General features: G+C 34.9%; 1 protein-coding gene across 2 annotated transcripts; it reads left to right on the top strand.

Annotated features, from left to right (window-relative positions):
- Positions 1 to 1,374: 1,374 nt before the first annotated feature.
- On the top strand, positions 1,375 to 24,347 carry LOC128674978 (uncharacterized). 2 transcript variants are annotated; one of them, XM_053754012.1, is made up of 28 exons: positions 1,375 to 1,613; positions 2,724 to 2,866; positions 4,201 to 4,362; positions 4,768 to 4,963; positions 6,255 to 8,429; positions 9,673 to 9,813; positions 10,464 to 10,604; positions 11,080 to 11,237; positions 11,446 to 11,516; positions 11,703 to 11,794; positions 11,884 to 12,144; positions 12,663 to 12,848; positions 13,244 to 13,371; positions 13,873 to 14,034; positions 15,965 to 16,051; positions 16,556 to 16,754; positions 16,894 to 17,019; positions 17,967 to 18,095; positions 18,428 to 18,637; positions 18,726 to 18,932; positions 19,004 to 19,097; positions 19,462 to 19,554; positions 20,592 to 20,737; positions 21,710 to 21,950; positions 22,224 to 22,391; positions 22,923 to 23,010; positions 23,893 to 23,998; positions 24,138 to 24,347. In XM_053754012.1, the coding sequence occupies exons 1-28, from the start codon at positions 1,440 to 1,442 to the stop codon at positions 24,291 to 24,293; spliced, it is 6,240 nt and encodes a 2,079-aa protein (XP_053609987.1). In that variant the 5' UTR covers positions 1,375 to 1,439; the 3' UTR covers positions 24,294 to 24,347. The 2 variants fall into 2 exon arrangements, with proteins under 2 accessions (XP_053609987.1, XP_053609988.1); XM_053754013.2 differs by lacking the exons at positions 22,224 to 22,391; positions 22,923 to 23,010; positions 23,893 to 23,998; positions 24,138 to 24,347 and having other exon boundaries at positions 20,592 to 20,697; positions 21,710 to 21,849.
- Positions 24,348 to 60,948: the final 36,601 nt, after the last annotated feature.

The following is a 60,948-nucleotide window of genomic DNA, read 5'->3' as shown; positions in this document are numbered from 1 at the left end:
GACTGATAAAAACGCTTGGATCCTCCCGACAACTTTGCCACTCCACACATGATCTCCTAATTTTTATTTTACTGTTTTTTATTATTTTATTCACAATTTTGAATTTTGTTATAATAATTCGTATGGCATTTAAATTTTATTTGTAAAACATGTACGTGATTTGTGATCTTCAAGTGTCTGAATTATACTTCTATTTCGACGAATAAGAATTGTAATTATGAAGTCATGGGAATCGAGTGTGTCATGCTCACTCAAATGGTCAATCTGGTGGTGGCGTCGTGGGCCGGGTCGTGAGGTTCCCTCTATTATGGTTGAGCTACGCGATGGCTGTCCCATGCGTCAACTCGTGAACGGGTGCTGCCAGAGGGAACTGGTCATCTCGTTTCTCATATATTTTCATGTAAGTTAATTGTGTTTCACATCGATATATATATATTATAATCAGCACTCGGATCACAATCATAACCTGTTTTGATATACCTTTTGACTATGTACATTATGTACTTTTATATATTATTAGAAAGAAAAGAAAAAAAAAATTTTTTGTAAGAAACAATAATGGTAAGCCGATCTGGCATGATAGGGACCAACACTGTTCAAATGAGTTTCTTTCGGCATTTCTTCTCAGCAGTGGTCGTTCCGAAATGCCAGTAGTTTCTAGCTTGTGAGAAATAACTATAAATTTAAAGATTGACGAGAAAAAGTGCCTGTGAAGGTCTAATTTCTGAATAAATGATTTGAATTTGAATTTTGAATTTGAATTTGAAAGCCATATTTGCGCAAGACATTTGCGCGAAAGGAATTTGCGCGCAAGACCCATCGTAACGCAATGCAACGCAACGCAACGCTCATGACTAGTAACCTCAGTGAGGGCCGGGAACCAACCAAGCAGCGACGTGCTGATATCTCTTTATTATTAAATATTTAATTATTATTTTAGTAAAAAAAAAGTTAAATTATAGCCGCTAATAATTCTAAAAAAAATAGATGTTGTTTGTCTGTGGCCCAAAAACGAAATACTTTTTCAATAGAAGGAAGAAAATATGTAGTATTATTATTTCACGCGCTGTGTTGTGACGCCCGTACAAAGAGAAAATAAATAATTGAATAAATAAATCTTAAGGATGCTACTCCGTAATATTAGGTATATATCTGCCTTTTTACTTAAAGTATTTATAAATACATTTTTATATGATATTAGGTGTATTATTGTATTTATTTATATTATTATATGATCCACCTAAACACCTATGTTAGATTTAATAGGGCTGACGTTCGAAGGTTATGTACCTACATACTCTTTGGAATTACGGAAGGAATTAAAAGAGAGGTCTCTCTAAAAAAATTTACTTCTGTCATTCAATAAATCTGAACACAAAATGCATTACGGGACAAAACAGATAAGTTATACCTAACCGTATATATTTGCAAACGCAAAAATGTTAACAGCTTCACAATCGAGTGCGAGCAACAGGAGTACCAAAGAAGAATTCGAGGAGGACGACGATGAATATGATGAACCAGAAATGCATTGGAGTGATATCATATTCATACCGTTCAATCCTATTTTCCAGTTGGTTGTGCTCATTTGTGTCATCCATAAGTCCTTTCTGGTAATAACATTACTTGTATTTTTATAAGGCTTCCTCTACAAAAATTGATTATGAACTTAAATATAGAAAATTATCTTAAAAAATGAAAACCGTGTGAAATGGAGCATTTTGAAGGCAACTCAATTTTTTCACATGGATATTGTGCGATGTACAGCACCTGTGTGACATTATGCGAGAAAAGCATATTGCAAAAGGTTTGTGAAATAATTTGTTTGCTAAAAGGATATTTTACGAAAGAAACAAATGTTGACTCGGGGCATTTAGCGATGTAATCTTGTATGTATGAACCCACTTACATATTTTGGCCATATATATACCGCCCCACAAGGTTACATCATTAAGTGCCCTAGTTGAAAACTGTCTCTTTCGTGACATGTCATTTTACAAAACAGTCTCTTTCAAAAACATTTATTTTACAGCCATTGTCTAACAACTGTACGGGGGGCAACCGTAAGAGGCTTGAAAGGCAAAATGCCCTTTGTATATGCTCACGAGATGTTTCATACAAATTCCTTTTTGAATTTTTCATGGAATGTCGGAAGCTCTTCCTGGCACGGTGTTATTGTGGTAGCTGTATTCGATGATGTTACTCATAGCCTTTATCCTGGGCTGATTCATCTCCAACCATCAGCTGTGAAATTAGGACCAGCAAGAATATAATTATATATTTATAGAGCAATGCTCCATTTCCACGTTGCGTCATCACTATGTAGCGCTCCGTTGTTCTCCGTTGTTTTAACTTTTAACATTGACCAACGTCAATGTATCATACGTACGATAAGCTCCGCACAATTCTGCGTTGATAAGTCGACGGACGTCAAAACAACAAAAGACGTTGGAGCAATTGGACTACAAAAATATTGTGTTTACCGTAATTCACACGGGCGAAGCCATGGTCAAAAAGTAAAATATAAAGTATTGTAATTAAATAGTGAATGCATTGGCATCAGTTATATTGTGTGGGCGGGGACGGCGGCGTAGAGACATTCTCATCCATGACTCTTGCAAGATTTTATTCGAAACAGACACCAACATGTGAAATTAAATAAAACATTTTATTTATAAAATATTTATTTCGATTTCTACTGAAGCTTTGACGAATGCTTTCAGGGACCGTTAGAAGCTGTTTTTGATATAACGAACTGTACAGCCGACATGGATGCGAATATTATCACTCAAGGAATAAAATATTTTTACAGTGTCTTTGCTAATGGCATCTATTGTTTGGACACATTTTTACACATTGTGCACAGGTATGTGATGTAATTTGAAAGGCTCTATTTTTATAGATTTTAAAAATTAATCTATCGTTTCCCATTCTATGCCATCATCGTATTATATCGCTTTGGGGGTCGATGCAGCCATAACACACGAAAATAATAAGATGTAAAGGAACTTCTATCTTCTTAAATCTTTTTTTATCATACTACATCCACTGTTCACACATTCATATCCAATTATTTTGACGCGAGGAGCGATCTATGATTTAAATTTTTATTCTGATTGTTTTAGCACAGTTTAAAAATTAGAGGGTTTGGAGGACTTTTTACTACTTTAGAAGCAAATATTTCCCTAAATAATGAAATAATAAAAAACTGTTTTTGAAACCTCCACAACATTTTTAAAGACCTATCCAATGATAACCCACAATACTATATTGTCTAAAAATATGTTCATACCTCAGTAGCAGTTAGTTACATATGCTTCCTCTAATAATTTTATTTTTCAAAATCTTATGCATAATTTTGTTACGGCTCGGCTTCAAATAAAATAAGTGTGACATACAGACGGACATGACGAAACTATTAGCATTCCGTAATTGGCATTTGGCTACGGAACCCTAACAATTTAGTGCGAGCTGTAGAACAGAATTCTTGTCATTTCCTGATTTACAACTAGAAGCATAATGGAACTATATAAATCAGTTATTGCCAATTCTAATCTCCACTCGGTTTGATATTATCACACTATAGGTTCAAAGAAAGTGTAGCACAAAATGCTGTCAATGATATAAATCATCAATATTAGATATTTATTCCGGAAGCTGATAGATAGGTAGGTGTAGAATAGGACAATGTTTAAATTAAAATGAATCGCATAGTTATCCGTCCTTCAATGCTCTGCTTCTTTTCAGCCATTTTTAACTGGAGTGTAGGCCTTCTTCATACCATGCCATTCATTTCGGTCTTGTGATACCAGTAATTCTCTTGATGTCATCACACCAACGTATATCTTGTGAACATTTTTCACCCCAAGGCCTCCATTCGACGAGCACCTTGCACTTTCAGCTTTGCTACACGTTTGATGACATCCGTAACTTTGCTCTGTTACGTTAGCTAGTCGTTCCTCTTAAGATCTCTCAGAGTAACCTCAAGCATCTTTACCTCTATTGCTCTTTGGGTGACTCTAAGTTTATAAAGGATTCCTTTCATGGAAACCCAGGTACCGGCAGGACGCATTGGTCGTGTGACGTGAGCCTTTTTTTCGGGTGTTAAGTTCATTCTGAATACGTAGTCAATTTTTGAGTAGGCTGCCCACGCTAACCTAATACTAGGTTTAATTAATTAATAATTACTGTAATATTCAGACAAGTTACAGATAAAGCAGTCCGAAAAGAGCACCTTCCAAAATCGGCATTTCTTATTTTACTGGACGTGTTGTCATTGATACCTTTCGAAGACATGCTAGCCCCAGACCAATGCGTAATAGCTTTCTGGCCGAATATTTTAAGTTTTATAGAGTTTGTTATGTAAGTTGTTCTTTTTTCTTGAACTTTACTAGCTATATTTATTTTATTCATATGGACGAGCAAAATGATTGAAGTGGTAAATATGATTATTTATAATAAAAAAATTCATGTATTTCTGTGATGATGTGGTTCTTTTAATTTCCATAGCCTGTGGTGTTCTACTGCTCCCCTCCCCTCTATTTCTCCTGTGTTTATACGTGTCATCTAAATCGTCCGACCATCCTGTTCTGGGACGGCCTCTTTTTTTCGTCGCCAGCCAGCAGGGACTCATTCTGTGGCTATTCGATGTGATGTATTTCATGAAAATATTATCACCACATGAATTTAATACTTCGGAAATAAAAACAAATACTTTTTAACACAACAAATTTCATAAATTAGTCATCAAATCTTTTCATTTTGCAGTATTTACAGGGTTGTACAATATTTTGAACTCGTGAGTACACATAATTATTGGAAACTATACATGGGATACACCATTACCTTCTTTATAAGTTTGAACTGCTTGACATGTATGCTGATATTGCTTACAATCCATGGACTTTGTTCAAACTGTGGAAGGACAAGTGACTTTTATGACTGGAGAATATTTGCAAGAAAGGTTAAAAAATCAAGTAGTACTATTTTATTTTAAATTATATGTATTGATGTATGATCCCATAAAATACATACTGGTGACTTAAACGCTTCATTAATGACTAAAGTGGTTTCTAATTAACGCGACAGTGTAGCCTAGATCTCCTTTTAAGTCATTATATTCATAACCTTTTTTTTATAAACGATAAATATTAAAATAATTCCGAAAATAGAAGGTTATATATGCGAATGTGTATATTTTTTATGTATGTATGGTATGTATGTGTGTTCAGTTTAATGATTTCACCATAAATTGTGAACAAATTTTGAAATGTTTTGTTTTGTTTTGTTTAAAAGAATATTGAGTATACTCCTGGAGTGGTTAGGGCCTTACATTAAAGATTCTTCATTAAAAATTGCAAACAAATTGATAACAATATGTGTATAAACCAGGATAATATGCGGTTTAAGCCCACAACAGCAAATTTTTATTGGGTCCTAAAATACAACAGTTCTTTTAGGCACGGAAATAACAACTTTATTTGCAAATCGACTTATATTTATGGAAACAAAATTATAGGATGACAGAATAAATTAAACCTCGGGAACCTATTCGATCGAGCATCACCGAGGAATAAATTTTAAGGTTTCGTACCTCAAAAGGAAAAAACGGACCACTTCTGTCAAGGTCCTTATTCTCAGGAATGCATATATGTATTTAGTTGAAATTTACGTGAAATATCCGGGTCGATAGTCCCTTGAAGCTGTGAAAAAATTAAATTTAAGTCAACGCGTTCAAAATAAAATCCATTTATGTACCCGTTGAACTGTTTCCGTTAACCTAGAATCATGAAATTTGACATGAACTTAGAAATAACAATGCAAATAAAGGGAAAAATCCGAAATTATATAATTTAAAGCTTGTTAAAAAATGACAATTTAATGTCGCAAATTTTACGACTACATAGGAAAATCGAAACCTATATTGGTTAAATGTGAAAATTTGGCTAGAAGATAAGAATTAGCAATTCTAAAAATAAAACAATGTGACGAATGTCGCAAAGTTTGCGGTTTCACTGGAAAACCAAATATAGGTTCCCGTGGACCTAGATTGATGAAAATAGGTAAAGAGCTAAATAATATCGATAATATAGTAAAAAATTACGGTATGTGAAAATTACGGTTTTCACATACCGTAATTTTGTAATTTTGATAAACGTAATTAAGTTTGTTCGAAATCGTTATTCGAAGATAAAGACTTAGATTAACATTAAAGGTAAAAATTATTACACAGTAATTTATGTTTTTATTTCCAGGAAAATGAAACTGCAAGCGAAAAATTCATATGGTACTTTTATGCATACCAATACATGTTATCGTTCATTATAAAATTTGTGTTTGACCTAACTAAACCGCTTACGCTGTTGGAATTTTTGTTAGCTTGCGTTCTTATGATCTGTGGCTATATGTTCGATAGTGTTCTGTTTCTGCCGAAGTTTTTTTGCGAAGGTCTTTTATCACTAAGATGGATATCTACCTTTCATCCGCATGTTAGTAAACTCGTAGAAGAAACCAAGCGCAGAAACGTTTCTCCTACAGCATATTGCAGTGTTGAAAGTTTCTACAACCTAATGTGGAATCAACGCTGTGGCATCATCTCTACTCCTGAAATATTATCAGGCTTGCCAAGGTATCTACGAATTGATATCCGACAAGATTTGACATGGCAAGTATTTTATCATAGTCCTACATTAAGAAAGACATCAAGTCCTTTCAAAAGGTACATCTCTGAAATAATACGTATGGACTACAAGTTGCCCGGTGCAAGATTTTTTGTTGGGCCACATGCAAATACAAATCTATGTTATATAAAATCGGGCATCGTACAATTCATTTCTACAGACGATGGAATGACACCACTGTTGTCAGTTTCAGGAGGCACTCTTTTTGGAGATATCAGTTTTTTTATTTATCCTATGAAAAGAAAAATATATGTAAAATGTTTGACATATTGTGAACTCCTATATATTACACGAGCCGATTTTTTAAAAAGTCTACACCGTTACCCTGAGGATAGAAAAAACGTTCTTAAACTTGCACAAGAAAAAATACGACATGCCAGAACATTATACAGTTGCAAACAAAATATAAAAGGTTTAGATAGATCTGAGGATGAAGGCATAGAATGGCTAAAACGACGATGGTGGGAAGTGTCTGATAGCGTTGATGCGTATAAAAAAAGATCACGAATTTCCGTCCAAAGCGAAATACCTCCAGAAGATTCAATATATCACTGTGCCAAGTACATCGGACAATTGGTCTTGTGCGATGATGCACAGTTAAAAAAGAAATCAATATTTCTCAATGATAAATTTCCGTGGGTTCTATCTTCAAAGTCAACATTTAACCATGTTTGGCATATCTTCGTTAATATTGTAGTGTTCATTGTGTTAATAACCTTTCCTCCCAATTTATCACGCTCACAATTGCCGCCGTGGTTCATAACTGTAAAATATTTCACAGATTTTGTTTACATCGCTGATATTTGTGTATCTTTGTGCACATCTGTATCTTCCAATGAATCTGCTAGAAAAGATTTTGCTTCGGCGATGTTACTCAGGTGCAAAGAATGTAGCTTCGTCATGGATGTACTCGCAGCATTGTGGGTTGAAAATATTGCTCTTTTGATCGGAACACCCCAGTACTACTATATTTTTCAGTTTAATCGTCTTATTAAAATTTATGTGTTATTTCCAAAGGTCGGGCGGAATTGGCGTATAGGGGAAGATCATATTTTTCCGGTACATTTGGGAATAATTATCTATTATTTTTCTTTTCTGTATATTATTGCCAATTTAGTGTTTGTATTGGTTCGTCTCATTGAAAGATTGAGTCCTGAATATTTTTTCGGACACTTTATCTGTGACAACCCGAATTTATCTTACAGAGATTGTTACCTGGAGTCTTTGCAACATATCTTGGTAGCGATAAGGTTTATATTTGAACATGCACTCAACGAAGCTGACCCAAAATGCATGTTGGATATATCCATTCGTATGTTAATAGCTTATCATGGGTATCTTCTTTCTATTTACTGCAAATCTAGATTTCTGGCAGGCATGTATTTAAAGTTTAGAGAAAGGGTGAGCTATCAAAGATTTGTGACTACATTAAGAAATTATTATCATCATCATACGATTCACAAAAGCCTTCTGATAAGACTAGAAAGGTATATAGTATGTCATTGGAAATATTACCATGGCGTAGAGGTCCTTCGTCAAAATACTTTAAAAGACGAGCCTTATGACATTTACTGGAAGGTGCAGGGTGAAGTGGCCGAGAATATTATTGGCGATTCACCGCTCATGGACGGCGCTGACCCTGCACTCATTAGAGAACTGGCTTGCAATGTTAAATACTTAATAATGCCTAAATCTTCAACGTTGTTTTTATTTGGAGTTCTATGTAAAAATGTCACCTGGATTGTTCAAGTAAGTAGAAAACTTTTTTCTTTTTGTTTAATAACAAAAAAAAAGTGTAGTTTGCTGCTCACATCTCACTAGGTACTGTGACGAGTGGTGCCCGTTTTAAAATGGCATAAAATTCCATCTCCATTTGTACTGCAGCTGCGAATTTCGAGTTACGTACAAAAACATGAAACCCTTTGTCTATCACAGCAAATTTGCTCCTAATTTACTGGACCAAATTAGGTGAAATGGTGTAATGCAGATGTTCAGAGTAAATAAATATTTTTTTCAAATAAATATTAATCAACTAGCTGATGTCCGTGACTTCGTTCGCGTGGCCGAATTTTTGGTAAGGTGTCAAAATTATTAGAGATAACATTTTTTTATACCTATTATATTGGGGGTATTTTGGTATGTCGGGCGGCGGTATAAAAAAACTTGAGGAGTTACAAATTTTTTTCTTTTGAGAAAGCCACAAAGTCGCAATGAGCGGTAAAAGCGGAATAAGTACAACACCGGCACCACTTCCAGTGAGAATATCGGCTTCAAATAATTTTTATACTTCAACAGGAATAATCAACTACTTATAATCTACTAATTTTTACGCTCATCAACCTTCTATATATACAGTGGACCATTACGGATCTGGATCAGTCGTTCCATATATTAAATTTTTATACCTCATCAGGAAATGCTCATAAAACTGAATATTTTTTGTTAAGTCGTCATTTCTTTATTTCCTATAGTTTAGCTGGACTATCATGGGTCCACATCACCTGATGTGGAACACCTGTTCCACATCTTCAATTTTTATACCTCAACAGAAAATGCTCATCTGGCTAAACAACTTTTGTGAAGGCGTCGTGTCTATATTTCTAATAGTTTAGCTCGACCATCATGGTTCTCCATTAATTGTTCCAAGTTTCAAAATAATTTATACCCTATATGTTGTTGTTGTGTAATTTATAAATAAAAAAAAATAAAATAAAAAAACCTCTTTATTTCAAAATGGTAATAAATACAAATACATGCTTTCGTAACTAGGAATTACATGTTTCATTTTTCATTTGCTTATAAATAAGAATTAATTTTATTAAAAAAAAATAAAAATATATACATTATATAAAGTTCAAATTATTAACATGCATTAATAAAGATAAGATAAAAAAGAAGTTTAATTAGTATCAAATTTAATTAGCTTCGCTTGCCCAATAATGATAAACCGATAATTGTCAGTTTTAGTATGTACACATGTAATATATTTTAGGGCAGTGTGAAATGTGAGTACCACAACGAAAATGGAGAAGTTATGAGAAGATTTTACGGGCCTGGTGATATGATTAGTGTAGCAGCCACAATATTTGAAAGGCCTTCAATTCGGACTTATATTGCGCTTACAGATTGCGAGGTTAGTTTAATAAAATAAAATTATTATAGCCTTTATGTACTCAACTAATTAGTCTTATATCTACACAATATAATTTTTTGTTTCTAATCTTCTACCTGGCCAGGTGTCTTGCGACATAGGTCTTTTCTCTTCTTCTCTTCGGTAATATAACCAACAATAAAGAGTGGTAAGTTACCTATGGATCTACGCCGTATGATTTAATACACCTACTCGCGCAACATTACAGTTTGCCCCTTCTTCCAGAATAAGGTAGAAGCGGCATTTGTTCTCTACGTACGAATGTCGCACCAACGAAGGCGACACTCTTGAAGTTTTCTGCTAGGTGCATCACAGGGTGAAAATGCGCGAGCTCCTCACGCGCGCCTTGATAATAATTAGGACATAATCCATGGCGCACTCCACGTTGTTTTTATTTGCGATTTGCCATGGCGGATTGGTTCTTGTTTTCAGTAGCTGGTATTTAAAATCGACTCGGCATCGTTGTAGAGAATCAAATTTTGAGAAAACACTTAACTTCATCATTGGACCGCTTCGCAGAACGATCAAATGTTTTCTCAGAATCAACAAATATTTATAAAATTTAATTTTTGTAATTATATTTTTGGAGATTAAATTTGTTTTATTGCATTCTATTACTAGGTTATTTTCAGATAATACACATGGGAATCGTTGAATTTCAAAATATCACAAAAAGATACCCTCATGAATGGGGCTGTCTGCAAAGCACAATCGACGAATTCTCAGGAGCGTTAGATTCTGTGAATAATACGTACTTCACCAGACATGCAGATGTGAGTTATAATTGATCCAATACAAATTACTAAATAATTCATCATCATTAGCGTTGAACACTATATGACACTTAATGCACTTTTCGTCCATTGCGCTTTTTGTATTCATTTTTTATAGCTAATGTCATTTTACATGTACTTTGTAAATTACATGTTGTGTTTTCCGCATTATTTATAAGCAGAAATGTATTTACCTGACGACAATTTATGACTACGAAGATAAGAAGTTCTAGCGCATGCATGTAACCCATCTTCCCTCTAAAAATTTCGAGAAAGATTTGAATAAATAATAATGTTAATGCCCAATCCCTCGGATATTTTTTTCTTTATGTTGATCTATGCTAGCTATATAAGGAGCCAATCAAATAGCACCAACTGTTAAAACTGAGTTACCAACGTGTCATGTTTTACCAATAATTTATTTTTAAAATTATGTAAAATAATTATTTATCTTTTTTTATGATTTTATTTTTAGTACCAGCGCAAATTACGCGAGCGCATATTTAGCGCGCGAAAATCGCTATACGCCATGCAGCCTTCAAAGCCAATTTTACCGCCGAAAGCACAAAAACGCAAAAAAAGAAAGAATATCGTTGATTTTGAGTCCGATTTACATGTTAATCCTAAATCTAAGTTAGTACGAGTATAAATGTATATAAGTTTAAAATAATCATTTAAATAAATAGGCGTGTATGTACGCGTGTATACCTCCTTAAGTCAGATTAATGAATCTATCTGGTTTGATAGTTAATATGGAAAGCGCATTTAGAGCAACAGTCTCAGTTTCTGTTGGTTCTTTGTTATAGTTTGTGTTCAATGTACCTATGTTTTTTATTTTCAGTTTTATGAAGTTTTGGATGCCATTTAGAGCTCTAACTGTAGCCTTAGGTATTATTGCGGCTGCATTAATAGGTAAATATCTTATACTTGACTATAAGAATATTATCTGTTTGTAACTAGTGTTTGCCCGCGTATCTGCCTTCGTGATTTTTCCACGAGAACACATGATCACATGACCTACTCCGTAGATGCATTTGTATTTATTATTAATGCAGATTAAGTTAGGATTTCTTACGTAACATTTTTTCCTTGTTTTAGGTGGAGGTGGAGTTTATTACCAATGGCATTTAAATTTTGTAAAAACTTTATGTACAGCTATATCTTTAATGGATGTTATACTGAAAATGTTTGTAAGTTTAACGTATTGAATATTACCAAATGCAACGTTTGAAGAAAGTAACATTTTAAACGATTTGGCTACCCTATTGTCTGCTTCTAGCTAGCCTATTACGACGACAAAGGTATTTTGGTTACTGCAAGACAGAAAACTATAACGAACTACGTCACTCGCGGGTTCACAATGGATCTTATTGGCCTAATCCCTTGGGACAGTGTATTAAAACTATTACTTTCTAAAAGCATACCTGACGGCTATTTGAAGCTTATCAACACTACAACTCAGTTCGCTCATCTGTACCTTCTAACTGGATATTTCGATTATTTAGCCGACCGGCCGTCGACGCTCGGCGTTCTCATTAAGGTAAGCTTTAAAATGTATATTTTCAGAGCCATGTGCTTACTTGTGAAGTAACAAAACAAACTTCGTTTTGCCGTAATAAGTCCGATCATCAGTTTGTATGGGAGAGCGAAAATTATGTTAACAATTTTTTATCGAGTGTTGCATATTTCGTCATATTTCCTAGTCTTGATGATTAGGAAATATGATGCAATATGATAAAATATGCAGCGCAAAACTTTTTATTGCACATTTCTATCGGTATACAATTCATATATTCACGACATGACTATGTATATTATAACTTAAAACTTAATGTTTCACTTTTACAATGAAAGATCTCGTTTATAGATAGATACCTACACCTACTTTTTGATAAAGAAGCGCTATTTTTTTAACTCCATGTTTAGGACTGTATTTCACAACGAAGTAGCAATGATGAAAAATAATTTCGACATTATTTCGAAAATTATTAAGTAATATCAAAAAATTTATCAGGTCAGTTTATATTTTTCGACTATAATGGTTTTGTTTAATTTCAGATAGCAAAATGGCAACTAGTCATTATATTATTGACGCTCGCCGGCAGTCACTTTCTGATCAACAGTTGCGTGGAGTTCACTTTCGACTCTAATGACAGCGTTATCAGTGTAAAAAAAATTGACACATGTTGGTTGCCCACTTATGTAGAGATGGATCCTAATCCAACTGATTACCAGTTGAAAATGGTGATTATCTTTAGCTTAGAGAGTCATCATCTTAAATAGTTCCAACATGAGGCGACGGAAGGGCTGACTCCGGAGATGATACCGTTGCAAGCAGCTGCCTGTATCTGACTTGGCACAGGGTCATTCCATTGACGCTGCGCGCCTCTGCTGGTTCAAATCTTTTGAATCGGGCAGGAACTTGACAAATTCACTTGTCCCCCTCCGTCCCGCCACATCCCTTCCCATCTGAGATCCAAAGCAGTACCTGTAGGCTATATTCTGCAACATGTACTGTAACTCCATTGTATGGTTAGACTTGCATTGGCGACACCATCTTAATATACTTTTTATTATGTTTACACAAGGACTGTTTACTGGTTATGTATTTACACTTAGTTTATTTCTTTTTCTTTCAGCTATTTGCACATAGTATTAATTTGGCACAATCTGGTCTTAGTAATATAAATTTGGGTAGATTTAGGATTAAACAGAATGGAAATTTAATCGTTGCAATAAACTTATCTATCCTTGGTATGACATATTGGTAAGTAAACACGTCAACTATATATTGCACAAAGATGTAACCACAGATAAATTGATGGTAAGTTTTGTATATAACGTTAACTCAGCAACGACAATCGTGAATCAATGTCGAGTGTTCAGTATAGGTCTTGCCATATCCAATGCCACTTGTTTCAATGCCAAGTTGAAAACCAATATATTGTTTCTAGCGTAACTATTAAAGTTTTAGATATGATACAAAGTATTATAGAGATTATATTTTAATACTTTTGAAAAATAAATTTAAGAAATTTAGAGCCAGCTGAGACTATCGTGTTAAGTAGTTTTCCGGAGCACGAGCTCGAGATACATTTTTGGTCACCCATTCAATGATCGACCAATGCGAAAATAGTTTAACTGCCAATATCTTAGATCGAGTGTACGAACCACTGGTTATATCAAGCTTCTCGTTGCGCGCCATCGAGCTCCTCACTGCGCAATCGAGCTCCTCAAATTAGTTATCACAACCTTTCTTCTTTTTTAGGTTCGTCGTAGCATACTCTTTGACAGTCTTGATCCTCATATCGAGAACAGACACCTTGTTCCACCATAGCGTTAGTCAACTTCGGTACTTTTTGAATGCCGAAAGAGTTGATCAGAAAATCATAAAGCGAACGATGGCTCACTTCAGCTACTGGTGGATAAGGTAAATTGAATTATAAAACTTTTTCCTTTTATTTTCCTGCTATAGATAGATAGATAGATAAACTCTTTTTTGCACCATTCACAAAGGAGTTATAAGTTACAACAAGATATTCAAACATAATGAATGAGTGCGAAGGCGGACTTATCGCTAATACAATATTATTACATACAGCCAACCTTTGGATGGAAAAAGGAACAAGTAGACTAAGAGGGTGCAGTAAACTTAACAGTATTAAATAAATAGACAAAAAAATAATATATTTAAATAAAAAGATATAGGAGAAATACATAAACATAGAGACAAGCGTAAATGTTGTTGTTATAGAACAATGAATAAATATATAGTAGATTAAAGAAGACTAATATAATGAGACTTTACTTGCTTCCTAAAAGATTTGGGCGTTGCGAATTTCAGCCAGCAATGCATTTCACAAACGAGCAGCCTGGATAGTAAAGCAGTGGGAATAGAACTGGGACACGTGAATAGGAATAACTAGGCGAAAGGAGTTAAACGCTATGTCGTACCTCGCGATTATTGACCTCACTGAGAAAATTGAAACGTTCTTTGAGGTAAAGAGGAGTATAAGGGTTGTAAAAAACCGAGTACAGAAGTGAAAGGATATATAGATTACGACGGTATCTAATAGGGAGCCACTTGAGTTGACTGCGAAAAGATGAAACGTGATTATATTTACGTAAACCAAATATGAATCTAATGCTGAAGTTTAAAAGACGCTCAAGTTTATTTAGTTGCTCTTCAGTGAGATCCAGATAGCAGCAATCAGCATAATCAAGTATAGGATGAAGTAAAAATTGAGCAAGCGTGATTTTAGTCTCAAAGGGAAGGAAAGCTGTAACAAATATTTTTTTATTAACTTCAGCAATCCGAGGTGCCCATGACATATTTTTGTCGAAAATTATACCTAAGTTTTTACAAATAAATGTCTATCTATCTAAGTTTTTTACCTTATCTATCTAAGTTTTTTACCTTATCGCTAAAAGGAATAGTGATGATATTAAAAATGATAAGAGGAAGTGATGGCTAGACAATTCTAGAAATAAGACGAGAGCTACCAAGAATAATCGCTTGAGTTTTCACGGGATTAACTACAAGTCCATGTGAACTGCTCCAGTCCGCTATACGTGACAAGTCATCATTGATGCAATGTATGGCCTGCGGAATGATATCCAATGAGGAATGGTAGTAAATTTGTAGATCATCAGCATATAGATGAAAAGAAGATTGAATTTGAAATGTAATAGAGTTAATAAATAAAGCAAATAATAAGGGAGATAGCACGCCACCTTGAGGCACACCACTGGATGTAGGGCACCAAGAAGAAAGATTATTCTCCATGCGAATACATTGTTGACGACCATGCAGGTATGAATAAAACCATCCAATTGCAGATGGAGATATGTTCAAAGAGTATAGCATGCCAAGAAGCACATCAAAATCGACGGTATTGAACGCATTGCTGAAATCTAAAAGTGAAAGTACTGTAACTTCCATTCGATCCATAGCAGAACGGATATCATCTGAGATTTTGACAAGACCTGTTTGAGTACTCTGGCCTGAGCGAAAACCCGATTGAAAGGGACTGTTATTTTTAATAAGGAATGAATTGAGCTGTAGTTGAACCACTCTTTTGAGAATTTTTGAGAGGAAAGGAAGGATGGAAATAGGGCGATAGTCAGAAAAACATGAAGGATTTGTCTTTTTGGGTAAAGGGATAATATAAGCTTTTTTCCATACAAATAATAACATAATAATAATAATTGTTTCTGCTGGGTTTTCCATTTAGTTTCTTGCTTCTATTGCTTGGCTACGGCCCGCTTTAGTAGCTTATATTACCCTCTTTCAAGAGAAGAAAAGTATACACAGAAATAATAATAATAAAAAAATGATTTTCTTATTTTATTTGTTTTAGGACCAAAGGCTTAAATGTACATACCTTAACGTTTGAGCGCTTGGGTGTGATCTTCAGGCAAGATCTGAGTTACTATTTTTACAAAACGTACGTATCACTTATTTTATTTTCGCTTGTTATCTTAAAATTTTTCCTGATTCTCTGCCTACCTAAAGGAGACGTCAGAACTTACTGATGAGAGCCCCATACGAGACAACTGAGGAACATCAGGCCGAAATCATAATTGTGCCATCAATGTCCTCAATAGTGTCACTCTAGCCGCGGTCCTTGGCCTGGTCAAGTAAATTGTTTCAACAGTTTCTGTCATTGGCCAGATTTCTGGGCAATGACAGAAACTGTACGCACGTAACGTACGGCTGTAATGTCACATTAATATGTGGCGCTGCACTCCATCCAACATACTGAGTTTCGGCCTACCAAAGGGTCCTCGCCCGTCGGGTTTACTATTTCAAAGACGCTTGTGTATTCTGTCGTCCTCCAAGAATTCTACATGGCCATCCCATTGAAGGCCTTAATTAGTCTGAAGACATTCATATAACTCCTAGTTGTATCTATCGATCTTGTTATTTCCGCATATGTATACATTTTCAGAACTTATTCTGCTCTAGACAGCTTACTAGAAGGCGGAGAACAATTTCAACGACAGATGTCAAGTCAGAGTCTGCAAATGTACTTTTTATCGAAGTCAGAAATCATGAAAGAAAAGCACCTAATGCCTTTTATATACGTAGTCCATAGAGGCAGAGTAGTGGTGACCCAGGGCGGAGAGAAACTGGCTGTTTTGACTAAGGTGATTCCGTCGACAACGCCCATTTTTATATCACATCACCATTGTTGGACAATGATTATACAATTTCATTTATGAATTAAATCAAAAACTAATTGTACCTGTTTGTACCTGTATATTTAATAAGGTATTTTCTTATTAGGGAGCCATATTCGGCCAGCTTACAGGCACCACGCCGCGTCCCGTCAAAGTGAGCGTCTACGCAGACGGGTACGCTGATGTGTTACAGTTGACGATCAAGCAGTTCAATGAGCAACTCACTGATGACGTAAGATCTCAACTTTTACTCACCATTGCATTGTCCAGCGGTTAAGAAGTCTCCTTTTTATTGCGTCCATGGTCAAAAAGTTCCAGGTTCATAAGTGTGATATATGAATCTGCATACGCAGTGGAGGTAATTTAAACTGTAAATCCATTCAATTAACTTTCATACAAAACTTACTATTTATAGCCACAACTATCGGTACCTTTGCTGATATCCTCATAATTATGTCATAGATTGCTCCCTGATTATTATTAACTTATCAGGCAATAATTTGTAACATGATTAACATATATTATGTAGAAACCCAGCACGCACAGCACGCACACACAGCACTAAACATAAATAACTATAAATCCATTTACAAGTTTTCTGTGTTAAATTTCGTTATTACATGCTCCAGACACAAACAAAAAACATAATTTCTTTTGTTAAAGCTCAAATTCGACATCATATAAAATCACATAGGTACTACAAACTACTTAATGATTTTCAGAATTGAAAAAAGTATAGGCTACGACACGCCTAATCGTTGAGTTACTGGTCACAAATACGTCAAGTGTGGGGTAGTCGTTTAATAGATGATATTGCATAACGACCAGAATATCTAAAGGAATAAGAAGCAATCGAAGCCATAAGCTTTTCCTCTTATATATTTCATTTAATACCTTACATAATCTAAGTAGTAGTGTCAGTAATAACATTGAGCAGTACTATTAATGGTACTAACGATAATATTATTCCTACGGTCAGTAGTGTTATTATCTGAATTAATACAGGCCACATGTAATTTCAACTTTTTGGTACCTTAAATTGTTAGATATTACATCCGTTGAGATGTTCGATTGACAAGCTATCTTCAACTTATCCAAAAGCTACCGTTAGTTGTTTGCGGTTACAAAAATTGAGGTAAAATTTTTCGGTGACCAATTTGTTTTAAAATTTTATTTCAGATTAAAAGAAAAATTAAAGAGAATCCAGAATCGCAATTTGACTATTTGGCAACAAAAACAGTTTTCTACGAAAACCCGATGAATACTATAAAATACATATTAAGAGGTCGCAAAACTATAAGACTGCCAGTAAGTTTGTAATTCAATAAAATGTAATGAATATGTATTGCGCCAAACGCAGTACCTGTCTGCTGATATTATTTGCATGCAAGTATTAATAGTTTTGACATAATTGAATCCGTTATTTCTACAAATCTAGTCAGCAACAGGCAACTATTTAAGTGCTGTTGTAATTAAATGGAAACATTACTATTTACTAATTAATACATTCTCCATCTGCGCTTCAGAAGTCGGCAGTAGACTTACATTATTTTTGACTTCAATATTAATATTTATGAAATATATCATTCTTACATTTAGAATTTAATATTGAATTTGAACAAAGTCTTATTTACTTTCAGTGGATGCGTTCAGCAAAGGAAGCACATAGAGGCAACTGGTATTACCGGTGGCTGTACGTGGCGTGGCTGCTCGCGCCCGCCGGCGCTACCTGTCTCACTGCGATATTCTTCATCCTGCCTGAGGAAGCCACTTCTATCGAAATGTATATCGGCATCATGGTCATCTTTGATCTCATACACTTAATTCATACTATCATTCAATATTACAATGTAAGTACAGTATCAATTAACAGTTTCTCAGATTTTGATGAGAAGGAGTTCTTAATTACTTATGGCTTTTCTGACTTCTTTGTTTTAGTTGGAAATTGAAATAGTCGGCGACAAATGCGTATATAATAAAGTGGGGCTTCGGTTATTTAAAGACTGGAGGTTGTACGTCAATCTATTGTCACTGATGGTGCCTTTACTTTCATTATTGTTCAATTCTTGGGTTTTTCGGTTGGCCAGGTTGCTCCGTTTGTATCAGTTTTACGACTTCTATAAACACTTTTGCAGATCCTTTAAGGTATATTTAAATAATTGTTGCCTTTGCTTTTTAAAATTTTCATAAAATTTACTTGATTTGTCATTTTTTAGAGCCAATGGGCGTCGATTGCACTGAAATTTTTAATTTTGACATTACTAATACATCTAATGACTTGTGGATGGATACATATTGCATGTAGAGAACGTAAGTGATACTCGTCGAGTCATTTTATCCAATTAAACTAGTACTAACTTTCTGTAAGTTTGCCTAATTACAATTTGTGATATCGCTACTGCCATTTTCGAGAATGGCTGTAACGCTAGCAATATACATACATAAAAACCCATGTATATATATTGCTAGCGGAAGGCGGAAGAAAATTTGCTGTAACCTACGAAAGTCATTTACGGATATCAATACATATTAGTAGGATAAACGAATAGTTTATGATTTTACGCCTATACACTTAATATGCATTCTAAAACTATTTTTAAAGCTTTTGATATTTATTTAAAAATAGAAACACATTTTTTTATGTACATGAACCATGACATTTTAATTTTTTTAGGTAATTTTCCGATATCACTTCCAAATATTACTGCTGCTTATAATAGAAGCATCGATTACGACGAATGGGCAATGGCTGATCAGCGAAAAGGAGGTAAGTGTACTTTTTATGCTAAGTTTGCGAGCAGAGTTAGGTTTCCTAGATAATCATATCAACGTGAACAAGGCCTATACTGTTGACAGTGAAAACATACATCGCGCGCGGGGCCCTTCTATCTATGATAGATATAGCTTATTTGAACCATGGAATTAGTAGTACCTAGGTACTCCGATTTGAACCTAGATGGTCTATGTAAAAAACTTCTCTGACGGATGTTGGAATTATTTCTAAAGGTAAATTAATACTTGTGACGTGACGTGATGTGGCTTGTCGAAACAGTATCACTTGTATTAATCATAGTTTGGAGATATCAAATTTTGCTTGCGTCATAGAGCATCAGTAAAATTTAAACTTGACGAGACGTCAGTAATAAACGTAGTAAAATATAATGATATTTTGTGTTTAAACGTTGTAAAATAAAAAAACAAATTGATAAGATAGCTGTTCCTTATGGAGAACCCTATTAACCGAACGTGATTGATATAAGGAAATAGAAATTATAATTCTTCAAAAAGATTTTATCTGCTCTCTGGTAGCATTTATTTAACCAAGTGTTTGTCCCTCGAGAAGTGACACCCACATTGGTGCTCTCACATACTCAAGAGTGAAATTTAACACCATCTTTGTTTCTTTCATTAAGCTTTATATCTTTAAATATTTTTGCAGAAGAAAACCGAACAAAACTGCATGACAGCTGCTACTTATTCACTTGCGAAGTCAGCTCAGACTGAGTTAGCTAGGAATCCGAGTACAACTTGTTTTATTACACGTTCTGGTCTTATTCCGCTTACTTGTTTAGGCAGAGGGCGAGCCCGAGCTATGCCCTCTTTTTCCAGTACTACTTAATGTACAATAATAATAAACGCGTCTTTAAAATAATCCAGGAGAAGCGAGCGCTAACGTTGCACGGATTAGGCGTAATATTTATGTGAAATATTACTATCATATGTGGCTGCTCTAATCACTCTGTCTACTTGTTTTTTCAGTCGACGCACCATAAAGAGTTTTCAAAGCATTGTTTCAATTTTTAGGTTGCGCCCGAGTCACACGCCACTTTAAGGACCCCAACACTGGAGAATTCATATTTACTTTTATCGTTCCAAAGCACTGGGCAGCGGACTACATTGTAGCATTCACGTTCGTAATATTACTGCACACACATTATGCTTTGGATTGTGTAAGTTTTTTGTATCAGTACGATCATAAAAAGCCTAAGTTTCTGCGACGCGATATTCCCGATCGGACCACAAATTCGTGAAAGGCCGCCAACTTTCGTGTGATGCTCCAGGTATTGCAGTTGTTTCTGGGCAGCGGTCATCTTGTTCATACCATGGTGACTCGCTTGTTCTATTGCCATTTGCCATCCTAAGCAAAATCAAAACTACGGCATGGGCTTTTATGAAATTTACACATTAGTCGTTTATAAACTGTGATCTACCTACGGAAATATTGACAATCTACCTAGTCGCATTCCTGTCATTTTTATTATAATACTAGCTGCGCCCGGGCTTCGTTTCCATGGGAATTTCGGGATAGAAAGTATATGTTATTCCACGTTATATTCAACCCATGTATCAATTTCATAAAAATCCGCCCAGTAAATTTTGCATGAAACAGTAATAAACATACAATACATCCTCTCAAACTTTCGCATTTATAATAATAGTACGATGTAAATTGCAGATTCAAGAAAGGGCAGGGTTTTGTCGTGAATTTTTTCGTAAACAGAGTTACCTGGTATCAAACGCAAAATCTCCTAAAGACTACTTAGGTACATTGAAAACATGCAACTTTTATTCTACGAATTTTCGCATATTCGTATTTTTTACATATAAAAAAAAATCTTACTTGCGATTGTATTTTATTCTACACATCTTAACTCTATTAAAAGCCAAGCAACACGAGGCAGTACAGTAGTATTATGTACCTAGCTGAATCGAACATAGAGTTAACGTTTTATAGAAACGACATTAGGACTAAAAAAAGAAAAAAAAATGTATTTATTAGGTGTAAACAAAAGTCGTAGAATAATCATAGATGTTAGTCTGTATATACCTTATGCGCCTTTGAAAGGTTAAGCGTTAGATACCAGTAACCCTGTATAACATTTAATGGCAAGGACCCTGCCCTTAGTGCGCACATTTTTCAGGTCATGCAATTAACCGTATCTCAAATCTACTACAAGATCTTCATATGCTTCATAATAAACATGATTGATATATGGCTTATGAGCGTGGCTGTTAGTGCGGTATACACCAAGTTTCGAGAACTTTACCAGTATGACTTCAGCGTCATAACTATGTCCAAGTATCTAGAATACAGTGGGCTCTCCCCGACTCTGCTTCGATGTGTGGCCGAGTATTGCAAACAGTTGTGGGATCGGCAAAGAGGTAGGCTTCACATCATTTATTATGAATGACATAATATTATTATGAATGACGAAAAACGATTCTTCTCTGAATCAGCCTCGCCAGTGAATTGCAAAATATACCTTTTTTTTTACACTAGGCACTACCATATAGGCAAACGTGCACACGGACTGCCTGATGGTAAGTGGTCACCACAACTTATCAACGCCTGCAACACCAGCCTTTTTTTAATTACAATGCTTCCCTCAAAGCCAGAACATAATAATGCAAACGTTAAATGTTTTTTTTTTTCAGGCAATTGGCTGCCAGAACTGGCACACCAGGCACCTCATTGCCTTCGCGAAGAGATCCTTGGAGCCCTATACTTGCATCACATACTAACGCCACCCATTTTTAGACGACTACCTGATTATTTTACTAGTCAGTTAGTGGCCAGAGTTGGAAGAGTTGTGATATTCCCTGGTGAGTAATGCGATATTTTTTACTCCTAGTAATTTTTTACATTTTAAATATCTTTACATGAGAAGAAAAGTAATCCGATCAAAATAAATACGCATCTCGCTAGATATGAATGTCATTCTGCAATTTCAAAAACAATTATGTCGTGTTATATTAGAAAATGATGACAAAGAATAATTCTTGAAAAAAAAAATACCTTCGGAACCCCAACATTGCGCGTGGCACGAATTTTACGTGTTACTTAATATTTTCTTTAAGATATTGTTTACAAATTACATGTTAGATACATTATCATACAAGTTTTTATAGTTGTAAAATCTTAATCGTGATAAACGACAACAAAATTTTTATTTTATCGTGTTGCCTTGAGATTATTTTCTTGATTTCGAGATATTTTGTTTAAAATGTTTCTTTTCTTACATAACGAAGGCTCGTCGCTGACTTTATTAATATATTGAGAGGAGAAATCTGCGGAGATTGCTCCTTTGTAATAGTTTTAGACTAGATTAGTGATAAAATCCATTTATGTTTTAGGAAACTGCATAGTCCAAGAAGGTGATATTAATTCTGTTATGTACTTTATTCATGAAGGCGAAGTGGAAAAGTGGTTAAATTTTCAAACGTAATTAATTTATCACTATATAGAATTTAGAAATCATTCAGAATGAATTAGTCAAATACAAATGCAAATATTCACGTTTTATGTTGGCAATCTTTTCTAACATAAGTATTTGAAAATGATACTAATCCAGGTTCTGCTCGACTCGAAATTAGCAGCATTCGCCTTATTTTTTTATAAAATTTAATCAAAATCCAAAAAGTTAAGTAACAATCATAACCTCATCGGTTCGGAATCGGTTTTATAATAACTAGATTGATAAGGGCGCGGTTGGAAGCACCGAACGAAGAGGCCGCGCCGCGTAAATTATGAGCCCGGCCACATTGCTCTGTCGTCTCCAATAACGAATCTACATAGAACAACGCAGAAATTGTATAGAGCACTATATTGCATTGCGACTGTGCAACTGCGTTGTCACTCCATTGTGCCCCGTTGTTTTACAAAGTTTTCATACAATTTCTGCTTTGTTCTGCGTTGTTCAGTGACGTCACCGCAATGGATTCAATAATATTAGTGACCTTTATGCAACTCAAAAGATCAAATTTTAGTTTATTATACTTTGTATGAAACTAAACAAGACATATAGTTTAGCTATTTGTTACTAAGTAGATGGCGCTGTGTTTAAGGTACGAACTCGAGTAGTGCTCACATACGAGTAGCATAGCATAGCTTAGAACAGTTCGTGTCGAGTCCGGCCCTAAAACATCAATAATCAACCTTTCCTCTATGTATCCGAACAATTTGTAATATTAGTAAGACAATGAAATAAATCTCTGGTATAAGTCCGCATTTGTACGCTTCTCTTACTTACTTCCTTTACTGAATGTGTTTTCTTTGTGCAATAAATTGTTTACAAACAAATCTAAAATATTTGATATGTTTCAGCACTGAAAGGAAGTTCCTCTCTTTATTGAGCACGAACGGGTATTTTGGGTTCGTCCCTGGATTGTTTCCCAACACGCGATACCAATTCACTTACACCACGCGGACGGTACGTAGACGGTCAGATTTGTAACAACATTTGATAAATAATTCAATCGTATTTGATGGTCAGGGCAGCAATGGTAATAATGAGTTTTAAATGGTGGGCCAGAAGTGGAAGTAAAGATAATGTGACATGTTTTTTACAGGTTGTTGACCTCGTATATCTTAAATTACACGACTGGACCGATCTGCTAGCGTCATACCCAGACATAAAGGTTAATTTATATACGATGGCTCGACAAGTGAAGGCAAAAAGGGCAGATGAATTTAGAAAGGAACCATCGGAGGCATATATATATTAAATTTGGCATTGGTAATTTTATTAGTTTAATACCATTATTGTTATTTTGTTGTTTGTCGTGTATGTTCTTAATTATATTGTTCATTGTATTAAGTTGTATTTTTCTTTCGGTCATAAGCATACAGATTAGAAACGTAATAGTAAATTTCGGAGTCGAACAGATATTAGTATGTGCATCAAACACCACAAAGTCTCTTCATACTCTTTGTCTTATTATTTTAGTGAGACATAGACTTGATCTAATAAAGTCATACAATAAAATCATCTCAGGGTTTTGTTTTACACAATTTGCTACGACCAGTATAGTGATGTGCCGTTCCCAATTCCTTTTCCATCCCAGTTCTGGGGCACATCACTAGACTTGTAGTAATAGAGACTAGAGACGGCTGAGTTTTGTTCTATCTTACAAACATCTACATAGATAGGCTATATTCAATTGTTTGTTTAAACATCACCTAAGGTCACTATACAAATTGATAGATTTAATATCAAACTATAATACTTATCAACTATTATCATCTGTAGACAGATGACCTCGCTGAATGGATATATACACCAAGTCTATCAAATCAAATCAAATCAAATAAATTATCATACCATTAATGATCTGAAATAAAGATAAGTAGAAGAATATGCAAAAAACATTAATATTGGAAGAGTAAAAACAATGGAAGTGACAGAAGTTAAATCTGATACAGTCAGTCACTATATCTGTGACTGACTGTATCGAATTTATCTTCTCGTCGCCAAATGCACACATCCAACGTTGAAATAAGTTGTACTTACAGATTACAAGATTCAGAAACATTAGATTTGTTTGGTGAGATATCTTCAACCCCACTGACAAACTCCGTATAAATGAAAATGTTACTTTTATTTTGTTGTTGCACCCCAAAGGCACCACATCAAAATTCTTTGAATAGAAATATGATAACACTTTGCCATGGTACAACCAACGACTCATAATTATTATAACAAGTTTTACAAAATCCTTATCATTCTAAATAAGTTGGAATCAAGTTATTGAATATAGTTAATTATACAATGACCGGTTATTTCCTTCAACATTTTACATCTTCTACCCAAGATCTCAATTCGTATATCGTCGGAAGGGCCAAGAATAATTCGTCTTACGCTGAATCTGCCCAATCCAAATTCTGCCATACATCGACGAATGGTTCTTTCCCTTGTAATGCTGCGCCATGTTTTGAACAGAACATTTATTCAAAAACATAAAAAGGGGCGTGTCCGAATGTTTTTATAACGAAAAAAGTATTGTTTTTGAACAATGTTCTGTTCAAAATATGGAACATTGGAAAGAAAATGTCGGGTTTTCAGATATGTGACTGTGATTGATACGACCTTGTAAATAAATCTTAAGTATGAGGAGATCAAAGCCTGCCAATTGCCAATTCGATTTATTATTGTACACTTCAATGTATTTTCGTCTCACATCTTTAATCCTCTATTTTTGGTATCAAGTTTATTTTTATATGTATTTGGGCTGTGGATCACTTTTTTTAAAAAGTATTAGTGATATTAAGAATTACTTTTATTAAGGAGTTGATACAAGGCGTAGAGATAGGAAATGCCTTTAGAAATTATTTTAGACTTTAGATATATGAACTAGTCTAAGAACTAACTGATAAAAATGTAAAGCTCGAGTCGAGAAGAAGCTAAGTCGCTGCTAAAAATACGAAGCTAAGTCGCTGCTAGCAACTATAGGACAGTCGCTGTGGGACAATCAATGAGTGAGCTCAGATTATTCGGGTTTTGGCTGCGTATTTGTCAAGCATTAAAAGTTAGTCGTCACATCCAAACCATACACATTTTCATGGCGAATTTACTTGTGAAGAATCGATAGAGAACCACTTCTTCTTTGTCAGGCCTTTATCCCATTTTTAATTGGGACCACCACTCAATGGAAATATTAGATATAGGTTTAATACATACCTAACTTGTGTACTGTCACAGTTCGGTATAGGCGAAATGCAGATTAGCATTTCACTCTCATCATCAAATCGATTCGAAACGAGACACAGTGAACCAATAACATTACGCCATTGTGACGCAACGACAACCACACGGCAATGTCATTGGTTCGCTGCGTTTCACTTCGAATCGATTCGATGGTGAGAGGTGAATTGCTAACCCGCACTAACTCCTATCACAGGAGCAGGAAAACGAGAGCGTCCGTGATGTCACGTTAGCGAATTCAATTTATCTCGCCTGCTCTGTGTTTGCGCTCAAACGAAACACTTACATTTGTATGTCAAATAGACATTTCTGAATTGATCTGTAAATTTAAATAATAAAATTAAGAATTTATGCGTAATCTTACTAATATTATAAAGGCGAAAGTTTGTTACTTCTTCATACTCAAACAGCTGTTATTTTTTATTTAAGTAGTAGGTGAATAACTTTGATAAACAAATACTTTTTATTCCAAAAGTACACAATTCCCGTAGGATTTGGTCAGAAAGTCAATGGTCAATGACGCTTTATAAAGTAGATATCGCTATGATTAAAAATTAAAATGTATATTTTTTTAATAATTACAACGAACGACATGAGGAGATTTAATAAATCCATTAATGTGGTGAAAATTATTAATAATTTTACAACATTATTAATAATAACCTCGCGATTTGATAAATATGTAGGCAAAATAAGTAGGTGCAAAAAGCTGAGACCGGAAAATATTATGTAGAAATATTATTATATATTTGATATTTCCAAATCAAACAAAACATGTAAAGTAGCTACTTCTTCTTTTTTGAGTGTGGTAATTGCTAACATTGGTGTTAGATTTTATTCAAGTCACTTACAGGCATCTGACACGACTTATGGAAAGAAAGAAAAAACGTTTATATAGCACAATAAAAAACATGACATATTTAACACTGGACATATAATAAGTAGATATTAAAATATTATACTAAAATGGTCTTCGCTCAGCATGATGTCATGGTGTGAGCCACGACGCTGGTCTTCAAAATAATAAAACGTTGGAAGCACAAGTGCAAAGCACGATGGCTGTAATTATAACACCAACTGGTAGTGATAGTTACTGGAAAGTGTAGATACTTTTGTTTCAATTTTCTCACTAGAGCAGAGCTTCAGAGCGCAGCCAGTCAAATAAACAGTGTTTAGATTTTGATTACGTAGGTATACGCCAGGGTTCGTGCCAAATACCTAAACCTAGGGATTTGCGTGATTACTAGTGACTACCGGACAGAGGTTAGTACGACGCTGGTTAATACCAAACCAACTGGAGTGGCACAAGATAAAATACTCCTTAGACATAATTGTTTTTATTTTCGATAATAGACAAATTATATTAATCCAGCTAGACTAGTAAGTAGCCACAGCAAATTGCAGTGTCATTGCCCTCATCATCAGCAATTATAACTGGTGGGGCTCTGACCTTCTTTGTATAAAGAGCGTGCGGGCCTAATACTATTACTATTATTAACTACTGCAAATACAACCGGAGACAATAGATTAACGTGCCTTCCGAAGCACAGAGAAGCGCGAAGTTAATACAAAAATACGCACAGACCACTTTTTTAAAGGATCTCTCTCATCTGCACGTCTTCGTTCAACTCCTAAGAACATTTCTATATTACGGAGATTGTTATCGCTGACGTTGTACATTTGAACAAAGGTAATAAGGTAACACAAAGAATTACTTACCGGTGTCCCTCGGGTACCGGACGAACCCGACATTATACATTTATAAGACTTTCGGCGTTTTAGATGAGCGACAGAATGCTTTACGACGCTGTGCGTGTGTAAGTGATGGCGACAACATAGGCCACAAGTGTCTCTCATCCTTGCATGTTTCGGGTTACATTTATGGCTTTGAGGTCACGAAGACTAGAGTTGGTAAACAAAATAATTGATACAAAAAGTGTATAGTATAAAACGAAGTCGCTTGCCGCTGTCTATCTGTCCCTATGTATGCTTAGATCAAAACTACCCAACGTTTTGATGCGGGTTTTAATAGATAAATATAAAAGGTAAAGGTATTGGTCACAAGCAGGCCACAAATTTCATGTTAACGCAACGTGTCGTCTCTCACCTAGAACTCTGGGTTACAAGCATTATTTGAGTAGTTTACGGGGTATATTGTTGGTTAGGAAATGATTGCATGAGAAATTACACGAATTTTGTTGTAGATGATGCCCGTGATCCCAAGGTGTGTATAAAAATGATTGCCAAAAATTCATACTTTAATATAAATGCGAAAGTCGAAGAGAAAAAAAATATTTTGATTTTTCGTCCTTAAATTCCAAGAAGAAGAGAACTAATTGATAAGTATTTAATTATTATTTTAAATTATTTGCCTTTCAATAAGATAAAAAATGTTCACTAGTCTCAAAATCACAATAATTGAAAATTTTGATAGAAAAGGATTTTTTCATTTTTTTATTCCCTACAAACGGGCTGAAACATACCCTTCAGATTGCATTTTGTGTCGAGACTGCAGCATCCATCTCGCTGCATATGTATATAACTCTTCAACACACCACAATTGATAGTTGAAAAAAATATTAAAGAAAAAGTACTATGTTTTACACACACAAAAAACTTTTTAGAAACTTAATTTATGACAATACGAGCAAATCGCCAAAAATAAAGAAAAGTTGAACAATAAAATGCTTAGCAATATGTTAATTTGCTGTATCCTCTGTAAAGATTATGCAATAAAAATATATAATTAATAAATCCTTATACTGTATCACATAACAATACCTGGCTTATTTATAAACTACTCTGTAATAATTTGGTATATGAATACTATACTGGAGACAAGGATTGAAACTCTCATAAGTCTAAAGTATTTAATACTTTCATAGCAACATATTAAAAGTTAGTAAACAAATAAATCTCATTGATCCGTCCGGTCATGCGAAACTGTTGAACGAATCCACTTTCCTGTTGACCAAATAGCAATTTTCTACTTTTTCACTTCAAAATTTACAACACTATTTGAAAAGCATAATCCAACTAGGGTATACCCGGCCGGATGTCACCCAGTTACAAAATAAACTGGAAATTTGTACAAAAGCAACTTTGAAATGCATTGTGGTTACACACGGGGTTCGAAAGTTCGAAAAGTTGGTACCTACAAAAAATATTTAAAAATTCTACTTATTTAGCTATATTATCATTTATATACTTTTTTGTACAATGTATTGTATAATCTATAAATATAAAACTCTTGCGTTACTGAGTGACTGACTGACAGACAACGAACAGCCGATAATACTGGGCGTAGAAAGCTGAGATTTGGTGTGTACCTACAGTGTAGTGGGAGCACTAAGAAGGGATTTTTTGAAATTCCCACGGAAAACTGATTTTTACTCACATACGGAGTTGTGGGCAAAAGCTGGTGTATTATATACCGGCATGGCCTATAGACAACTGGGCAACTGTTAGTATTTTTTCGAGTATTCCATGGCGGCCAAATAAAACCCTTACGTTGTAATTATCGGTTCCGTATATTACGAATTCACATCGAGATACAATTTTAGTCTACTATGTAAATACTAAAGTTTATGAGGATATGTGGACGTATAATTGATATTCTTTCACGTAAAATCTAGTGAGTAGATATTGATAAAAGTTTGTACACAAATTAATATAATAAAATTTAGAATAGCACTTAGGGTACTTTTTATTCTGTATTTCCCACGGAAATATAGCCCCAGGACGCAACTAGTTGTTTCATAATTTCATTATCTTTTAACTTTGCATTGGCGAAACGTTTGTTCAAAGATGGAAATTTAAAAATAAAAAACTAAAAAAAAAAGACAAAAGCATCATTATTTACAATGAACTCTGAAGCGAAAATAAAGCGAAAATACGAAGCTCCGCTGAAGTGCAGCTTTGTGGCGAGCTTCGGGGGCTTACGTATGTTCCGTGTGTAAAATGTATCAGAGAACTGTACTAATAAAAGAATTCGTATACTGGTGAACATTTTTCTGTGTGTTTATTTTTATTATAGGAAAAAAATATTATTCTTTTTTTTTCTTTTCGATCATTGCTTGTGCCTAATGGAATTGTGAAGTGTATATTAATATCTTCTCGTTCAAAAATTTGGTACATAAAGAAAATGCTTTATTAATAATAATTAAAATAATTGATAAATTTTATATGGAAAACCTATGAAAAACGATGGTAATTTATTTGTTGGACGTAGGTACCTACCTACGCGTAATATGTAATCGGGCATATTGTAGTCGGGTTACGCTTCCCACAATCTATCTGGTCGATATATCGATGTCGATTTGAGCTAGAAAGTTGTAAGGCGTCGGGCAGTTAGCCAACTGCTGAAAATCGATCCAACTCCAATTAACTAGCTTTTAATTAAAACTTTGAATATTAAGCATTTACTCAACTAAAGTTTGGAAGTGTTCGATTTCGTAGGAATAGATTCTTCCACTAGTTGAATATCTTCCCAATAAATATTATAAATGTGAAAGTAAGATCGTTTGTTATCTCTTCACGCTTTATCTACTCAACCAATCTTCTTGAAATTTTGGATACGTGTAGTTTGAAGTACGGAGAAGGACAGCTAGTTGTGGAATACAAATAAATATTCTATTTGAGTGTAGTTAATTAGTTATAATGTATTTTTAAAATCACAGATATTAAGGATCCGCACCAGTCAACTTTGGCGTACTTTGCGTTCTACAGTGCAGGTTAAGGTTATCGTCAAAGTTGACTGGTGCTACAACTAAGCACTTTTTTATTTAAACTATATTGTACAATTTAAATGGTTCCTACTTAACAAAATAGCTTTAAAAGCAAAATATTGTTAGGTACATAAAATATTTTGCTTGCCGAGAAAACGCAGTCAAAATCTAGTAACATAATCTCCACTCATACTACACATTACTACTAAATTTCAACCTGGTGGTTGCATAACTTACAGAGATCCCTGGCGGCATCTCTAAAACATAGCGAATACCAATACAAAAGGCGAATAGATAGTACTGCTGTATGCTCTGATCACAAACCCAATACTCTGTCCAATTCACGCGCGCAAATTATGTTTGAATAAATGAAAAGCTACACGGGAACTAGATACAAACACATTGCCTACAATCTCGTTGAAATTTATTTATTTATCTATTTATGTACATATAAATAATACTTATATCATAGATTATATAATAAAGGGCAAAACAGCAAACCAATGAATAATGAGGTTGTACCTGCTTAACTTTGTGTATGTATCGTAAGTATTTTTAAAAGTCTATGTTTCTCATGAAAAAAATTCATAGATTGTGTCAACTATATCTGCTCCAGTTAATAAAATGTCAATGAATAAAAATGTAGAAACTGGAGATTTGTCTTAACATAGGCGATGTCCTAGGCTAGCTGCTAGCTTTCATTATTTCATAAACACATTCACCAATCACCAATAATACTGCTGTTCAGCTTAACGTGCTTCATGTTTCGCGAATGTACCCTCCACCACATGATGGACAAATATACTTACATAGATACCCTAAATACGTCATATTTTTGTTGTATTGAACACAATGTCAAATCTATATATATATATATATAAGGTAATTGTAACATACTCAATTGACAAACATTAGTACAGACTGAACGTTAACCAAGAATTTACGACTCCTGCTAGTAGCACAGACTAAAATATGTGAATGTACAGAAAGCTCATTTGAAATTAAAAGTAATAATTATGAATATAAATTGCAACTTATCGCCTGATAAGAGGGTTATTTTTATTATGGATTGCATATGGCCTAAAATACAATGTGCAATCGACTGCAACTAGACCTATAGACTAATGATAAAGGGTATCTATATCTAGGTCTAGCCAAATATAAACACACCTAACCAACTGAGACTTGCTATACTTAGATGTGTAATCGGCTAAGCCTAGTTCACCGCACTTCGAATTTAACCGTAAGATGTAATGATGTTAAAAAAATACCAATTCAAAATTGGATACAAATAAAACTTGGATTGTGAGCTCCCAACTCAAGAATATCCTAGTACTATAGCATGATATGGGCGAGGACTGTTTAATTATCATAGATTTAGTAGATCTATATCTAATGAGATACCAGTAGTACTAATAAGGATATTGGCTTCGTTATTATTTACACGAAAACCCCTTGAGGTTAGATTCAGGTGATTCTACCTACACCCCTGAGTGACGCCCTGCTCATTGTCAGATTTATGTCGCAGTAAAACCACTGAAGATTTACGCGTCGTCGGTCAATCTCGGAAGTTTCCTGGTTTTATTACGCTCTAAAGTTTCATTATAAAGCAATTTGGGCGAAATTACTATATGATTGGATATATTTATTACATGTTGATGGTATATATTCATAAGATTTATTTAACAGTGATATGTTTGTATTTTCAGCATACATATTTGGGTTAGGTATGTAATTCACGCAAATTTTGTTGTGGTTTCAACGCTAGGCTATCTTTCAGTCAATGAAAAATTTTTTATTTATTTCTCTATAAAAAAAAACAACAGTAAAACTTTTTTCCAGCAACTTGGCTTGACTTTCAACAATAACAATGGAATTAGTAGGTACTGTACCTATTAGTTACATGACAATAACTGAATTTATAACTGACTGAAAATAGATTTATTTTTGACTAATGTCAACTATTAATATATAATTTATTCATGTCAAACTTTTGAAATAAATATTCAATCCACTTATGTTCAACATTTAACAACAGCGTTCTTATCGGTAAGTTCTTTCTATCTCTCTCTATCTTTAGCCATCGATTTGACCTCCTTGTACCACACCACACTTACTCTTTCCTTTATAAGGCCATACAAGGCCTTCTTCCTTATTGGCAATCCAGCCAGACTAAAAAAATAATAATTTTTAGACTGGCTTGAGGAGAATGGAACTCTGCTCCATCGAACTTGAACTCCTCCAGAGTAATTTTGAACAGCACCTCAACAAAGCCGCAAAGATCGTCAAACAGCTTAAAATCTAAATAAACAGTAATTAGGACGATATTCACTGCGTAACTTGTTAATTATGTTAACAAATGGATGGTTTCGCGGCTCCGCGGTATTGTAATTATGGCAATAATTGCGAACTATCTGTAGCATGGCGGAACTGAAGACTAACAAGGAATTACGGTACGTTTAATAACTAATATTTTACGTGCATTCAAAGTCATAGATAGGTACAGTCAGTGTTAAAATATATGAGCGTCTGGAATAGTCAAAATGACTGAAACGACGAATTCCCATTAGAATCAAATATTGTTGTCTGTACACAAGGTGTTCAAAATATTGTATTAATCATTGTTTAATATGCATATGTATATGTAACAGTAGTGTTCAAAATTATCTTAGCAAATTAAAATAATTTGCCTAACACATGGCTCGCATTTAAAACGCTCGTTGGATTTCCTTAGGTCAAAGTTAACGTCAAAGTTTATTGGTGCAACTCACCCTTATTAGGTCAAATTTTGAAGCAATCATTAAAGTAAGTAAAGCGTAAAAGTGGATTTTTTACGTTATTAGCTAAGGGGATTCGTTCACGTTATTAAATAGCCAAATAGCTTAACCAGATTTACTTTATACAACCTAGGAAATGTGGAAATCTTTAATAATAATGGTATCACTATTGTTGCCCGGGTGAATGTTTAGTTTCATCCACTTACAATACAATTTCCAAAATATCGTAAAATGGACGAATTAATTAATAAGAATAATTTACTGGTTATTTCCCGCAGCTCCATCTGCGGCTTATAGAAAACGACGGAGCTGCAACGTGCTGCGTCGGTGCAACGGAGCACGACAGCAGAGGCATGGCTCTAATCAGCAATATCGGGCTAATATTAATGAAGTGACCGACATTTCTGTGTTGCAGTCAAACTAGGGAGTCAAATATTCACTCCACGATCGAGCGCTTCTTACTAATTGGGACAAGCATTGTTATGACAGATACTAGCAGAGTATACTGGAAGTATTGTATAATCTGTGCTATAGGAGTAAAGTTCAATATCGCATGGCCTGGAATATCGCTATAGTTTGTTGTAACTTTTTAATTAACATGACGTATATTGTATTCGTAGTGAATAGACGATTATGGTACAATTAGAGTCTAAAGTTCATATCTGGCGATAATAGCATGCAAGTAAATGGATACAAAGGTATCCATATGCTGCTAGTGTAGGAAAACGGCGACAAGAAACTTGATATTGGTTGGCTTTTTTCACTAGTACAGTCAACAGCACATCAACCTACCCAAATTCTTTGCAAACTCGCCGTTATTGCTGCGCTATAGATGTTCATGCAGGGTAACTTGATGTGCTGTTGACTGTACATGTGATAACCTGCCATTAGGTAGATCGGTATTCCTTGAATAAAGTAAACCTTTTGCTTGGAACGCCACATATTTGAATCTCTCACATTGCTACACGGCCAATGTGAACAGACACTGGAAAAATCTAGGAATAATGAACGGGGTTGTGGTGGAATCAATTAAGAGAGACGTCTAGCTAGGATAATTACTGGCGTGTTGAAAAAAATATCTGTGCTTTGTAATGCCGTACAGTCGCCTGTATTGATAGCTATTATTTTAGATGTAGCTGCAATTCTGTTATGAACTTGGGTAGTGTAACAATTTATGAGAAAAATCCATGGATTTAGTAAGTACTTCATCGTAGTAACTTACCTACTAATTCCATGGAAAAAGCACCAAATGGACATTAAAATTAGATGACATGTTGTTGACATAGACATGTTGATGTATTTTAAAATAATGATAAATTTTCATTTAAATGGAAAGTTAAAATTAAAAGAAAGTGAATGAATTTATTTAGTACGTATGTACTACTTAATTTTGTTTTAATATTTTCATTTTAAGCACGCGTCCCAAGACCTCAAGTAGGCACTAACGCAGTACTAAGCGAAGGTCTGGGTTGTATGTTTATTTATGTTGATATGTCAAAAATATGAAGGTTGCTGAGAGTGGACGAGCATCCACAGTGGCACCACACATCCAGCTAAGCTTTATCATTTTCATAATGAGCAATTAAAACTTTATTCCACTCTTATATGAGACAAAAAATAAAACATTAAAAACCCTCAATATGAATGGAAAGCACATAAACCGTAACAATTATAAATCAACAATGCTTTTCGCATAATAGAGTGCGGCGCGACCCGGAACTGCACTTGTGTTTGCCTCCATTTTATATTATTTTCTAGTATTGTTCAGACATCATAGGCGATGAGTTTACAACGGGTCAAAAATGTTTACAACTTTTTCCATGGCAAGACTTTCCTCTCGTCCATGCAGCAGTTTTCCATGGCTGCATGTGTGAGCTATAATAAGGTCATTATCATTATATCGAGTGTGTTATTGCTAATACTGGTGTCAGATCATATTCAAGTCGCCTAAAGGCATCTGACATGACTTTTACGACTACTGCTACTAGATGGAGGTAATCTAGTGGCAGGTAGTCGCATACACACTAGGGAACTAAACTGTCAAGCAGTATGCAGGTTTTCTCACGATGTTTTCCTTCAACGGAAGCAAGTCTATAAAAACTACTATTTATGGGTTAGATTGGTATAAAAACTCATAAGGCATGAGTAAGATACGAACCTGTGACCTTTTGATCCACAGGCGGGTGTCTTAACCATTACACCACCACCTTTTCAAAGCTATAAGGATAGTCTAGCACTGCTAACAACTTTTTGATTTAAGGAGGAAATGACAAATGAAAGAGAGATAGGTAGTGTAGTCAAATGAAATCTATTTCACTTGGTGTCCTTAAGTACTTTTTGTAAATGTTAAAACATTAATTTAGAAATGGCAGGTCCATTTCTGGCACATTTTTAAAATTATTTCTCAAATGCTTACAAGCTTTTCGAAATTATTACTACTGAGAAGAAATGCCGAAAGGAACTCTATATACAGTGTTGGTTCATATAATTCCAGAAGACCTTTACCATTATTGTTTCTTATATATTTTCTAGTAGTATAATTAAATACATAGACAAAATTAGAGTATCTATCAATTTGTCGAAAAGAGCTTAATAATATAGGTAGATCCTAGATTTTCTTACGTAATTTTCCGGTTTACGTAAGACGTGGCACTGCAGAGATCTCAGCGTAGGTTTAGTGGTTAGAACACCTGCCATATTCATTCAAGATACTGCAATCAGTGCAGTACTGCAGGTGCATTCACTACCGTTGATTAAACTTTAATGGCCTCGCAGTGTATGATGTTAAGGACAAATTCACAGCTAACCTATTTCTTGTGTAATATTAGTGAATTGATGGTGCATTGTTGCTTGAATAGCGGTTAACAATTTGAGGTGAGCGGTGGTGGGGCTTAGTAACCGGGGGGGGGCTGGTCTGACACAACCAGCCACCCCGGTGAACCAAGAGGAACCCAAGGCCCAGAGACTTTGGTGGGTGCTCTGGGCCTGGTGGACGGTCCTCTCGGTAGTACTGCCATTGGCTGGTGGGATATAACGACACCAGCCTTTGGATGTGGAAACCAGAGGGGACCAGAGGTGAGGACGCGGGGATTTGTCCTCCGCGACCACAGCGCGGCCGTGGCGCTGAACACGGTGCGGTAAATGGGAGCGGGCCGCAGGGGAAGGGGAGCGTCGGTATGTCTCTCGACGATCCCCTGTCCACTGCGGCCGAAGTGCGGCTGCCTCTGTATCGGGTGCAATGTGTGGGTGTCTGCTATCACCTCTTGCGCCCGTACAGGGGCAGACTTGGGTGCCCTGTGGCACCCAAGATTTTGTGTGTGTCCTGTGTGTGTTGTGGTCCTGAAGGGACCAGCGGTCGGTAATGCCCGCTCCCCCCGTCAGCTTTCTGACTGGTGCGCGGAGCGGGGGGCTTCGATGGTCCGCGCCACGCTCGCGTGGCGTAAGGGGTGGGTGGTTAGCACTTGTGCTTGCTGCTCGCCCAGGTCGGGGCCGAAAGGCCGGCCGGAGGGGCGTCGCGGTGAAATGCCTAGCGACCCCGTGACGTCCCCCATAACGACAGCGTGGAAACGCCCCAGGGGTTTAGTGGGTAGGCTGGACCGACTAGCGGCCCAGGAGTCCCACACTCAATGCGTAACAAGCATTCCCCTGGGTAAACAAAAAAAAAAGGTCTCCTGATGGGTGACCAAGCAAAGTTGTTTTGTGCATGTCCGTGCTTTAAAATACAGGTTAATTCATAGGCCCGGACTGTCAGAGATGGATACCTCAATACTCTGCAATAAAATAAATATCCCATTTCTTCATAGTCGTATTTCCCCCATGGCTGAGAGTCGTGAGAATCACACACACATAACAACTTTCTTGGCACTATTAATGGAGTGGTTTGCCGTTGCCTTCTCCATTTCACACTCAAGTTGATAATCAACTAGAGAGCCGGTTTCCTCACTATGTTTTCCTTCACCGGAAACAAATGAGTCAGATTAGTATACAAACCCATGTGGTACGAGTAGGATTCAAACCTGGGACCTTTCGGTTTACAGGCCACCGCCACCGCGTCATATCCATTATAAAACATATTCCATTTAAAAACTACAAAAAATTGAACACAAATGAATACCAAAATAATTATGTTCCTTTTGTATTTTAAGACTTGATTAAACTCCCCAAACTTAATCAAAAGTGAAGACTGCTATTCATTTAACTCAACCTTTCAAGAGTGAAGCGTCTTCATTTTCGGACTAATTAGTTAATCAAATGTAATTGTATTACTTGAGACAAAGCTAATTTCCGTTTTATATGTGCAATGGGACCCTATTCGTCCTTAGATTGTAAAACTCTATGGCGTGTACAACTTAGACAATTCATTAAACTTTAGTGACCGTTGGTTTCGTCTTACACCTTAGGTGATTCGAGTGTTAAAGGTGTTTCAAAGTTTTAAGGCGAGTTTCACATTCGTGTTTTCATCTTGTCAGATAGTCCCACTAATATAAAGGCGAAAGTTTGTGAGTATCTTTGTTACTACTTCACGCTCAAACGGCATTTTTTTATGTGATTTGATATTTTATTAATACATAGTGTACTTTTTATAAAAGTCTGCGATTCCCGTTGGACTTGGTTAAAAATCTGATAGTCTGAATTCCAACAAAGTTACTCGACGAGACAAGGATGGCATCGATTTGAATATTCTATCGATGCCTAATAAGATCTCGTTTAAAATATCGATAACGCCGCTACTATATCAGCCGTTCAAAATGTAAATCAATTTAGTCGCAGCACGTATTACGTGAAGCACGATCAAAGGTGAATAAAGGCATGGAGTAGATGAAGTTTCATAAAATCCTGGGGAAAACTCAATCTTCCCGCGCTATGGGTCTTGATTAAAAATTAATTAACTGTGTAATTCCGACGGCCACGTTTTCAAGCATACCCGAGTTACATCCACTGGGTTAATCGTGAGATTTAAAGAACTATATTCTGTTGTCGAACAAGTAGAAAAATTAAAATAAAAATCATTGTCAGGTTTTAAAATTAAAAACGTAATTGTGAAATTAATGAATTTTAAGACTTAAAAAGAGCACTTTTTATATTTATATGTATTTCCCCCATCCCCCCCCACCACAACAAAAAGTTAAGTATATTATTATAATGATATTTTAGGATGTACAATATACGTATTAATATACATATTACTTTTATTTATAACGTACAAATTTAAATCAGGAAGCTTATCAAAAATTATAGACACAAGACATATTTTTATTATGTATATTGATGTTATTTAAGTAATTCACATTTAGAACATAATCTTAGACTACAAAAAAAGAATTAAAGAAAAGTTTTGAATTTATTTTAGGCACATCAAATTTGTGTTGTACCTAATGCGTGAAATATACTTGAGCAAGATGAGTTTTTCTTTATAATTAACAAACAAACAAACAAACAAACAAACAAACAAACAAACAAACAAACAAACAAACAAACAAACAAACAAACAAACAAACAAACAAACAAACAAACAAACAAACAAACAAACAAACAAACAAACAAACAAACAAACAAACAAACAAACAAACAAACAAACAAACAAACAAACAAACAAACAAACAAACAAACAAACAAACAAACAAACAAACAAACAAACAAACAAACAAACAAACAAACAAACAAACAAACAAACAAACAAACAAACAAACAAACAAACAAACAAACAAACAAACAAACAAACAAACAAACAAACAAACAAACAAACAAACAAACAAACAAACAAACAAACAAACAAACAAACAAACAAACAAACAAACAAACAAACAAACAAACAAACAAACAAACAAACAAACAAACAAACAAACAAACAAACAAACAAACAAACAAACAAACAAACAAACAAACAAACAAACAAACAAACAAACAAACAAACAAACAAACAAACAAACAAACAAACAAACAAACAAACAAACAAACAAACAAACAAACAAACAAACAAACAAACAAACAAACAAACAAACAAACAAACAAACAAACAAACAAACAAACAAACAAACAAACAAACAAACAAACAAACAAACAAACAAACAAACAAACAAACAAACAAACAAACAAACAAACAAACAAACAAACAAACAAACAACAAACCAAACTTGATTTGAAATTTCATGTAAACAGGCAATGCTTCGGTCAACAATTTGCCGGGAACTAATCAGAAATTAATTTGTTTGTGTCTAAATGAAACGCAATCTATACGCAATCGGGCTGAAATTCAGAGAAGGCGTTTATTTCGTTCCGTGTTTCACTGAGTATGGTTCATCATTTTAGTTATTAATGATGATATTGCAAATTAAATTGAATGTTTTGTTGTATATATTATCTAATAACAAAATAATTTAAAGATTCTATTGAAAATGATAATTAGTATTTGACCGATACCTTTATCATAAAACACTCAGAAATAATATGATGTTTTCACATTATTTTGTCACCATTGTGTCATTTTTTGTGTGGAATGTAACCAATTTAATTCCAACTAATATATACATAAGTAACAAATCCTACCAATTTTGGAGTTTATGATGATGCGTGTATGTATGTATGTTTGTTACTCTTTCACGCAAAATCTACTGGACGGATTGTTATGAAACATGGGTAGAATATTACCTGGAATTACACATATGGTACTATCCCGAAACTCGCACGGAAGCGAAGCCCCGGGGCGAAGCTAGTAAGATATAAACAAATTATTTTGCTAACAAATTTTGATTACTCATGCTAAAGACAAATCGATTCTGTAAATCGAATTACAGTGATAAAAATTGTCTATATAATGTTACAATGTGGGTCCCTATGTTAAAAAAAAGACTTTGTTCTTACGTATTAGTTATATTAGAGTGGAGGAAGAAATTCTCAACATTTTCTGACATTCTGACATCGTTGGAAAATCATAAAAACGAGGCAGCTACTTTACGCTGATGAGAAAAACTTGAATTCCGCGAAAAACTTTGGCTCTGCGGAATTGCATTAAAACGGTTGATTCATGGAATAAGTAGGTACCTATTCCTACTAATTCCATGATCCAGGGTGAGTTGACGTTTAGAAATGGCATACATTGCTTTTTTCTGCGCATGTTGAAGTAAACGCTAAAGATGTCAGTGTACCTGTAAAGGTCAATATTTCTTAGCGATAACACGAAAATAATTATGTTTTTGTGTTATTAAACATGTCCTAAACTATTACACAAAAGTAAATTACTTCTATTTTCAGTTGCTTGAAATTTACTTTGTGACTATTCTTCTTCATAGTCGTATTCTTCATGGCTGTGGGTCGTGGTCGTTACGTGGAATGACACATATACAACAACTTTCTTGGCATTATTAAAGAAGTGGTTTGCTATTGCTTTCTCCATTTCACACATAAGTTAATAATAATCAACCAGTGGGCAGGTTTCCTCACGATGTTTTCCTTCACCGGAAGCAAGTAGTGGTCTATAAAAACTAACTATACATGAGTCAAATTGGTATACAAAAAATTCGAAGCTGGGATCTTTCGATCCACGGGCGTCTTAACCATTACACCACCACCGCTTTCTCGCTTCTCTTGTGCTTCCGCTTTTCTTGTGATTATTGCGCCAGCGTAATATTATTTGGTTGTTATTACGGTTTCTTTCCTTAAAAGTTAAAAGCGGAAGCCTTCTAAGATATGATATACCAATTTTATAACAAATAAACTGACTGAAAAATTATAATTGAATTGGTATTTGACCGATATCTGTATCATACTCGTAAAACAGTCCAATACGATTTGATATTTTCACATTGTCACCATTATGTTAGTCGCACGGGTTAAAGTCTACAATTGACACTATACTCGTGTTTGGGAATTGGCGCTCAAACTACAGAACAACTTTCTATGAACTTCCACAACTACGATATGCCAAGAGATATATGGCACTTGACATGGTACCCAATTGCACCTCAAAATTAAAGTAATATTCCAACTTTCTCGTTCCGCGTTTTCTCAGTCACTTTCGAGTCTGTGACCTTTGTCTGTCCCTCTATGGGTATACTATTGTTGTTTTTTAGCTGTTAAGGTTATGTGACCCTTAGTTAACTCATACGACATCCACCGGAGGAAATGGATCCTATTCCAGGGAGATACCACGCGCCATAACAACAGATTCAACAGATATCCAATAAAAGAGACTTCAGACTTTAGTTTCGGGATAAAAATTTCCCGCTTTTATTCGTTCTTTTTTTTTTGTTTTAGCCCTGCACAAATATAATAATATAATAGCAATAATAGGATCAGAAGCAGAAACAGTGACCTAACTAAACTCATTGAAAATTACCCCCACTTGTCGTGGCATAAAGATATTCAAGATAACTCGAGATCGGTTGCGGAGACTATCATAGTCAAAATTAAAAATACATTAACTTTCATGAAGCTTCACGAGTTTCAATAAATATGTAATTATTACCGATGATAGAATAGATCACTCCACATCCTACTGTGGACGTCGGCAACAACCACACATCCAAAGAGGGTTAACGGCAGGCAGAGCAGCCGGTCATAGCAATCTCTCAGACTCCGGGCTTCCCTAACCGTAAACACTCAAAGAAGAGATAAATGTATCTAAGTAACACAATCTATATAAAGAAAGACATAATTTGATATCTACATCTCATTTACCCCGACATCGCGCCGTCTCGATTCCCCACCTGACATTCTCGGGTTATGGCAGTAAATTCTGATTAAAATTTAATCAAGCGTTACCCGCTTTGCTTTGCGTTTTTGCTAACAAGCTGCACAGATGGCGCTACGAAGTTATCAAAGAAATATCGATAGGTATTCTAAGGAAGATTTCTACAATTGATATTGCTAATGTTTGAGTATGTTCATGAAAATGTCATTATACAGCTTTTATTTTACTTGCAATATAAGTAACTATTTATTTATACTCAATAGTTTACTGCATGGACCTAATTTTTTGTCATAAGTACATTGAATGCAATAAAATCCCTTCCACATGATACAATTTGATAGTGCCCAATTTGATTGCCGATTGAATTGGGCACAATCTGATCGTCCGTCCACACATACACAAATAAATCGCCAATTTCAGTATTTAATTGCGCAATCCCAAATCGGGCGATGTCGACCACTCAATGACCTTGAATTTCATATTCCGTCCACACGACCCAATTTGATTGTGAATCTAATCAAATTGGGCGTAAAATTGGGTCGTGTGGAAGGGTTTTTAGATCTTTCAAACGACAATAAAAGCTTGAAAATTACTACGTTTAGACATAATGGTGTAATTTTCGGTGACACGGTGCAACCCAATTTTATTACACTACCTATACCTATCTATATGGCTGATGATAAAATGTTGACTCCTTTTTGTTCTCTACGAATTATTCTTACATACTTACGTGTACATTAACATTAGTTGTTACGTTAATTTTGTTTAAGAGAAGTACATGAACCCAGGTTAGGTGTTGCAGGTGTAGTTAATCTATTAATTAATTTTAATTAAGTATACAATGTTACTATTAATATATTTCGTCGGTCGTCGTATTTGATCATGAGCTAAAATTATATATGTAGTTGTTTAATAAAATCATCGACATATGAACAGCAACAAGGTTCCAGTACATCAACTGAAGAATGTGGATCAAGTTTCAATATAGCGTATAAATATTTTATGAAACCTGACTACCCTCGCTTCATACATCAACTTGGCATTGTAATGAGGTTACTTTCAAGTCATAATACTCGTTACTCCCTCGGCTCAGTGTTTTCTGCTTGGCAGAAATAATGGATTAGTTTTTCTACTCTTTCAGATGAAACACAAGATTGTGCTTCTTTGTACATCATGTGCAATGCAGACGTATGTCGGCTCACACCACATTACTCTCTATGATATTATTAAGACTCAAGTATTTTATTAAATATATTTTGCCCAATTAAACAACATTTTTAATCTTTATCATATTACAAAATATTCACGTTATATTAAATAACTTTCGCATATTTTTACATTAAAGTAAGTGTCTCTCTAAACCATTTTCAAGATTAAACTTTTGTTTACGCGACCCAGACTTAAAAATATGAATGATATTCTACAGAAATAATAACAGAGTCTGTCGGCTTAATCATCAAAATATTATTAATATTTGTTTTCTGATCAAATTAATTATAGTAATATAATATCAGTTTACAGTGTATGTTTGGTGGTCAAAGGGCTATCCTAATACATCTTATTCATTCAAAAATAGAAAAATCAAAATTTTCAATTCTTTATTCAATTCAGAATGATCTTACATCACTTATTAACGTTAACTAAATCTATTTCCGACTTCCAGAGCGTACGTGAATAAGCGGCAGAACAAAATTCACCGCAGCTTTTTCTCCAAACACGTCAATTAACAAATGTACCTAAGGTATATAAATACACAATTAATTTTACACAAAAGGAGGTTTCTAAACGCAAATATTTTATGTAATCTAAGTGGAATACGCTAATTGGCTAACAGTATATATTAATTGGTTAACAGTATATTAAACTTGTGCGCCATATTTCATTCTATAATTTTCGGAAGTTATTTATTCTCGATAACAATCTATTACGTGGTGGCTAAGCTCAAAATAATGAGCTGTAGAAGTTCACTTGATTATTAATCTTATTGTGATTGCCATTAGGTACTTTAATCTCAAAATATAAATTTCATGTTGAAGATAAGTATTTTTTAATAACGCGACTATAAATCTATTAAAATAGTTAAAGCGCTGCTATAATTTTTTTTCAGTGTAGTCGTATTTTAATAATTTACGAAATACTTGTGAATTTTATATCAAAAAACCGTAATATTTTTTTTGTTTCATGCTATGATTAAGAGTTTAAGATACGTATTTATTCCGAATTTCGTCAAAATCGGCCCGACGATTTAACCGTGAAAGTGTGACAGAAATCAGCCAAAGTTTGGCAAACCGATAGTGGAGCCGGCATTATAATCACGGGCGGGTGGTCAGTAGAGCTCGGAGGTCCTGTACTATGAATACATGTTATAATACAGCCCGTACAAACTTCTCTTAACAATACATTATGCTGTATTTGAATGCAACCGCAACTAACAGTGAAACTAGTTGCAGAAACAAGTCAGATAACGAGTCGGCCTCAGGTACTTCCTGTCGTGTTTCTAGAAGTTACGATTGGACGAAGTTGCGGGGTCCCTGCGTAATCAACTGGACCTAGACCGCTTCGCTTTGGTTTATGTTGGTATTGTAAGCCAGTAAATTTGATGGGAGAACTTGTGATTTGCACTAGTAAAATAAGTAGATCGATCGGGAAATAGATCGAATGGAAAAAAAACGGGTTGCGCTCCGGTAGTGCTGGCAGAGGTGAATATTAACATTCTAAATTTTTGACGTTCTACAAAAACGCACAACGCCGCCAAAGAAGTTTACACTTCAAAGAAAATTGACCTATCAGGAAATTAAACTGTTTGGACAAGTAAGTAAGTGAATATTTGTTATAGAAGACCAATCATAAAATGAAATCTCTTAGATTAGAATTTGTATACCAAAACAAATTTGTATACCATTGTTTAGTAGTTTTTAATGACCACGACCTCGACTTGCTTCAGGTGATGAAAAAATTAAGAAAACCTGAACATTGGTTCACTAGTGTATCATGTTCCCTCTAGAAGTCGGTAGGTAGTAGTAAAAGACATGTCAGATGCCTTTAGCCGATTTGAATAAAATCTGACAGTAGTGTCAGCAACAACACACTCGAAAATGGATGTTTATTAGAGTCTCGAGCTAAGAAAATAAATTCAATAATTGTTTTTTATTTTATATATAAGCTTTCATTGTCGTCAAGAAGATGTTACGTTCGAAAATTTTGAAGGGATTTGATGTCATTCAGTCGGCTGGTCGTATAAACACGCAGTTTTAACCTAGGGCTTCAGGGTATCACAGCCGCAAATGAAGCACGTGAGAATGGTCTTCCATTCTCACGTGCTTCATTTGCGGCTCTTCAGTCAGTAATATATACCTTACAAAGCGAAATATAAATCAAATTCAAATTGAAGCGAGTACAAAATACAAAATGGCTAATGTTTGTCCCCATATTGGATTTCAAACGATTGGAGCAGCTAAATCAGTGACACGTCAGAACGTAGTTACGGTAAACGGTTAACTAGGGTAGAGGTAATAATGTTAAGCTGGAAACCGGATGTTGGATGTCACAAGACCCGTTCCCGATTTTGAATGGCTAGATTAGTAGCTACCAAATGACATCCACATGGTGGCTACGGAAACAGAGGAAGACCACGAACAAGATGGAGCGACGATCTGAGGACATTCAGAAACAATAGGTCGCAGGTTGCGCAAGATAGAGAGAAATAGAAGGGATGGGGGAGACCTTTGCCCAGCAGTGGGACAACAAGGGTTAGCAAAAAAAAATATTATTGTCATATTTTGTTTAATTGCACCAATCAACTTTAACTTTGAACTACGCGCCGCTGATGTTGGCAAAATGGCGTACCTTGCGATTTTTCGTGCAGGTTAAAGTTAACGTCAAGGTTGACTGGTGAAATTCACTTTAAGATTTTTGCGCCTTGAAGCCTACCCGTTGGAATTGAAATAATATGTTAAATTTATATTTTAAGTATATTATGATAATTAAAAGATAAATTTCACACGCGTATCAAATGTCATTCAAATGTATCCAGTAAATGAATATTTGTATTGATTTAGAATTAATCTTTTAAATACCTACTACAAATGGGTATCTTGGTGTAACAACTCATAGGAAACTAGATGTAAAGCGACTAAATAGTATTTGTGAAGTTAGTATACTCCGCGGAACTAACTATGTGTGGGACTCATACCACTGTTATTAACTAGATATAAACCATTTCACTTTGAAAGATTATACATATATATGTCAATTTTAAAATAAACGTCTATACAGAGTTACTGGTATCAAACGCAAAACCTCCTAAAGACTACTTGGGTAAATCAAAACAAGCAACTTTTGTTCTATGACTTTTCGGGATTCGTAGTTTTTTTTCTTTTTCATATAAAAAAATACAATTTAATTTGCGATTCTACACAACTTAACTCTATATAATAGTCAAGCAACACGAGACAGTGCGGAAGCGGAATCGAACATAGAGTTAACGTTTTATAGAAATGACATTAAAACTTTTAAAAAAAGGATATTTTTTGTATTTATTACGTTTAGATAAATGTCGTAGAACAAAAGATATTAGTCTCTATGTACCTTCTACGAAAAACTACTCCACGGATTGTCATGCGGTTTTCACCAATAGATAGTGTGATTCCTGAGGGAGGCTTAGGTGCATAATTTGTTGTGTTTTTCCCAAGCGCAGTCGGAACGGACGGCTTAGTAACTATAATATATATACGAAATGATAATACGATTACTTCCTGCACAGTAGCGCCAGATCATATGTTTATTAAGTAGGTCGTTTATTTTATTTCTTAGCGCAAATTAAAGGGTGTATTTTCATAAAACTTCGCATAAATGATCTATGCAATCTGCATCTTACCCTTTCATATATAAAATATATTTTGTTATAAGTATTTCCATAAAGAAGTAGATTTGTCATCGAAAAAGCGTATCGATTTGATATCGCCTGTCGTTTTCAACATAAATTTGTATACCAATAGTTGAATACTCAATAGGTATACTGTATAGTTATTATACAAATCCGTACAAATAGGCCCTCGGCGGGAAAATCATTTTTCGCCTAAACTAGGGTATTAAATTTTATTTATTGGTAGCTTAACGCGAATGAAACAATAATCCTAAGTCAGGATGAGTAGAAAAAAAGGCTTGTATTTCTACTTTTTTCAAACAACGATCAGATTCGAACTTTTATTAACGCGCGTATTTGCAGATCGCGCGAAGTGGAGAAGAAAAAGGAGGAAATCTGACAATAGGCTCCAATACTTGGCGGCGGAGGAAGTAATCAGAAAAACGTTGAGATGAGAGAGAGAGAGAGAGAGAGTCTTTAGATATATTGCGTGTTTCAACCACTGGTAGCAGGATAATCTATCGTAGTATCAATAAAATATTTTTATATAATTTCGGATTAATTTATTTATAAACCACAAGCTCAGAAATAATGCTTCGATTTGACTATGTTTGCTCGAATAAATGACTACTCAGCAGAGAACAAAATGGAACAATAAATATGGCGGAGCTTAACAGCCACAGATAAGAAAATAAACGGTCTGCTAACGGACATATTGAAGCATTTGTCGAACTGTCGATAACGGGCCATTAGCCTTCCATTGCTTAGTGAGATGTATCCCTTGTTCTGAAGGCTTGAGACGAAATTATATCTTCAGCTTAGAATCGAAGGTTGCTTGTGAATAAACCAAATAATTTATGTTAGAAGAAGTAATCTTCACATTTTAAAAACTATTAGGTTAGAGGAGCTCAATGGTCAAGTGGTTAGCGTGATAGTGGCGGTTTAGACACTCAGGTCGGTCATTGTTTCGAATGGCATGTAAAAACTTTGGTCCCGGTTATATTTGCAGTCGTTACAACCCGCCAATCCATGGACCATTGCCTAAACACTTATCCATCAGCAAGAAAGAAAATTCACTCAGTATCTATACAATACGAAGACTATTTATTAACATAGAATAATTTCCATATTATAGGACCTCTCTCGCAAATTGGATTGTCCTTCAAAATAAACTATACAGACCTAGTACCTACAATAATACCGAGTTTAAATGTATATTTCATTACCAAACCCCTAGAGTGAAGTCGATAAAGTTTAAATTAGGACTTAGAAAGATTAAATGCGTGAATTGATTTCAAAAGGGGAGCATTGTTCGCAAATGAACGAATGAATTATTTAGGCTCGTTTACCTTCGAGTTGGAATATTCGAGGCTTTGTGGGGTTCCATGCGTTTAATTCAAATCCGAATAGAAAACACGTTGACTTTATTTCGGTACGTTTCATTGAATTATTTTAAAATGTGTGCTTCAAGGTTAGTTCTTATCACCAATTTACACGTGTCATTAGTGTATTGTTTAATTGTTTTTGGTTAAACTACTTACGAATTATTTTGTGTCCGTATATAAAAAGAAAAAATACACTTTTGTTGGCTAAAATCGGGTCGTGTGTGGGCAAACGCGCAAATATTTTCCGTTCCAATCCGTACGACTGGTAGTCAGGTTGATCTTGTTACATTATAGACTCGTGGACATTTGTATTCCAAGTCGTTACAGTATTTAATATTTCCGGATTCTACATCGTTCGGATTAAAATAAATATATATTTCAATAACATAGTATTTTACTCGAAGTTACCATTGCCCGTAATGTAATTCAAAAAAGTTTTCGGCAAGAATTCTGTGAATGCATGACAAAGTTCAGGAGAAGCAGAACAAAGAAAATTCATAACAAATTCTATGACAACAAGCGGCGTCATTGTGAGGAAAAACTTTGCAAGTTTCTTTACGGTCTTTGGTCTTACAACTTTGTGTACCGGCTTTCCACTAAGCTTAAGCTAAAATTTACATACTGTAGCTATATAGGTACTATTGAAATATACTTTTATCTCTTTTCATCCTCATCGTGACGTGTTTACGCGACAGAATTCAGTTTTTAAACATATTTACCAATCAGGAAAACGGGCGGTACTCCTAATGGTAAGTGTTCACCACAGCCTATTGATGTCACACATAACACACGTGTGACATCAATGGCTACAGATATTTTCTAACCGGAACAGAACACGCATGTTGCTGCCATATTTGTCGATGCTGTTAATTCCATCTATTAATTTTCATGCAAAATAATACTCCGCGCTTCTGAGGTTTCCCAGAAGTGTTTCAAGTTGCTTGCACAGTAGCTATCATAAAATGAAACTTGACTCGGACTGGAAAGCTTGCCTTAGAATGTTCATCAAGGACATTTCTTTCGTTATGACAAGCAAACTAACTTCGTACAGACTATTGTCGTACCTCTATTTTATGATCTAGTGAGAATTTTACAAACTTGAAATCCCAATAATATTATAAATGCGAAAGTTTGTATATGTGTAAGTATGTTTTGTTTGTTACTCTTTCACGCAATATCTACTGGACGGGTTGTTATGAAATTTGGTACACGAGTAGAATATAACCTGGAATAACTAATAGGGTACTTTTTATCCCACAATTCCACGGGAGGGCACCCACGGGAGCGTAGCCCCGGGGCGCAGCTTGTTAAACTGTAAATATTAGATTATACATTCTATTTTCATTTTTTATGTATAAATCATAAAACATTTATTTGACAACAAAAAGCGATATATATAGCGATACGTCACAGTGTACCTATAATTATATATTTTTTTATATTTGGTTCTACTTGAAAGCGATTCCGTGTTGTAATTATAACAAGCATATCTATAGCATATTTTATACAAAAATAAACACGCTCTTTGTTTCTAAAGGTAAAAACATTAAATGAAATATTGAAATTTGAAAGCGAATCTCTAATCGCATCAGCGCCTCCTAATCATGTTTTAGCGCGTACAACACAAATAATAATACAAATATAAACGGACAAAATATCATCACCAACAGCCATTTAAACGTCCCCATAAGATAGAATTTGACTATGTGCCATGACCAACAACGTGGGCCCATTGGTGGGTTTTAAAACTGCAAACACAACCGACATCAACGGCTTAACGTGCCTTCCGAAGCACGGAAGAGCTCAAGATAATTTTTGGTCACCCATCCAATGACCGACCATTGGACAAAATATAATTAAAGTAAATAATGAATATTGCAAATGTACTGCGAATTTATCACGATAAGATAATGGATAAAGTTAAAACAATTTTCACGTCGACCACAGAGTGGTTGGTTCTTCTTATCGCTTGAATATTTTGAATGGGGTATCTTACGCAAAACGCGTGACGTGTGGTTCCACTCTAGAATAGGACCACTCCATATCCTCCCGTAGAGGTCGTACGAGGCGACTAAGGGACACACAGCCAAGGCAATAGATAGACAATAATAGCTTTCCCAAGGAGAGAGATGAACTCAGGCAGGCGGCAGGTTGAGTCTTCAAAGTTTTACTGTTTTTTATTTCATACTATGAGTACGCTTACTGGTATCTAAAATTAGGTATAGCTAAAATTATATAGATTTCGTCACAGTCCAGCTCACGAAAGAAAATTAGATTTGTACAAAAAATGTCTATTATATATTATTATCTTTAACCCGTGGCTTCGCCCGTGTAAATTTCCCTCGGGAACAATTACTTTTCCGGAATGAAAGGATACCCTATCTTTCCGTCTTTCTTTGTACTTCAAACATGTATGCAAAATTTCAAGTAGATTGACTCAGCAAATAAAGGTTGAAGAAGTGACAAACAAACAAATTTCTTTTCGCATTTATAATATAGTTAGGATTGGGGCAAATCACCGGTTCAATTCGGAACATACTTCTGGCCAGCAGTTGCAGAAAAGTTTCCCCTTAAATTACCTTAAGTCGAGTTGTCGCCTCTCTTCGCGATCTCATTATCAATTCTCGATGACTTCACGTTTTATTTAAGCCACCAATTCATTTCGTACTAATTCATTTATTCATTACGATTTTCAATTTGGTGTTTGCATTAAATGATCTCAGTTATCAGTTACCTATGGTTAAGACCCGTCTGTAGATCGAAGGTCCCAGGTTCGAATCCTACTCGTGCCACATGAGTTTGTATACCAATCTGACTCATGTATATAGACCACCACTTGCTTTCGGTGAAGGAAAATATCGTGAGGAAATCTGCACACTGGTTGATTATTAACTTCTGTGTGAAATAGAGAAAACCACGCCATTAATAGTGCCAAGAAAGTTGTGTATATTTCATTCCACATAAGCTCAGCCATGAGGAAATACGTGAAAAAATACTAAGTAGATAATGCTTATTATATGTAATAATAAGTTATAAATGTCTTAAGTATATCTTATCTTATCTTATCTTATCTTATAACTAATTATATTTATAATGGCATTCCTCATGATATAAAATATAATCACGCAAGTATTTTCTCACTTACAGGATAGAATTAGGGTACTGAAATAACGTAAAGCATAATTCTTACGAATTTTATGAAAACATGTCTTAAGTCCTTGGAATAGGGTCGTAAATTTGGGAGAACCCTTAACTTATGATAATACTTGTTGATGGTTATTAACAAAAAACCCTCAAGAGCTGTCATCGCTTAACAAACTGTTGTCACGATATAGAAGCACGCAAAAGTGTTATTTTCTAATGTAAACAAAATTTTATTTGGTTGAAAATTTTCTAAGTACGAAAATTTTCTAAGCTTGTCTCTCTCATCTGAGCATTTTCTCGGTTGCTTCCCTGACGTTGAGTGTCGGAGCCCATGGTTCTCGTTCCTACTCTTTCGTCTCCACTTCGCACGATCGCCGACATCCGTAGTTGGGTTGTAGACCATCTTACATCAAAAACATTTGCTGGTAACATTTGAAAAAGTATGTTCGATTTGTAAATTCAAATTCAAATCATTTATTCAGAAACTAAACCTTCACAGGCACTTTTTCTCGTCAATTTTTAAATTTATAGTTATTTCTCACAATCTACAAACTACTGTAAAATATTTTTTTATTTATCCGTACATATTTTAATCTAATTGTATATGTTTTATGTGCCATAATGAGATGGGATTTTTATTGTATATCAATTTAATTACAATGTAATGTAATGTAATTTTATTTATAAGGAGGTATGTTCTTAACTCTACTGGTATAGAAAAATAAAGAAACACCGAAATTATAGAGAATGAATAAAATATAAGACGTCATCGTTCCTCGGGCACATCACATACCAACAGAACAGGAAAATGTCGTAATCAAGGTCTGTCAAAGAAAACTTGAGATTAGCAACTCATAAAATATTAATACACAACTTTCTTTACCAACTTTGACAAAGAATAGCTAATAAAATTATGAGGACGAAGTTTCAAGACGAAGGGACGCAGACGTGAAAAAATCGCCGTTTTTATAAAGAAAAGTTTAGAGATTCTTATCACTGACTCTCGAATACAGTCGACAGCACAACATATCTATCGAAATCGTCGCTATTACCATCGCATAAAGATTCATGCAGTGTAACTTGACGTGCGGTCAACTGTACTCATTTATTAAGCTCTGTTTAAATTAATACTTAACCCCGTAATTTTTGTCTGTAAATTGACCCTTGAAGATGTTACAAACTCATCAAAATATATATTTTTTAATCTTGTTTTTTTTTAATTATGATTTTGTGAAAATATTTTGTGCCAGCTACTCATGGAGATCACATTGAGATATGATCACATTGAGGTATGTAAAGAGTATTCCAGGATAACCGAATGACTGTTACTCAGAGCTTACAGAACTATACCGAATTACTGTCAGAGTAGAGGTATTATTCAATTTGTGTTACAATTTAATTCAAATTGGTCTAGTACATTACTCATAAATACGTAGGACAAAATCCATAACTATTTTAAAGAATTTATTTATCAATCAGCCGATTTTTTCCCTATATCTTCCCCTAGATAGCTGATATGAACTCTTTGATGTATAGAAATATGAAGTCGTTTGAAAAAAGCCTTTGAAGGTGTTTGAAAGATAATCGCTACAACAAATAGCAAGTCAGCTCAGGGACATCCATCATCTATTCACGATGGCGTTAAATGGACATGCCTCACCTTACAAGGTGTATTCGATGATTCTCCAGACTTTGTGCTTCGAGAATAGACTCCCTTTTGGATTATGAAAGGATTTTCGGATAAGTTGGTACCTTTGTTAATTTAAATTGTTACTATTTTATTTTTTCTATGTAATAAGATACCGAAGATTCTGATAAAAGAATTGTAATCGACGAATAATTCAAAAAATAAAATCTGACTTCAAAGTTGCTGACACCATCTCATCTGCTAGATAAAAGCTGACGTTTTCCAAACAGCCAAGAATTTTCTCGATTTAATTCCTTTTTAACAATAAAAACTAGATCGAAATACACAGACACGTTAAACATATAAACTCCCCTCCTTCTATCATGAGGTGTTAATAAAAAAATTAAGAACGCCATAATACTGGCCGAAAACAACATTTATCCTAATTTTATCGTGCGGTAACAACCGAAAGGAGTTTGTTCCTAATTTCCCACGAACTGACTATTACAACCCACAGACAGCCATTTTACTGCATATTATTTGAAGTTTATTCTCGAATTATCGCTTAATTTTGTTTTACCACCCCTTCGGGTGTGTTTTTGGCTACATTATTGGTTAAAGTTAAGCTTTGCCCAACATTTTGTTGTTTAATTAAAAATGGTTAATTATGTTTATCTTTGTTCGCAAAAATTCAACTTGTGTGTTTTGTGGTAACATTTTTTTCTTTTCAAATTGTTTTTATTTGACTTTTGACTTAATTGACTTTACGTATCTATCTTAATGGACGGGTTAAGACCTGTACCTAAGTTGCATTTGGAAGATTATTCTTCAGATTCCAGTAGCACATGCTCGATTTTTACATTATCTTATTTTTGACCAGTACAAAACTATTCGGACTATATATATATAATTTAACTTTATTATTTAACCTTATCACATTAGGATGTCTTCATAAACCTCGTCCCATTTCCAATATTAACATTTTAGTCCCGATAGTTACATTTTTATCTTTTGATCTACAATTTCCAGCTCGCCGATGCATTTTGTCCTCTTTCACCGTCGAGCGCTCGCGATATCGCATATTTATGAATCAAATTCACAATTCTCACCCGCTGGAAACGTGTACTACTATCGTACCGCTCCATTTCTCCTGCATCGATAGAATTCGAGCGACACGTACATCGACACCCTACGGAATTCTAAGCAAATATATTCGCAACAAAATAGTGGCGCCGTGACAGATTTCTGCCAATGTATTCCGTACACGATTCATGCTTATAAATGGCCGTTGAGGCTTGCTGAATGCGCGTTTTCAATAGGAAAAAAAAAAACAACGAGTTGAACACAAAACGTGATGAACATGCATAAAAACAAAATTAAGACACTTGTAACATAGAACCACTATTTTTTAAATTCCAGATGATAATCACAAAATTCACAAACGAAAATCAAGATTTATAAGGTTTTTAGGAATTATGATGTGAGTTATTAGTATCTTTACAAACACTTTAATTTTAATGTACAACTCTTAATCTTTGGGAGTAATATAACTAGAAAATATTTATGGACATGAAAGACTAAGTTATTTTTTAACATAGAATGTTATTCCGTGGAAGGAGTAGATAATTCACATGTAAATTAATACTTTGATGCAAACTACGACTATGACAAAAAGAGCGCGAAAATGTAGAAATCGAGATTAAAAAAAAAACAGTGCACGTTCACAGCGTAAATAAATGGCTTTTGATAGTTATTGAATAGGGGAAGTAATGGCCGTAAGTGAATCGATTGAATGGCTCGATTTAACCTCTACGATATTGCTGATATCGTCATATTTTTGACAGGCAAATAATAATGTAGTGTCAAGACACAAGTGTTAAAAGACAAAGTTTATGTTATGGACCAGGTGATTAATTACATACTATTTTACTATCGGCCTGCCCCGGCTTCGCTCGGGTAAAAACATAATAAATTATACACCTAGACCTTGCTCAAGAACCACACTGTCTATTGGGGAAAACCGCATGAAAATCCGTGCAGTAGTTTTTGAGTTTATCTCTAACAGATAGACAGACGCGGCAGAAGACTTTGTTTTATATGTAAGAATAAAGGATATAATACTAAAATATTATGGACGATATTAAAAACTCCTTATTTATACAAAAAAAAAAAACGACATGACAACGAATATTCGGGTAATCCTTTCAATTTCCAAAAATAGTTTTCTTAACCCTTCCGCCACAGATCATTACTCCCCATCAATCATTAGACCCAAAATGATACGCCTGTAGCTTTGAAACCAAAATTTTAGTTTTAATAAAGGAAAACCTCATTTCTCCTCACCATTCCCTGTCAGGTGTGAAATATGTTTTGAGCGACAAGGTTAAATCTCATTGCTATTCTTAAGTAAAAACATATTGTATTTGTTTTATTTGTGATGGTTTTAGTTGGTATGTATTCGGCCGCGTAATCAAAATCATGTTGCATATGCATGTGCATGGATTCTAAGCAATTTAATAATTAACGTGTTACTACTTTTCATCAGAAAAAGTATTAAAGTATACTACCCATGAGAAATACCCATACGAATGCGTCCAGATGATGGGAATCTTTAAGCCGAATAATCCAGTATTGCATTTTTCACTAGTGAGACTAGATGCGGTGGTGGTGTAATGGTTAAGACGCCCGCATGTAGATCGAAAGGTCCCAGGTTCGAATCCTACTCGTGCCACCTGAGTTTGTATACCAATCTGACTCATGTATATAGACCACCACTTGCTTCCGGTGAAGGAAAATATCGTGAGGAAACCTGCACACTGGTTGATTATTAACTTCTGTGTGAAATAGAGAAGGCAATGGCAAACCACACCATCACTAATGCCAAGAAAGTTGTTATGTGTGTTTAATTCCACGTAATGACCACGACCCTCAGACATGACTATGAAGAAGAATTTTTCACTAAATTATTATATAATTAAAGTTTTATATTACTGTAATATATTTGATTTACTTATTTGAGAAATAAATTGTACAAAGGACAAAATCTAGCACTTCGAACCTGTGACATTGACAATAATACTACGAGCGGACGCAGGAAATGATCGCGGACGAAGCCGTGGCCAAAAGCTACTATGTAATATAAACGTGCACCGCTACGAATCACGTGTTGGTTAGTATGAACTTTATAACACATCTTGCTTTGGATTAAGATCAAAAGAAGCTTGGTAGTGCAAACTGGATAGGTTATGAAAAAAAAAAACATGAGTTTAACCTTTAATATCGTTAGCAGTCTCGTTAAAGAGGCTCTATAAATAGGGGACTATTTGTAAAGCCTTTGACTCATTTCTAATGCAATTTTATAAAGGTATATAACGTGTAAATATTTTAATGAAACTTACAAATTAATAAAGGTATTCTTTTAAAAATTGATAAAGGTATTCGAGAACCAACTTAATATACACCGACAATAATAATGTCTGAAAATGAAACAAAAACATTATTAGCAAAGTGAAACTCTATTTACTTTGTCCCCTCATGGTTATTCTGTTGTCTGTGTCTATATAACGCTATATCCTTGAAGGTACACCAAATCACAATTAACATATAGATGTGCCACTCGACCCAAGTCCGGCCCTTTTAGCGAAATTACAAAAGACACGCTTTTAACAAGGTCTTGTAAAAGTTCGACCCTGTATACATTACACAGATGAGGACATTTCAGCCGGAAAAAACACTGATTTAACAGTGCCTTCAGAATTGTAAAAGCAACCATTTAGACTGTGACCACTGTTGCGTTAGAATCGTCGGGAATAGAAAATGCGATGTTTGTGCTTCGACAATGGAATTCATTAGTGTGCCCTCGGGAAGTGTTACAATGTCAGGTAGAATGCAAGGTTAAAAAGGAGCGAGTAGAGAAAAATTCTTCTTTATCTGCTTGAAATAAAAATCATATCTGCGTTTCTTTGAAAAACAAGTTTTGAAGACTAATGTCATAACACCGCCTTTCTGCCTTATTTTTTGGTCAATTAAGATTATTATATTGTATTGCCTAAACTGTGTCATATTTATCTACTTTTAGTTACAATATAATTTCAAACGCATTTCACATAATATTCCGAGAGACAACAGCACGTTTTGTAATAAAAACAGAACAAAATCGTTTCATTTATATTCCCACATACAAAAAATCAAATTTTTGCTCTCATGAGCTTCAAATTTCGGGTCAGATTGGTAATCTTTTAGCCTCCACGTCCTAAATATTGTTCGGTCTGTTGGTTAGGAATGATTTATGTTAGACCAAATCAGTCTAGTCAGTGACATATTTATACCATTCAAGGCTCTTCGGGCAATTAAACGGTTAGGGCCCTGACTACAAATATCAACGACGACGTCGACAAAAAGGTCATTGTCCCAAAAATTCTCCTCTCTCATACCTCGTCTACCATCTTGTTTCCTAAAGACTATTGTAAGGTAGCCTGTATTCACTTCTGACCGGCACCAAACTGGCAACTGGGTTAGTCTAAGTCAAAGAGAGATTCAATTACCTATATAGATCGATTGACTGCACTAAGATATGTATCTGGATACAAGGTACGCCATACGCTAAGATAATGACCAATGTCAGGGTTTCCATTAATATATTATTATAAATATATTAGGACAAATCACACAGATCGAGCTAGCCACAAAGCAAGTTCGAGGATTGCATTATGGGATACTAACTAAACGATACTATATTTTATAACAAATACATATATAGATAAACATCCAAGACCTGGGCCAATCAGTATTTTTGTTTCGCGAGGAAGTTGCAGCATGGCTTAGGGGGTTATTGTGGGCAACTCTCCGTGGTGTGAGATTATTATGATGTGAGAAACCCCCAAGACGCAGCATTATCTAGCCATGGAATTTTATTTATTTCAAACTTTTAAAGTTAGTATAGGTGAATTTAATGTCTTATAGCCTACTCTTTAAGGTCTTATAGCCTACTCTTTAAGGTCTTATAGCCTACTCTTTAATGTCTTATAGCCTACTCTTTAATGTCTAATAGCCTACTCTTTAATGTCTTATAGCCTACTCTTTAAGGTCTTATAGCCTACTCTTTAAGGTCTTATAGCCTACTCTTTAAGGTCTTATAGCCTACTCTTTAAGGTCTTATAGCCTACTCTTTAAGGTCTTATAGCCTACTCTTTAATGTCTTATAGCCTACTCTTTAAGGTCTTATAGCCTACTCTTTAATGTCTTATAGCCTACTCTTTAATGTCTTATAGCCTACTCTAGTCAGGACCAATATGTTTATGAATCTGGTGCATTAAGGCCGGGTACTCATATCTTACGTCGTTTGAGGTTCAAGTTGTGTTTACGTCAGTATTATTTAGAAGTAAATGAACAGCTACGAAACTTGTTTTTGTAGGAAAATTAAAAAATAGAATAATAGGAAAATCGAAAAATAAAAAATACGGCTAGCTAACGACCAAATAATAACCATGCTCCGAGTATAGTAATAATAATATATTACTTAATATAACTATCAAATTATTTAACAAATCTCTAAAATAGCTCGTGACGGTACAAATAATCCTTCATTCCAAACCTGAGCAAAATGGGTCTGTTACAAAACTATCCTATAATAATAGCGGCAGTTATAAACCAACAAACATAATATCCGTTCTAAGGATTATAACATAGACCTCTTACAAGAATAGATTTGTATAGTTGTATGTAATAATTATGTAGGAAAGGATTGCGATCGATGACTTACGTTGATTTATAATACAACGACAGTCAACAGTTTTTCTCTCTCATTACGCGTTTTCTCGGTTTCTTCTTCCGCTGCTAAGCACCGGAGCCCAGTCCTCTATCTGTTTTATCTCCACTGCGCACGATCTTCGACTTTTGCAAATTTACGGTAATAAAAATACTCTGAAAGTCACATGGATTCAAAAATGTCAAACCATTCCCCATGAAGACTATGTCTATAATCAAACAAAAAAAGTTACTTTTTCAATACGGTCTAGCTGTTTTTGGGCAATTGAGTAACATACATAAAAAAATAAAATTGAGAACTTCCGTCTTTTTTTTTAAATTCGGTTAAAATACAGTGTTTGTATTATGTAAGTACTAATTAAAAATTACATTTAAAAAGTGCTCCTCCTCCAGGAGGAGAATATTATGCTTGAAAGCGTTAAGAAGAATTCTTGTCTCAGCCTATTTTCATGAGATGGTAAACGAAATAATGTTATAATATCTGACAAAATATATTGTCTATACATAGGCTGCTATTTATGTATCCGGAATAACAAAATTAAACAAACATATATTATTACATATGGTTTTTTTGTTTCTCGAAGTATTCTCCGCGATGATCTATGCACTTCTGCACACGATGAAACCAATTTTCAAAGCACTTTTTCCATTCTGATTGAGGTATGTCCAAAACGTGTGTTTTGAACGCATCAACGGCCTCTTCGCGGCTCGAAAAACGTTGACCACGTAATTTATTTTTAATGTTTGGAAATAAATAAAAATCATTGGGTGCCAGGTCGGGGCTGTACGGCGGATGACCCGTCAATTCAATCTTTTGACCCTCCAAAAAATTATTTGTTTCAGCCGACTTGTGGCAGCTAGCATTGTCGTGATGAAGTATGATTCTGCGTTGTGGGTTGTTCTTTCGTATTTTTTCAAAGACTTCTGGCAAACAAATGGTGGTGTACCATTCAGAATTAACCGTCCTACTATTCTCTAGTGGCACTGTAGCTACATGTCCGTTGATACCAAAAAAACAAGCGACCATTTGCTTTAAAGTGCTTCTCGCACGAACAACTTTTGTTGTATTCGGTTCATCTTGAAAGACCCACACCGTTGACTGCTGTTTAGTTTCAGGGTCATAAGCATAGATCCAGGTTTCGTCACCTGTGTAGATATTATAAACAGCTTTTGACGTGCCACGGTTGTATTTTTTTATCATTTTCTTACACCAGTCGACACGAGCCTGTTTTTGATCTACGCTCAAGTTGTGCGGAATCCAACGCGAACAAATTTTTTTAACAATTAAATGTTCGTGTAATATCGCGTGTATACTCGTCATACTAATGCCCAGAGACGCCTCTATCTCGCGGTATGTAACATGACGATCTTGCATTACTAATTGTCGCACAGCATCAATATTTTGTTGTACCACTACCGATTTAGGACGACCCTCCTTAATTTCATCCGTGAGCATAGACCGTCCACGTTGAAATTCCTTAAACCAATAATACACAGTGGTTTTCGATGGTGCTTCATCTCCAAAAGTTAAAATCAGTTGTTCGATGCACTGTTTTTGAGTTAATCCACGCCGAAAATCATAATAAATCATCGCGCGAAAATGTTCACGAGTTAAATCCATGGCAATGAAGACAAGCTATTTTCAAAATTGGCGCCAATTGAAAAAAACAAATGACAGGGACATGAAAAATATTTATTCT

The sequence above is a fragment of the Plodia interpunctella genome, chromosome 13 (genome assembly GCF_027563975.2).
Source record: "Plodia interpunctella isolate USDA-ARS_2022_Savannah chromosome 13, ilPloInte3.2, whole genome shotgun sequence".
In the NCBI taxonomy this organism is placed as follows: Eukaryota; Metazoa; Arthropoda; class Insecta; order Lepidoptera; family Pyralidae; genus Plodia; species Plodia interpunctella.
This window is presented reverse-complemented; position numbering and strand designations above follow the sequence as displayed.

Bases quoted from the DNA above. Each gene is read 5' to 3' on its own strand.
- LOC128674978 (XM_053754012.1), top strand. From the start codon at position 1,440: ATGTTAACAGCTTCACAATCGAGTGCGAGCAACAGGAGTACCAAAGAA. The intron at 13,372-13,872 runs GTAAGTAAACAC...CTTCTTTTTTAG, and splicing joins ATCCTTGGTATGACATATTG to GTTCGTCGTAGCATACTCTT. The intron at 18,638-18,725 runs GTAAGTACAGTA...TCTTTGTTTTAG, and splicing joins CTATCATTCAATATTACAAT to TTGGAAATTGAAATAGTCGG.